Source organism: Piliocolobus tephrosceles, chromosome 15, assembly GCF_002776525.5.
Source record: "Piliocolobus tephrosceles isolate RC106 chromosome 15, ASM277652v3, whole genome shotgun sequence".
Taxonomy (NCBI): Eukaryota; Metazoa; Chordata; class Mammalia; order Primates; family Cercopithecidae; genus Piliocolobus; species Piliocolobus tephrosceles.
The window spans coordinates 76,252,918-76,317,180 of NC_045448.1; the positions used below are offsets into that span (position 1 = coordinate 76,252,918).

General features: G+C 39.9%; 1 protein-coding gene, 1 long non-coding RNA gene and 2 other non-coding genes across 4 annotated transcripts; 3 read left to right on the forward strand and 1 right to left on the reverse strand.

Annotated features, from left to right (window-relative positions):
* Positions 1–12,500: 12,500 nt before the first annotated feature.
* LOC111523460 lies at positions 12,501–12,716 on the forward strand. Its single transcript, XR_002725529.2, has one exon. It is a non-coding gene; the product is annotated as a small nucleolar RNA U3 (small nucleolar RNA).
* Positions 12,717–16,057: 3,341 nt separating this feature from the next.
* LOC111523399 lies at positions 16,058–50,017 on the reverse strand. Its single transcript, XR_002725514.2, has 3 exons — positions 49,912–50,017; positions 40,320–40,381; positions 16,058–16,165 (listed from the first exon to the last, which is right to left on the reverse strand). It is a non-coding gene; the product is annotated as an uncharacterized LOC111523399 (long non-coding RNA).
* Positions 19,739–19,844, forward strand: LOC111523458. Its single transcript, XR_002725527.1, has one exon. It is a non-coding gene; the product is annotated as a small nucleolar RNA U13 (small nucleolar RNA).
* Positions 49,605–57,692, forward strand: MRPL19 (mitochondrial ribosomal protein L19). The gene is made up of 6 exons (XM_023187964.3): positions 49,605–49,741; positions 49,933–50,050; positions 54,349–54,467; positions 54,742–54,876; positions 56,708–56,889; positions 57,025–57,692. Exons 1-6 carry the CDS (start codon positions 49,639–49,641, stop codon positions 57,244–57,246), a joined length of 879 nt encoding a protein of 292 aa, XP_023043732.2. The 5' UTR covers positions 49,605–49,638; the 3' UTR covers positions 57,247–57,692.
* The last annotated feature ends 6,571 nt before the right edge of the window (positions 57,693–64,263 follow it).

The window sequence follows — 64,263 nt, forward strand, 5'->3', positions numbered from 1 at the left end:
AACCAGAAAGATGGGGAAAAAGCAGGGCAGAAAAGCTGGAAATTCAAAAAATCAGAGAGCATCTCCCCCTCCAAAAGAACGTTGCTCATTGCCAGCAATGGATCAAAGCTGGACGGAGAATGACTTTGACAAGTTGAGAGGTGAAGGCTTCAGTCGATCAAACTTCTCAGAGCTAAAGGAGGAACTATGTACCCAGCGCAAAGAAACTAAAAATCTTGAAAAATGAATGGAAGAATGGACAACTAGAATAATCAATGCAGAGAAGGCCATAAACAAACTGACACAGATAAAAACCATGATGTGAGAAATATGTGACAAATGCACAAGCTTCAGTAACTGACTCGATCAACTGGAAGAAAGAGTATCAATGACTGAAGATCAAATGAATGAAATGAAGTGATAAGAGAAGTTTAGAGAAAAAAGGAAAAAAAAAATGAACAAAGCCTCGAAGAAATATGAGATTATGTGAAAAGACCAAATCTACGTCTGATTGGTATGCCTGAAAGTGAGGGGAAGAATGGAACCAAGTTGGAAAACACTCTTCAGGATATCATCCAGGAGAACTTCCCCAACCTAGTAAGGCAGGCCAACATTCAAATTCAGGAAATACAAAGAACGCCACAAAGATACTCCTCGAGAGGAGCAACTCCAAGACACATAATTGTCAGATTCTCCAAAGTTGAAATGAAGGAAAAAATGTTAAGGGCAGCCAGAGAGAAAGGTCAGGTTACCCACAAAGGGAAGCCCATCAGAATAACAGCAGATCTCTTGGCAGAAACTCTACAAGCCAGAAGAGAGTGGGGGCCAATATTCAACATTCTTAAAGAAAAGAATTTTTAACCCAGAATTTCATATCCAGTGAAACTAAGTTTCATCAGTGCAGGAGAAAAAAAATCCTTTACAGACAAGCAAATGCTGAGAGATTTTGTCACCACCAGGCCTGCCCTACAAGAGATCATGAAGGAAGCACTGAACATGGAAAGGAACAACCGGTACCAGCCATTGCAAAAACATGCCAAAATGTAAAGACCATCGATGCTAGGAAGACACTGCATCAACTAACGAGCAAAATAACCAGCTAATATCACAATGACAGGATCAAGTTCACACATAATAATATTAACCTTAAATGTAAATGGACTAAATGGTCCAATTAAAAGACACAGACTGGCAAATTGGATAAAGAGTCATGACCCATCAGTTTGCTGTATTCAGGAGACCCATCTCACATGCAGAGACACACATAGGCTCAAAATAAAGGAATGGAGGAAGATCTACCAAGCAAATGGAGAACAAAAAAAAGCAGGGGTTGCAATCCTAGTCTCTGATAAAACAGACTTTAAACCATCAAAGATCAAAAGAGACAAAGAAGGCCATTACATAATGGTAAAGGGATCAATTCAACAGGAAGAGCTAACTATCCTAAATATATATGTGCCCAATACAGGAGCACCTAGATTCATAAAGCAAGTCCTTAGAGACTTACAAAGAGACTTAGACTCCCATACAATAATAATGGGAGACTTCAACACCCCACTGTCAACATTAGACAGATCAACAAGACAGAAAGTTAGCAAGCATATCCAGGAATTGAACTCAACTCTGCACCAAGGGGACCTAACAGACATCTACAGAACTCTCCACCCAAAATCAACAGAATATACATTCTTCTCAGCACCACATCGCACTTATTCCACAATGAATGACATAGTTGGAAGTAAAGCACTCCTTAGCAAATGTAAAAGAACAGAAATTATCACAAACTGTCTCTCAGACCACAGTGCAATCAAACTAGAACTCAAGACTAAGAAACTCAATCAAAACCACTCAACTACATGGAAACTGAACAACCTGCTCCTGAATGACTACTGGGTACATAATGAAATGAAGGCAGAAATAAAGGTGTTCTTTGAAACCAATGAGAACAAAGATACAACATACCAGAATCTCTGGGACACATTTAAAGCAGTGTGTAGAGGGAAATTTATAGCACCAAATGCCCATAAGAGAAAGCAGGAAAGATCTAAAATTGACACTCTAACATCACAATTAAAAGAACTAGAGAAGCAAGAGCAAACACATTCAAAAACTAGCAGAAGGCAAGAAGTAACTAAGATCAGAGTCGAACTGAAGGAGATAGAGACACAAAAAACCCTCCAAAAAATCAGTGAATACAAGAATGGGTTTTTTGAAAAGATTAACAAAATTGATAGACTGCTAGCAACACTAATAAAGAAAAAAAGAGCAAGGAATCAAATAGACACAATAAAAAATGATAAAGGGGATATCACCACCGACCCCACAGAAATACAAACTACCATCAGAGAATACTATAAACACCTCTATGCAAATAAACTAGAAAACCTAGAAGAAATTGATAATTTCCTGGACACTTACACTCTCCCAAGACTAAACCAGGAAGAAGTTGAATCCCTGAATAGACCAATAGCAGCCTCTGAAATTGAGGCAATAATTAATAGCCTACCAACCAAAAAAAGTCCAGGACCAGACGGATTCACAGGCAAATTCTACCAGAGGTACAAGGAGGAGCTGGTACCATTCCTTCTGAAACTATTCCAATCAATAGAAAAAGAGGGAATCCTCCCTAACTCATTTTATGAGGCCAACATCATCCTGATACCAAAGCCTGGCAGAGACACAACAAAAAAAAGAGAATTTTAGACCAATATCCTTGATGAACATCAATGCAAAAATCCTCAATAAAATACTGGTAAACCGAATCCGGTAGCACAACAAAAAGCTTATCCACCATGATCAAGTGGGCTTCATCCCTGGGATGCAAGGCTGGTTCAACATACACAAATTAATAAATGTAATCCATCATGCAAACAGAACCAAAGACAAAAACCACATCATTATCTAAATAGATGCAGAAAAGCCCTTCAACAGAACTCAAAAGCCCTTCATGCTAAAAACTCTCAATAAATTCGGTATTGATGTGATGTATCTCAAAATAATAAGAGCTATTTATGACAAACCCACAGTCAATATCATACTGAATGGGCAAAAACTGGAAGCATTCCCTTTGAAAACTGGCACAAGACAGGAATGCCCTCTCTCACCACTCCTATTCAACATAGTATTGGAAGTTCCAGCTAGGGCAACCAGGCAAGAGAAAGAAATAAAGGGTAATCAGTTAGGAAAAGAAGAAGTCAAATTGTCCCTGTTTGCAGATGACATGATTGTATATTTAGAAAACACCATCGTCTCAGCCCAAAATCTCCTTAAGCTGATAAGCAACTTCAGCAAAGTCTCAGGACACAAAATTAATGTGCAAAAATCACAAGCATTCTTATACACCAGTAACAGACAAAGAGAGAGCCAAATCATGAATGAACTTCCATTCACAATTGCTTCAAAGAGAATAAAATATCTAGGAATCCAACTTACAAGGGATATAAAGGACCTCTTCAAGGAGAACTACAAACCACTGCTCAGTGAGGAGAACACAAACAAAAAAGAGAACACAAACAAATGGAAGAACATATCATGCTCATGGATAGGAAGAATCAATATCGTGAAAATGGCCATACTGCCCAAGGTAATTTATAGATTCAATGCCATTCCCATCAAGCTACCAATGACTTTCTTCACAGAATTGGAAAAAAACACTTTAAAGTTCATATGGAACAAAAAAAGACCCCACATTGCCAAAACAATCCTAAGTCAAAAGAACAAAGCTGGAGGCATCACGCTACCTGTCTTCAAACAATACTACAAGGCTACAGTAACCAAAACAGCACGGTACTGGTACCAAAACAGAGATATAGATCAATGGAACAGAACAGAGCTCTCAGAAATAATACCACACATCTACAGCCATCTGATCTTTGACAAACCTGAGAAAACAAGAAATGGGTAAAGGATTCCCTATTTAATAAACGGTGCTGGGAAAATTGGCTAGCCATAAGTAGAAAGCTGAAACTGGATCCTTTCCTTACTCCTTATGCGAAAATTAATTGACGATGGATTAGAGACTTCAATGTTAGACCTAAAACCATAAAAATTCTAGAAGAAAACCTAGGTAACACCATTCAGGACATAGGCATGGGCAAGGATTTCATGTCTAAAACACCAAAAGCAATGGCAACAAAAGCCAAAATTGACAAATGGGATCTAATTAAACTAAAGAGCTTCTGTACAGCAAAAGAAAATACCGTCAGAGTGAACAGGCAACCTATAGAATGGGAGAAAATTTTTGCAATCTACTCATCTGACAAAGGGCTAATATCCAGAACCTACAAAAAACTCAAACAAATTTACGAGAAAAAAGCAAACAACCCCATCAAAAAGTGGGCAAAGGATATGAACAGACATTTCTCAAAAGAAGACATGCATACAGCCAACAGACACATGAAAAAATGCTCATCATCACTGGCCATCAGAGAAATGCAAATCAAAACCACAATGAGATACCATCGCACACCAGTTGGAATGGCAATCATTAAAAAGTCAGGAAACAACAGGTGCTGGAGAGGATGTGGAGAAATAGGAACACTTTTACACTGTTGGTGGGATTGTAAACTGGTTCAACCATTCTGGAAAACAGTATGGCGATTCCTCAAGGACCTAGAACTAGAAATACCATATGACCCAACCATCCCATTACTGGGTATATACCCAAAGGATTATAAATCATGCTGCTATAAAGACACATGCACACGTATGTTCATTGTGGCACTATTCACAATAGCAAAGGCTTGGAATCAACCCAAATGTCCATCAGTGACAGACTGGATTAAGAAAATGTGGCACATATACACCATGGAATACTACGCAGCCATAAAAAAGGATGAGTTTGTGTCCTTTGTAGGGACATGGATGCAGCTGGAAACCATCATTCTCAGCAAACGATCGCAAGAACAGAAAACCAAACACCGCATGTTCTCACTCATAGGTGGGAACTGATCAATTAGATCACTTGGACTCGGGAAGGGGAACATCACACACCGGGGCCTATTATGGGGTGGGGGGGAGGATGGCATTGGGAGTTATACCTGATGTACATGACGAGTTGATGGGTCCTGACGAGTTGTTGGGTGCAGCACAGCAACATGGCACAAGTATACAAATGTAACAAACCTGCATGTTGTGCACATGTACCCTAGAACTTAAAGTATAATAAAAAAAATAAATAAGTAAACATCATGAAATCTAACAGATGCAAATCTAAACAACACAAAATGTTTCTCTTCTACACTGTCTGCCAAAGAAGACAAGTATAGAAACAGCAATAAAGTTTAAATGATATGAGTTTAAAAGAAGTCTTTAGAAGCAAAGAGGGAAATAGTTAATTTTTTTGTTGTTGGCATTGTTGGGTAGTTTCATCAAGAAAGTGAGATTTGAAATGAATCTTGAAAGATGGTCAGGAAATCTTGGTAGAGAAGAAAAACTGAGGGGAGGGCACAACTCACCCATGTGAGAATGACATGCTCTGTAACAGAAACTCCACAGGTTAACGACAAGGTCTTAAGAAATTTTTTATTTCTAGTCCCTAGTGTAAAGTTTTACACAAAGTAGTTGCTCGGTAATTGTTTGTTATGCATCCATTGAGTCATTGCTCCTAGGACCTATTTGAGCTCAACTCTACCCACCTCTAAATATGTAAATCTGAGTACTTATATCCTACTTTTTCCCACCACTTTTCACTCCTATTGGGTCATTTTAATTAATGCAACTGACTTTTGTTGAAGGCATACTATGGTTAATGTTTGAAACCAAGATCCCAAATTTGTTTCTACTGCTCTGTCTGCCACGTTTGTTTCTTAAGAAATTCATCAGAAGGGACCCACCATGCTAACCCACACTGCATTGCTGGTAGGCTTCCACTGCGAATCTCTTTGATTGGTCTGTCAGCATCACAGATCTTCTGTACCTGAGCTTAAGATCTCGAGAGGCCAGGCTAGGGCTGCCTGCTCTACACTTCATTTCTCTGAGTGCACCTGGGCCCACTCACCTGTCCCTCTTACTACAGAGAAGCCATGAAGAAGCAAATGGATTTCTGCCTCTTTATACTCACATGCCAAAGGTTCTGCTCCTACATGATGCCATGTGAAGTCCAGTGCCCCTCCAAGACTCCCGAGGTTCTTCATGGTCTCTTTGGCTCTCAGTCTTAGCTTTTCATGAACTCATGATTTCACTTGTGTTTGTTTCCTGTGATGAGTTGTCTCTTTTCTTCACCCCATTTCCAGGATTCGTCATTCACCCCAACCCAAGCCAATCCACAAGGTTTTTCCCCAGAATTTGGGATAATGGAGAAGATATATGTCACCATAAGTCTAGCTATTCTCTTCCTCCTAAATATTCTCTGTTTCTCTGTTTTCTGGGTCAGGCGTGCCTCTCTTCTCTGGTATGCCTTAAAAATCAATAGCTTGCTTTATTAAGCAGAAAATAGAGTTCACCTTCCTTGTAGTTCTGGGCCTCTGCTTGTCCCAGACTCATCCATTCTGGACAAAATAAATTTCAGCAGTGTACTAAGGGGGTGATAGAGGATGGGAGTGGTCTGCCCTGAGTGCAATAAGGGAGTGCCTGTGTGTAAATAATGTAAAAACAATAATAAACTCAACTGAATATTCATCTGCTTTCTATTATCACCATGTACCAGCAATTCTAAACAGTCTCAGCAATAAAATACTCCTCCCCACTGGAACCACTCCCACTGTTACCCTTGCCCAGTAGGACCCACTCCCACTGGTACCCTTGCCCACCCTGCTCCACCTTGGTAGGCACTGCTCCAGTTAGGAACACAAAACATGCAGGCAGGCACCTTGAAATGTCCATTGTACTCATCCTCTCCACCAGGGAGATTTCGTTTTCCAAAGATAGAAAACTTCTTCCTTCCTGAAATTCTTTTTTCCATTGGCTTCTATGCCACTACTCTCTCCTGGTTTTTCGCCACTGCTTCTACCTGTATTTCCTTAGTTTCCTTCCAAAGTTCCCCCTTCCGTGTGATAGACTTCTTCCCTGAACTATTCAGGAAGTAGGCATGGTTAGTTGATTCTAAGCAGGTACTTACATGAGCAACCTTTGCCCAAACTTTGCCATGCAAATGGAGCTGAAGGAAAAATAGAAAAGCATCATGTTCTGGAGAGGGTTCCAAGGCATAGCAAGAGAAGTGTTTCCAAAGTGGGGACTTGAATTGAGCAAGAGGAGACAGAGTAAGGGAGGCAAGGCTAGTCATCTGCTATGTGATGAAGGCAGCTCTCCTGAGGTCTGCTGCAGAAACATTCTGTGCTAGATTCATGTGTAGGATTTCAGGAATGAGACAAAGGATAGAGCCAAACATTCTTTGGCAGAATTACATTACTCCACAGCTCAGCAGAAGGTTTGAATCTAGATAACTGAGGTGATGGTGGGAGTTTCTAGGTTGGAAAGGCAAAGATCTAGGAAAAATACCGGGAGTAGGTGACCAACCACAGCAGCCTGTGTGTTCCTCCCCTCGTGCATCCCCCAAATGAGAGCTGCTTGTCAATAGTGCTCTATCTCACACATGGCCAGCTAGGGTGAAGCGAAAAGCAGTCCACAAGCTGCCTAATGGCCCAATATGTATCAAGGTCTTTATCTAGACATAAGTGTCTAAAGAGTATCTCAGCACTGTGGACACAGCCAGAGGGCAGGGTGCAACTCCAACACCCTGGAGAGTGGCCAGAGGTGTTGCTGATATCTGGGAGGGACGAGAAACAAGGAAATGCAACCTCTTCTATCACATGCCCTTGTAAGGCAGAAAAAGTCTAAACACCCACACTACACCCACACTATGGGCACTAGCAAAGAAAGGAGTCATTCTCTCAGATCTGGAGGAAGAACTCTCTGATCTTTCACTACCTTCCATGAGGTTTATCATTCGGAGACACAAAGCATCAGTCACTCTGACCCCACATGCAGCGGGTACCGGAGGCCTTCCCGAAGTAGGTCCTCAGCACCCACTTTATTCCACTTCACTTCCACTGTGGGAGGCTGAATTCCATGCAGTATCTAGCCACATCCACATATCCGTGCCCCCCTTCTCTGCTTTCCCATTCACATCTCCATTCACCAAAGGCTGGTTCTGCCTTGGCATCTGACATCACCACATGGACTGCTGTAATCAGATAGGAAGCTCTAGTCAACTGAAGCATCTCCAAGAATCCGAGGGGCTACCAGACTGCAGGAAGAAACCAACTCATCTCTTTGGGTGCCCTACCAAGACAAAGAAGAAGAACACTATAAAAAAAATGAAAATCATATATTATGAGGGTATTTTATTTACATATTGGAAGAATTGGTGTAAAATTTTGAGAATGAGGATTCCTTAAGAAGACATAAAATTCAGAAGTCATAAATGATTAGATTGGTATGTTAGACTAGTATTTTTTAATGTTTATGATAAAAGTTACCAGAAAGAAAACACAAATGATAGGGCAGACAAAATACTTTTAATACATGTGATACACAGGTTACTATACCTAATATACAAAGAATGCCTACAAATTTATTTTAAAACAGACTAATAGAAAAATGGGCAAAGGATTTGAACAGGTAATTGATAAAATGAATAAATGTATATAACTAACAAACCTACAACAGGAAATTCAATCTCACTACTAAGGAGATGTAAATTAATACAAAAATGAAATAGTTTTCACATCTAAGATTGGCAAATATTTAAATAATTTTAATAAAAAAGATTTCTATTTTTATTGATTTAAATTGAAACATGTTTTCAGGGTGCTTGTGATAATTTGATATGTTCATATAATCAGCAGGGTAACTGGGATATCTATCATCTTCAATGTTTATCTTTTTTTCATGCTAGGAACATTCAAATTGTTCTCTTTTAGCTATTTTGAAATGTATGATAGATTAATATTAACTATATATGTCTATATATTATATTATATGTATTATATTAATATTAACTATTTATATTAACTATTGCTCTATTGAACACTGGGTATTATTTCTTCTAGTTGCATATTTGTAACAAAAATTTAAAAGAGCTAACATGTGGAACTGACAAAGAGGAAGGAAATAAAAACGCCTACGTTTGTTGGTGGTGAGTGAATCTCTACACTTTTGAAAGATACTTGGACAATTTTTGTTGTTTGTTTGTTTGAGACGAAGTGTCACTCTGCTGCCCAGGCTGGAGTGCAGTGGTGTGATTTTGGCTACTGCAACCTCTGCCTCCCGGGTTTAAGTGATTCTCCTACCTCAGCCTCCTGAGTAGCTGGGATTACTGGTGCACGCCACTATGCTCAGCTAATTTTTTAATTATTATTTTTAGTAGAGACAGGGTTTCACCATGTTGGCAAGGCTGATCTCAAACTCCTGACCTCAGATGATCCACCTGCCTTGGCCTCCCAAAGTGCTGGGATTACAGGTGGGAGCCACCGCCCTCAGCTGTTATTTGGACAATTTCTAATGAAATCACAAATCCACATACCTATTGGACTAGAAATCTCATTTTGAGGATCTATTCTACAGATAGAAAAAAAGCAGTGTTTAGATGCAAAACAAACAATGACTTTAATGGCAAAAAGGAGGTAAAATTGTCAAAGGGAAATTTTCCACTTATACTTGCCCCAGGAGATGACAACATAAAATGAGGTATTTCATCCTAACTGATTGAGAAAGAACCATGAAATTGAGTGACCCTAAGAAGACAGACCTAACAGAACTACTGGAAGATCTTTGCTGACCAGTGAACAATGGGAAAGACACATGGACTCATTCAATCCTTAATTAGCATCCTAGCCTGAGCTCTCTCTTTCCTAGCACTCAAACCCTCCTAACTTTTCCCCTCTGCAAAGTTCTCAGTGGATGTATTCACTGACGTGTACTCCTTGCCAGGCACTTTAATAAATGTTTTATTTTTTTCCAATGCCTTTGTGGTTTTTGTCTTATTATTTGGCCAGAAAAATGAAACCAAATGAGTTATGATTTGGACATGCTAAATTTTATTGCCCAAAGGATGTGTCCTGGAATGAGGCCAGCAGGCAGTTTGAGGTCTGTACCCAAAGCTTAGTTTAGGTGTTTGGGAAGAAGTAGATCAAGAAGCCACCAAGAAGAGGTGTTAGTTGAAGCCAAAGATAGGAATACGATACCAGCTAAGCGAAATGTGTTGCTAAAAAGATAAGAAGGCTTGGGTGAAAGCACTGGAAGATTTCCTAAAAGATGCCAAAGCATAAAGGATGAGTGAATATATGATCATTTAACTGAAGTGTTCTATGTTTATTCTTTACTTGCAGCCAACCTCCAATGCCCAGTGCCTCCTGTTGCTTGTAGTTTTAGACTGTTTTGTCTCTTTCCACATCTGTAACTTTTTCCAGACTTCATTCAGGAAACCAGGGAGCCATCTGGCAACCTCATGATAGAAAAAGCATAAATGTTCTGGGAAGTTCCCTATAAATTATCATTATTGTGCAGCACTGATAAGGAAACAAGACCTGTCTCTGTTTTAAGGAGGACTCTCAGTCCTCAGATTTATGTAAAAGGAATATATCTTCATTTAGATTTATCTTAATTTCTATGTGGAGCCCCACCCTTGCCTCTTTTCCATGGGAAGAGTAGAAATTGAATCCCAATATCTTCAGGTTTACCCTGACCCCAGCCATACGGAGGCCACCTTAGTCCTTTCCAGTGAGGCAGCAGCTCTCTACTTCCTCTGTGCCTTTCTTGAGAATCAGCTTTATCTTGCTGGGCGGCACAGCTCATGCCTGCAATTCCAGCACTTTGGGAAGTGGAGGTGGGCTTTTCACTTCACCCCAGGAGCTCAAGACTGGCTTGGGTAACATGGTGAGACTCCCATCTCCACACAAAATTGAAACATTAGCCAGGTGTGGTGGCGTGCAACTGTAGTCCCAGCTAAGATTGTGCCACTGGGCAACTGAAAAAGACCCTATATCAAACAAAACAAAACAAAAAACATCTATTTCCCCTTGCTACCTGCTCACTGGCCTCAGGCCCCCTAAGACCCTCTGGAGTCCTATCATCCTTTGCTCTTCCCCACTCTCCTAAGAACTCTGCCCAGGTGGTACCATGCATGGCCTGTCTCCTCAGGACCTACCCACTGCTCTGTGCCTCTGGTGCTTGGAAATCACTAGAAGGCTAGGCCATTCCTTTCTGTGATCATCCTAACCTTTCAGACTCCAACACCAAACTTCCTCCCAGCCCCACACCACTGACGGGAACTCTGATTTTCGACTCAAAGGCATTCCCTCTGCTATGATGTTCAGCCTCAGAGGCATCTGAGTGTGGGCTTTAGCCAGAGGTCAGCAGATTGTCTTTTGCTGTTGTGCTCCTCCCCTAAGGCAATTGATTTAAACAGGTCCATCTTCTTGAATGGAGGTGGTAAGGGGGAAAGTTCAGAATTTTTTTAAATGAAATAAGCAAGGGAAGGAAACATCAATTAGTATCTCAAACTATTCTAATAGTTGTGTTTACTTGTATCTCCAGATCACTCTGTTGTACCCCAGACAGACTCTCATATCAACTGCCAACTCTCATCATGTACACTTGGATATCCAAGGGAACATGATAGGATGTAATATTTGCCATTTTGAGCATTAAAAATTTTCTGTGGCACTGAACTCCTGACACAAAGGAGAATTAGAAATAACCTCAAATCTACACTTGAGCAAGGCATACATGGTTTGTTTCTGAGGAGAAAACATCATCTTTCTAGTATCTCCTTACCACAGAGAAGAGCCCTACACCAACTGGGGACCAGGGTCCTGTGTGCTGAGAGCTACAGAGAAGGGAGTAATGTAAAAGCATTAGGGGAGTGCTGTCAGGTGGATAGTGATGGCTTCTGATTGTCAGTTGGAGGGTGCTATGCTAATTAGGAACTTTGTGACTTAAACTCAAAAAAAATTTTTTTTTAAATCAAAGAAACATTTGTAGAGGCAGGTTCTTGCTATGTTGCCCAGACTGGCCTCAAACACCTGGCCTCAAGCAATTCTCCCATCTCAGCCTCCCAAAGGGCTGGGATTGCAGGTGCAAGCCACCATGCCCAGCCAAGAAATAATACTTAAGAGCCCAAGGCATTTGTTAAATTTGTAGAATGGAATTATATATATATAAAATATATGTACATATAATTTGTATATAAAATATAAATTATATATACATATATAACATAATTACATGCATATATACACTTATAAAATATAATTAAATATATTACATATTATATATGCTAAATTTGTGGAATGTAATTATATATGCATATATACATGTATATAATATATGTATATAACATATATAACATAGATACGATATAATATATACATATACACATATGTGTATATATGTATATGTTTAGATGTATATATGTTATATAATTTATGTAATTATATATTATATATACATACTATATTTATTATGTATGTAATTATGCATTTTTAAAATATATATATTGGTTGTAGGGATGGAGGTGAGAGAAATCTCTCCATCAACAAAATAGGAATAAAATTCCTAGTGCCAAGTAAGGCAGAGGGCAGATCTTTATACTTTCGGGGATCAATTCTACAGTAGGTTACTAGAGAAATGTTTCTGAACAGAGAAGGGAGAAATCTCAATGAAAAGCTGCAGTAGCGCTCCTGAGCAAGAAGCTGGCAGGTAGGTGGTGCCACCTGGTGGTAGCCACTGCTTGCTGTCGATGACCGCTCTGCTCCTTGGGCAAGGATAAGAGAGAGAGAGAACACAAGCTGCAGGGTTCCTTTCTGATGTAATTGCTTGTATTTTGTTCTTCACTCTCAGGGATTGTTCCCTTCACTTTTCCATAAAGGAAAGGGGTAACATCTAGTATCTTCTTTATTTCAGTTTTCTTATGGCAATACTAAGGATGTATTTGGCAACAAAACTCTCAAAAAGATAAATTGAAGGTGTATCTCTTTCTTGGTTTGCTCACCCTTTACCAAAAACGTCCTTTGTCAGGTAAAGCAGTTAGTTCTTTGCTTATTTTTATATAACAATATATGATACCATTTTAATTTTAAACATGTCTTCTCACTAAACATCCACATCAGTACATATGTATCTAATTAGTTTTTATCTTCTATATAGTATCTTAAGATATGAATAAGTTATAGTATATTTATTTAGCCAGTGATGTGCCATACTATATTTAACCATTGGTTTTCTCTCAGTTCTTTCAATTCTTTGCTAGAACAAGCAGTGTTTGCAATGAACATCATTGTATGTTTTCTGCATATCCATGAGTTTTCCTTGAAAGTAAATAAGATGTGGAATTGCTGGGTCAAAGAGCATCTATATTTTAAATTCTAAGCTACTACCAAAATTTCTTTCAATTCACCATTGAGATTTTATACCCCCTGTCAACTGTGTGTGGAGTAAATATCTGGTCCCCACTTCTGTTCTTTCTCTCTGCCTCTTTCTCTCAGTCTCACTCTTTCTCTCTTTCAACCTGGACAGAAGAAATAATTTCTTATTACTGCTCTAATTTAATTTCCCTTATTACTAACTAGATTGAAATTATTATATTTCATGGTCATTCATATTATTTTCTTCTGCAAATATTAATATATGTATACAGTTCAATACTGAATTATACATGTTTTTCTTTTGTGCATACAGGTCTTTGTATATTCTGGATATTAATTCTTGGTTGGACCAGCCTAGTCTTTAATTTTGTTTATGATGTGATATTCAGAAGTTATCAATATTGATATAACGAGGTTTATCAATCTCTTCTTTCATGTTTCTTTAAATTTATGTTTTAGGAAGACTTTACATACCTTTTATTTTTTTCTATGACTTTACGCTTATATTTATTCAACAATCAAGTATGTGTTTCTATAAATGGTCCAAGGATCTACCTTAACCTTTTCCTGAGTGTATAAACACTATTTGTTGAATAGTTTACCTTTCTGAACTGATTTGAATAGGCACTTTTTTCACAGACTAAATTTTTAATATATTCAAAGGTCTTGAGCTGAGAAGAAATATCTAATTTTTTACTTTTTAAATCTTTATTTTTATTTAAAAAAAAATTTCGAGACAGAGTCTCGCTCTATCACCAAGGCTGGGGTGCGGGTAGTGTGATCTTGGCTCACTGCAACCTCCACTTCCCAGGTTCAAATGATTCTCATGTCTCAGCCTCCCGAGTAGCTGGGATTACAGGCATGTGCCACCATACCTGGCTAATTTTTTGTATTTTTAGTAGAAATGGGGTTTCACCATGTTGGCCAGGCTGGTCTTGAACTCCTGACCTCAAGTGATCCACCCGCCTCAGCCTCCCAAAGTGCTGGGATTACAGGTGTGAGCCACCATGCCCAGCTTAAATTTTTATTTTTTTAGAAACGTGTTCTCACTCCATTACCCAGGCTGGAGTGCAGTGGCACGATCATAGCTCACTGCAGCCTCAAACTCTTGGGCTCAAGTGATTCTCCCACATCAGGCTCCTGATAAGCAAGGACTAAAGGCATGCACCACTACAACTGGCTATTTTTTTTTTCTTTTATTTTTGTAGAGGCAGGGTCTCGCTATATTTCCCAGGCTGGTCTCAAACTCCTGGCCTCAAACGATCCTCCTGCCTTGGTCTCCCAAAGTGCTAGAATTACAGGCATGAGCCACTGTGCCTAGCCCTGAGAAGAGATACCTTGAAGTACATATGCAAGTTTGGGAGAAATTGGCATTTACATGATATTTGGAGGATGTAAAAAGTGAAATCAGTCTCCTAGAGGTACGGTGTAGAATGAGTAGAAAATAAAGTGATAGAAGACACAATTGAAGGAGGACATGGCATGGGGTAAAGATACAATGTGTGCTGCATCAAAGCTCCCTGGGGGAGCTGCATTCCTACCCTAGGAGGGTATAGAAGCCCCACCCAAAGCACAGGCTCCTGCCTTCAGATTTTGCTCAGATCACCCCAATGGCTCCTGTGGCTCTAATTTGTCCTTTCACATCCCTGAGTCCCTGACCAGAGCTTCACTCCTTTCTAGCACCACTTGCGGAAGGAGAGGTTGGTTCTTACAATTAAAAGGTACTATCAATATTTCCAGCATTCAGGCTACAGATGCAAAAAAATCATATGGGGGCGGGACACAGTGGCTCATGCCTCTAACCCCAGCACTTTCGGAGGCCGTGGTGGGTGGATTGCTTGAGGTCAGGAGTTCAAAACCAGCCTGACCAACATGGTGAAACCCCATCACTACTAAAAATACAAAAATCAGCTGGGCGTGATGGCACACGCCTGTAGTCCCAGCTACTTGGGAGGCTAGGGCACAAGAATTGCTTGAACCCGGTGGGCAGAGGTTGTAGTGAGCTGAGATGGTGCCACTGCACTCCAGGCTGGGTGACAGATTGCGCTATTGCACACTGCACTCCAGCCTCCACAGAGGGAGGCTGTCCGAAAAAAAAATATATATATGTATATAGATAGATAGATAGATATGTATATATAATGTCAGAAACGTTTTGCACAAATGTACAATTGTCCTTCTGAAAATGCCAATAACACATTATTTGAGAAACCCCAGAAGAGAGATTGGTAAGGAAGCATTTGCAAATCTACTGGGAAAATGAAGACTGAACCAGAGCAGTGGCAAAGGCTCCAGGGGAGAGAATGGGTTGAAGAATTATTTATGGGGTAGTCTCCACAGGACTTGGTCTCAGTCGGATGATGAGGGTAAGCAAGAGGGAGGAGTCAATGAAGATTCCCGAGGATATGATATGCGCAGCTGGGTGGCTGTTTCATCCAAGATAGAAATACAGAGCAGCAGGTCTGCTTAGGTAGGAAATGTTAATTTAGTTTAGAACACTGTGAATTTGAGGTCACTGTGGGGAGATTGTATGGGGATGCCCAGCAAACCAAGAGTCTCTGCACATGTAAGAAACAGGTATGGAAAAAATTCACACACGAGACAGGGAACAGGCAGGCTTAGAAACCACTCATGGACTACACATTCACATGGATTAGTAGCATCTGAGGGAAATGCTCCAGCAACATACACAGACCCCTGGTTCCTAAGCCAGCCATGGTACCCCAGGGCAGCTTACCTGGGACCTTGAGAATCCAGCATGCGGAGAGTCCAGGCTGATCTTGAGTCTCCACGTGGGCCCTCCCTGATGTGGAGCTGAACCAAACCTCGGCAAGCCGAGTACAAATTCAGTAACGCTGGAGCCTTCATAACCCATGTCTCTCCTGGGGAAAATAGCAGGGAGTAGGAAAGACAGTGAAACCAACTTATTATCAAGTTCTATCACCTGTGCATGGGTGGCCACAACTATGGGATCTCACTTAATGTCATCAAGGACATGAACTTGATATGGATTATGATATTTTCAGTGTTATATGAAATCCTCAGCAAATTCAACTTCACCCTCTCCCTACCTACAGACTACTGCATCTAGCTCCTCCTGCAACAAAAATCTGGGCTGCCACCAACCCCATCACTGATGCTTCCTGGAGCTCATATTCTTGTCCTGAAGCCTTGCCAGGGATGTGATGTTGAGTCCAAGTGGGAAGGGTTCTCAGAACATTGCTCTCGGCTGAAAGGGACTGGCCTGTGACTGGCTGTCAGGCCATAATTTAATGGGTAGCAGTGTGGTCCCTGCCTCTGCCTTCCTAAGAAATTCTACTCAATATCATTCAGGAGGAAAATTGCTTTGTTCATTTCTTTTGTTTCTGCTCACATATTCTTCTGTTGGCTTTGGAGCACTCCTGAGCTTTTCCTTCTTTTTCCCTGTTTGGTAGTCTCCCTTACAGGCTAAAGACTGAGTCCTAAGACTCACTTTCTCCTTTCCATGATAGTAACTACTCTCTCTCCAATGTCAAACCAGGCAACAGATTCACGATTTAAGATAGGCCTTACTGAGTCATTCACAGAGGGCTTTCCAAAGGGAGTAGCACTTATGCCAAATGGGTGAGATCAAACCACTTCTGGCACTCTCTGCCTACAATTTTCTTTTTATTTTCAAAATATCTTTGTTCAGTTTTTCAAAATGCAGTTCTGTAACCACCTGCATCCAATGCTCCTGGGACACCTGTGAAAATTGCAAATTCCTGTGCTTTACCCCAAACCAGACCTATTCAATCCAGTCTCTGAGGGTGGAGCTTAAGACTCTCCACGTTAAACAAGCACTCAAGCAGATTCTTAAGTACACAAGATTTGAGAACTACTGTTGTAGGCTGAGAATTTTGATAATAAATTAACATCTGGTTTTATTTAATTCAGCCTCAAAATATCTCAGACTAGTGCAAGGCTGGAATTTTTCTTTCCTTTCCTTTCCTTTTTTTTTTTTTTTTTTTTTTCCCTTATTTTCTTCTTAACAGCAAAAGGATTTCTTCAAATGTGATCTCAGCCAGAGCTGCTCTGGCTGGGGAGGAAAGAGGTAAGGATTGTTGTTCCACCCTCTGATTTCTGCCTTAGCAAACTTTTCCTCTGCCTGGCCCTGAAAAGCACAGATTTAGGGATTTGATAGGCCTGGTTTGAATCAAACACTCATCACTCATTTAGCTGAGCAAAGTGACCTCGGACAAGTTATTAAACTAATGTTCTTCCTATAAATTGGGAACCATTAATAATAGCTAACACAGAGAGTTCTCTGGAGCATGCCCTTGATCTGAATGCACTCCCTTGGTTGGCTGGGTACAAAGACCCATCAGACTGGCGCCCTCAGCTTTTGTCTCGTCAGTAGAGGCAAGGGTAGGGCGTAGCCTCAATCGAATATTGTTTAGATTTCTGCCACATCAAAGGCTTATTCACTACAAAATTTTGTTCCTACAATCACCAGCATTTCATATCTTTTCTGATAAGCTGGCCTAAGGAATGTTAGTGCTATTGGCTAAAACCTAGTGGCTAGTAATCGGCTATTTTTGTTTGTTTGTTTTGAGACAGGTCTCTCTGTCACCCAGGCTTGAGTGCAGTGGCACAATCATGGCTCACTGCAGCCTCAAACTCCCAGCCTCAGGCAATGCTCCTGCCTCAGCCTCCTGAGTAGTTGGGATCACAGGCACACGCCACCACACACAGCTAATTTTTTAAAAATGATTTGTAGAGATGGAAGTCTTTCTATGTTGCCCAGGCTGGTCTCCAACTCCTGGGTTCAAGCAATCCTCTTGCCTGGACCTCCCAAAGTGCTGGCATTACAGGCATGAGCCACCATGCCCATAAAACTTTCTTAAATAAATACTAATCAATAGTGTTCAAAACACTCTTCTCTAAAAATAAAAACAACTTGTTGTTTCAAAGCATTTGCTAAGACAGTATGTCGCTGCAGTTTTCCAAAACGTCAATGAAGTAATCACTTTATCACCAGCAAAAAGTGAGTGGCGTGTTTTACAACTAATATAAGTGACATGGCTACCCTGTGAGGGATTATTTCCAAAGTGTGTTACTGGAGAGGTATTTCTGGACCTGCAGCTCACTCGTACCAACAGCGTTAATACTCATACCTCAGCGCTAATGCTGAGAGCACGCACATGGCTAGCCTGGGCTGTCACCTAAGTACTGTTCTCTTTTTCCTGTGGGCAAGTGAAAGGAAGAGAATACAACCTAAGTCATTAACTTCTAAGATCTAAGTTTTAGTTAGTTGTTCAATCTGGACCTTTTCATCCTTTTTAAAAAGACTATCAAGAGATCTGTTGATGTTTTCTTGTATAATTTAATTCATGTTTTGTTACATTTTTAAAATCACGAGTGCATCTTTGCTAATAATTTCAAGGGATATAAGCATGTTCAAGCATTCTACACAGATCAAGCAATTATTTTTCCTGCAAATTTAATTTTGAATGGTAATATAGGGTTTTGTTTGGCTATTTTTTTAAAACACACACACACACAAATTACATATTTTAGTCGACTAACAGCATAGCAAACACTTGGTTTGTTTCCATACAACATTCCAGAGTTCATCCAAAAAAATGCTTGCATGAGATTTCCCTGGCTTTGGTGTCCCGAGGGCAGGAAGAATGTGCCCTCATTGCTTCACGGAGCTCCCAGTCTAGTAGTAACTCAATATATATTTACTAAACAGGATGAAGGAAGGGTTAATAATGAATACATGATGAAGCAAAGTAAATAGGCCTCAAAGCTTGAGGAACAGGGAGTTTTCTGAGCTCAGAATTGAAGGTAGAGGCCAGGCGCAGTGGCTCACACCTGTAATCTCAGCACTTTGGGAGGCCGAGGCAGGTGGATCATTTGAGGGCAGGAGTTTGAGACCAGCCTTTCCAACATGGCAAAATCCTATCTCTATCAAAATACAAAAATTAGTCGGGCATGGTGGCAGGTGCCTATAGTCCCAGCTACTCAGCAGGCTGAGATGGCAGAATCCCTTGAGCCTGGGAGGCAGAGGTTGTAGTGAGTTGTGATTATTCCACTGCACTCCAGCCTGGGGGACACAAAAAGACTCCGTCAAAAAAAAAAAGAAGAAGAAGAAGAAGAAGGTGGATAGCCTGCCTGCTGTGGTGATCAAGCCTTATTCTAACCCGTTTTGTTGTGACTGGCTCAGATTTCACTACATGCTTGGGAAGAGGCAAGAGCTTAGAAGCAGACAATCTTAGACTGCCTATGCAAGGAAGCCCTCACCGTATTCACAGACAGTGCTATCTCTGAGACATCAGGACAGTCCTTGAAATTTAAGGAAATGGACCATGGGTTCCTTAGTGACTTCAACCTGAAAGACTAATCCCAACCCCAAGTAGTGAGCTCAAAGGTATTTGATGAACTTCAGCTGTCCTAACAGGAATATTTGCTTCATAAATATTATCACCTAGATCCTTTTATGATCATAAGCATGATGATGACTGGGTTTTCCCACTCCTGTGTGAGATATGTCTCCCTCTTACCTTATTACAACATTGACACCTTACTCATTTGACATGAAAAAAATAATATTATCACCTGAACTTCAAGTGTAACTCCAGCAGCTGCCCATAAGCTTCTCTCAACTCTGGAACTAGTTTGTAGGACTAAATTAACCATTTGTAGTTTCTGGATAATATAAGTAGTAAGTGGGTTTTGTTATTGTTATTATAATGCACATTTCCTATAGTAAATATTATTTGTTTGTTTTTTGAGCTCCCACACGTATTGCTGGGTATACCAAGAATGCAAGGTCCTCCGCCCTCTTTACTCAGGACATTTCTCAGGTGTGGCTTTGCTGTGGCCAACCATGAAGGATGAGGTTGTGTCACTTGAAACAAAGAACAGGTGTATTTATTGCTTCCTATAAAAGCAGCGTATTCCTTAAGCTCAGTGCTCCTTTTCTGTGAAGTAAACCTACTATGTGTGCACCATTCATCTGGGCCTGTGGTGTCACCCATCTGGGACTTGGGGACAAGGGGAACCTTTGCAAACATGCTGATGCTCATGTTATGTCATGAATAATAAAGTGATTGTCTCCGACCCAAGAGTCTATGTCTTCTACCAATGTTCATGAAACAAGATGCTAACTTATTTACTTTTAAGTAGGGTAAAATCAAATCCCAGCTCCTTCAATTATGTGTTACTTTTATAATAGCAAATCAGTCTCTATGATTACAAAATTAGAAAATATTCTTTTCTAACAAATTGTTATTTCCTTCCAAGATTCTCTTGGTAGCCCTGATTAAAAACCACTGATATGTTTCTCTAAACAAAGACAAAAAATGGGATTCTAAGTCATTATATTTAATAGTTCATTTCAGATTTTAAAAATACTCTATTTCTCAAGCTTGTATTCCTTGGCTCTCAGCAAATTCAATTTTCTAGTAAAAATAATTCTCCTGCTTAGATTGAGGGTGGGCCCTGCAGCCATCTCTTTCCATAGTTGGCATCTGCAGTGAGCTCCCCATGTAGCCTCACATATGCCTGGTAGTGGGCACAGGTCTCTGTCCACACACTGTGCATTCCTCATCCCCCATCCTTCATTCTTCAGTGGCAGCTAAAGCTGCTAATTTTCCTAGGTCCAGGGGCTTCAACCTTGCCTTCTCTAAACATTGACCTCTATCTTTTCTTCTTAGGGAGAAGCATTATCTTCTCAGGGTCCTAAAATTCATAAGCTCTGGACTTGGGTTAGAGGGTGGGTAGGAAGGAGGAACCCACCAACTCACATTTTTAGAAACTCGAAGGAGACCTGCCTAGGGGTCAGCTTGGAGAATGCTAAAACCAATGAACTTCTATCTCAGCAAGTTACTCTGTAACATCTGTAGTCAATGTTTTATTCCTCAACTCCTGTGCCCCCCTAAAAAGTAAAGGTTGTAAATAAATACATAAAAACTGGCAATAAATAGAAACCAAACAGTTCCAACACTAAAAACTAAACAGTTCTCACAATAATGATATCATTCAAGTCTCTGGCACTACAGTTGACCTTGAACAATATGGGGGTTGGGACACCGACCCCCTCCCACACAGTTGAAAGCTCGCTGCCTTCCTGATTCCCTTTGACTCCCTTTCAGATGGCTCCTTCTCTGCATCCCTGCTGCTCCTTTCAACCACATATCCCTTAGCAGTTGCTGTTCTCCAGGGTTCTGTCCTGACCCTTTCCTGTCTCACACGTAGCCCTTCCTGGGTGGCCTCATCCAGATGGCTCCACTTGTTGCCCCCTCTTGCCCAGGTCTGTCTCCTCCACTTCAGGTTCACTTCCAGCCCTTTAGTGGACTTCTTTCCTTGCGTGTGACAGACATGCACCCTAAGCTCAATGTTTCTAGGACACACGCAGTCTGTTCCCACAAATCTGCTCCTTCTGCCATCCCCTATCTCAGCAGAAATACCACCATCCCCCAAATTCCGAGGAAGGAGTCCAGGGGCTTCCCCCATAACCTGTCAATCACCAGAGCTTGTTAATTCCTTGTCCTCAATGCCTACTTGTACTATCACTTCTCATTCAGCCCGAGGCACATGAATCCAGGGCACTGTCACATCTTGCAGGGATCACTGCCTCTACCTCTTAAATCAGCTCCCTAAGCTGCAGCTCCAGCCCATTCTCCATTCTGCAGTGACAGGAAACTTTCTGAGATGGAAGCCTGGCCTTGTCATTTTTTAAAAAATTATCTGAACACTCCTCAGTGCTCTCCTGAAGAAGCTTACACTCATTATTACGACTTCCAAATTCCCTCATTCCCTAAACCCAGTCCACCTCCCACCCTCATTTTCTGCTCAGGTAAAATGCAAACAAATAAACCAAGCTGGATTCCTGATTTTAAGACTTACAGTTGAGTAGGGGAGGAAAATGAAAAAGCGCAAACAAACCACTGAAAATATATCATATGCTCTAAATACTGTGAAAATAGAAAACAGGAATAACGGGGGACTCCATTTGGGAGGGTGGTCAGGGAGTCTGATTTGCTATTTCATGAAACTGAGAACCAGGAGGAGGAACAATCTAGGGAAAATTATAAGGATCTGTTTTGGTAATAAGGATATCTGTAATGCATTTTTAAGTATTTGCTGCTGGTTTAAAAATATATGTATATTGTTCAAAGCAGTAACCTTCAGCTTTCTACAAAACTTGTTGTCCAACATAATGAAGACTCCAGGATAACACAATATTCTACATCTGCCTTCTAACCAGAGTCTCATGCATGGGGCGAGAGGGGAGGATACCATTCTCTAATTTCTTCTGATTAATCTCAACCTTTTCTTGCTTCCTTGATTATATGTATGCAGTATTATATCCTCAAGACTCAGTTCAAATCTCCTTTCTTCTGAGAAACTTTCCCAACTGACCTCGCCTGGGCAAAATGCATTCCCACGTGCTATGGCAGCCCACAGAACACACATCCTCCTAGCAATTATCATTTTGTATTATAATGTTGTCTTCAGAGAAAATTATTTCTCTTTGTCCACCTCCGTGACTAGCTTATAGTAGGTGCATGTTATTTATCTGCTGACTATATGGAACACCCAACACATGTACTGTATGAGCTTTGCCAAGTCATTGCCCTTCTGTAATCCTCAGTTTTCTTGTCATTCCAGAATAACACAGCCTACAACGTGGTGGTAAGGCTTAACTGAGTAGTGATGTAGTCTTAATAAAATTGGGTTACTAAGCAAAATATGGTGGCATATCAAAACTTTCTATTTATGCTCCAATGTTTCTTCTCCAGCTTATCATCTTGGGTGGGTGGTGCCAGGCATTCAATTGTAGAAAGAAACACTCTAAAGGGACCCTGTAGAAAAGCTACAGTGGGTCCCCATCTTTTACCATGTACAAAAATCAACTCAAAATGGATTGACAACTTATATGTAAGATCTGAAACTATGAAACTACTAGAAGTAAACATTGGGGAAACACTATAGGACATTGGTCTGGGAAAAGATTTTTTGGTTAAGACCTCAAAAGCAAGGCAATAAAAACAAATATAGGCAAATGGGATTACATCAAACTAAAACACTTCTGCATAGCAAAGGATACAATTAACAAAGTGAAGAGACAACCTATAGAATTAGAGAAAACAGGAACACAAATCAATAGCAAAAAAACCCACAAATAATCCAAATTTAAAATGGGCAAAAGATGTGCATAGACATTCCTCAAATAATATATACAAATGGCCAAAAAATACATGAAAAAATGCTGAACAACACTATTCATCAGAAAAATGTAAATCAAAACCACAATGAGATATCATCTCACCTCAGTTAGAATGTTTATTATCAAAAAGCCCAAAAATAATGAATGCTGGTGAAGATGCAGAGAAAAAGGGAATACTAGTGCTGTTGGTTGGTAGTACAGCACTGTGGAGAACAGTATGCAGGTTCCTCAACAAACTAAAAACAGAACTATCATAAAATCCCACAATCCTTCAGCTGGGTGTATAACAAAAAGAAAAATGATCAGTATATTGAGAGGGTTCCAAGATGGCCGAATAGGAACAGCTACAGTCTACAGCTCCTAGCATGAGTGATGCAGAAGACAGGTGATTTCTGCATTTCCAAATGAGGTACTGGGTTCATCTCACTGGGGCTTGCTGGACAGTGGGTGCAGCCCACAGAGTGTGAACCGAAGCAGGCCAGGGCATCGCCTCACCTGGGAAGCGCAAGGGGTTGGGGAATTCCCTTTCCTAGCCAAGGGAAGCCATGACAGATGGTACCTGGAAAATCGGGGCTCTCCCACCGTAATACTGTGCTTTTCCAATGGTCTTAGCAAACGGCACACCAAGACAGTATATCCTGCAGCTGGCTCGGAGGGTCCTACACCCATGGAGCCTGGCTCACTGCTAGCATGGCAGTCCGAGATCAAACTGGAAGGCGGCAGTGAGGCTGGTGGAGGGGCATCTGCCATTGCTGAGACTTGAGTAGGTAAATAAAGCGTCCAGTAAGCTCAAACTGGGTGGAGCCCACCGCAGCTCAAGGAGGCCTGCCTGCCTCTGTAGATACCACCTCTGGGGGCAGGGCATAGCTGAACAAAAGACAGCAGAAACTTCTGCAGACTTAAACGTCCCTGTCTAACAGCTTTGAAGAGAGTAGTGGTTCTCCCAGCATGGAGTCTGAGATCTGAGAACGGACAGACTGCCTCCTCAAGTGGACTTTGACCCCCAAGTAGCCTAACTGGGAGACACCTCCCAGTAGGGGCTGACTGACACCTCATACAGCTGGGTTACCCTCTGAGACGAAGTTTCCAGAGAAAGGATCAGGCAGCAACATTTGCTGTCCTGCAATATTTGCTGTTCTGCAGCCTACACTGGTGATACCCAGGCAAACAGGGTGTGGAGTGGACCTCCAGCAAACTCCAACAAACCTGCAGCTGAGGGTCCTGACTGTTAGAAGGAAAACTAACAAACATAAAGGACATCCATACCAAAACCCCATCTCTGGGTCACCATCATCAAAGACCAAAGGTAGATCAAACCACAAAGATGGGGAGAAAACAAAGCAGAAAAGCTGAAAATTCCAAAGATCAGAGCATCTCTTCTCCTCCAAAGGAATGCAATTCCTCGCCAGCAATGGAATAAAGCTGGATGGAGAATGACTTTGATGAGTTGACAGAAGTAAGCCTCAGAAGATCAGTAATAACAAACTTCTCTGAGTTAAAGGAGGATGTTTGAATCCATCACAAAGAATCTAAAAACCTTGAAAAAAGATTAGACAAATGGATAACTAGAATAAACAGCATAGAGAACACCTTAAAAGACCTGAGGGAGCTGAAAACCATGGCATGAGAACTACGTGATGCATGCGCAAGCTTCAGTAGCCGATTCGATCAAGTGGAAGAAAGGGTATCAGTGATTGAAGATCAAATGAATGAAATGAAGTGAGAAGAGAAGTTTAGAGAAAAAAATAGTAAAAGGAAATGAACAAAGCCTCCAAGAAATATGGGACTATGTGAAGAGACCAAATCTATGTCTGACTGGTGTACCTGAGAGTGATGGTGAAAATGGAACCAAGTTGGAAAACACTCTTCAGGGTATTATCCAGGAGAACTTCCCTAACCGAGCAAGGCAGGCCAACATTCAAATTCAGGAAATACAGAGAATGCCACAAAGATACTCCTCAAGAAGAGCAACTCCAAGACACATAATTGTCAGATTCTCCATAGTTGAAATGAAAGAAAAAATGTTAAGGGCAGCCAGAGAGAAAGGTTGGGTTACCCACAAAGGGAAGCCCATCAGACTAACAGCAGATCTCTTGGCAGAAACTCTACAAGCCAGAAGAGAGTGGGGGCCAATATTCAAAATTCTTAAAGAAAAGAATTTTTAACCCAGAATTTCATATCCAGCCAAACTAAACTTCATAAGTGAAGGAGAAATAAAATCCTTTACAGACAAGCAAATGCTGAGAGATTTTGTCACCACCAGGCCTGCCTTACAAGAGCTCCTGAAGGAAGCACTAAACATGGAAAGGAACAAACGGTACCAGCCACTGCAAAAAGATGTCAAGTCGTAAAGACTATCGATGCTAGGAAGAAATGGCACCAACTAATGAGCAAAATAACCAGCTAACATCATAATGACAGGATCAAATTCAAAAAATAACAATATTAACCTTAAATGTAAATGGGCTAAATGTCCCAATCAAAAGACACAGACTGGCAAATTGGATAAAGAGTCAAGATCCATCAGTGTGCTGTATTCAGCAGACCCATATCACATGCAGAGACACACATAGGCTCAAAATAAAGGGATGGAGGAAGATCTATGAAGCAAAGGGAAAACAAAAAGAAAAAGCAGGCATTGCAATCCTAGTCTCTGATAAAACAGACTTGAAACCAACAAAGATCAAAAGAGACAAAGAAGGCCATTACATAAAGGCAAGGGGATCAATTCAACAAGAAGAGCTAACTATCCTAAATGTATATGCACCCAATACAGGAGCACCCAGATTCATAAAGCAAGTTCTTAGAGACCTACAAAGAGACCTAGACTCCCACATAATAATAATGGGACTTCAACATGGCGCTGTCAACAGTAGATCAACGAGACGGAAAGTTAACAAGGATATCCAGGACTTGAACTCAGCTCTGCACCAAGCAGACCTAACAGATATCTACAGAACTCTCCATCCCAAATCAACAGAATATACATTCTTCTCAGCACCACATCGCACTTATTCCAAAATGAATGACATAGTTGGAAGTAAAGCACTCCTCAGCAAATGTAAAAGAAAGGAAATTATTACAAACTGTCTCTCAGACCACAGTGCAATCAAATTAGAATTAAGGATTAAGAAACTCACTCAAAACCACACAACTACATAGAAACTGAACAACCTGCTCCTGAAGGACTACTGGGTACATAATAAAATGAAGGCAGAAATAAAGATGTTCTTTGAAACCAATGAGAATAAAGACACAACACACCAGAATCTCTGGGACACATTTAAAGCAGTGTGTAGAGGGAAAGTTATAGCACTAGATACCCACAAGAGAAAGCAGGAAAGACCTAAAATTGACACCCTAACATTACACCTAAAAGAACTAGAGAAGCAAGAGCAAACACGTTCAAAAGCTAGCAGAAGGTAAGAAATAACTAAGATCAGAGTGGAACTGAAGGAGACAGAGATGCAAAAACCCTTCAAAAAATCAATGAATCCAGGAGCTGTTTTTTTTTTTTAAAAGATCAACAAAATTGATAGACCGCTAGCAAGACTAACAAAGAAAAAAAGAGCAAGGAATCAAATAGACGCAACAAAAAATGATAAAGGGGATATCACCACCGATCCCACAGAAATACAAACTACCATCAGAGAATACTGTAAACATCTCTATGCAAATAAAGTAGAAAATCTAGAAGAAATGGACAAATTCCTATACACATACACCCTCCCAAAACTAAACCAGGAAGAAGTTGAATCCCTGAATAGATCAATAAAAGGCTCTGAAATTGAGGCAATAATTAATAGTCTACCAACCAATAAAAAGTCCAGAACCAGACGGATTCACAACTGAACTCTATCAGAGGTACAAAGAGGAGCTGGTACCATTCCTTCTGAAACTATTCCAATCAATAGAAAAAGAGGGAACTATCCCTAACTCATTTTACGATGCCAGCATCATCCTGATACCAAAGCGTGACAGAGACATAACAAAAAAAGAGCATTTTAGACCAATATCCCTGATGAACATCGATGCAAAAATCCTCAGTAAAATACTGCCAAACTGAATCCAGCAGTACATCAAAAAGCTTATCCACCACGATCAAGTTGGCTTCATGCCTGGGATGCAAGGCTGGTTCAACATATGCAAATCAATAAACGTAATCCATCATACAAACAGAACCAAAGACAAAAACCACATCATTATCTAAATAGATGCAGAAAAGCCCTTCAACAGAACTCAACAGCCCTTCATGCTAAAAACTCTCAATAAACTAGGTATTGATGGGACGTATCTCAAAATAATGAGAGCTATTTAAGACAAACCCACAGCCAATATCATACTGAATGGGCAAAAACTGGAAGCATTCCCTTTGAAAAGTGGCACAAGACATGGATACCCTCTCTCACCACTCCTATTCAACATAGTGTTGGAAGTTCTAGCCAGGGCAATCAGGCAGGAGAAAGAAATAAAAGGTATTCAATCAGGAAAAGAGGAAGTCAAATTGTCCCTGTTTGAAGATGACATGATTGTATATTTAGAAAACCCCATCATCTCAGCCCAAAATCTCCTTAGGCTGATAAGCAACTTCAGCAAAGTCTCAGGACACAAAATCAATGTGCAAAAATCACAAGCATTCTTGTACACCAATAACAGACAAACAGAGAGCCAAATTATGAGTGAACCCCCATTCACAACTGCTTCAAAGAGAGTAAAATACCTAGGAATACAACTTACAAGGGCTGTGAAGGACCTCTTCAAGTAGAACTACAAACCACTGCTCAACGAAATAAAAGAGGACACAAACAAATGGAAGAACATCCCATCCTCGTGGGTAGGAAGAATCAATATTGTGAAAATGGCCATACTGCCCAAGGTAATTTATAGATTCAATGCCATTCTCATCAAGCTACCAATGACTTTCTTCATAGAATTGGAAAAAAACACTTTAAAGTTCATATGGAACCAAAAAAGAACTCACATTGCCAAGACAATCCTAAGCAAAAAGAACAAAGCTGGAGGCATCATGCTACCTGACTTCAAACTATACTACAATGCTACAGTAACCAAAACAGCATGGTACTGGTACCAAAACAGAGATATAGACCGACGGAACAGTACAGAGTCCTCAGAATTAATACCACACATCTACAACCATCTGATCTTTGACAAACCTGATGAAAACAAGAAATGCAGAAAGGATTCCCTATTTAATAAATGGTGCTGGGAAAACTGGCTAGCCATAAGTAGAAAGCTGAAACTGGATCCCTTCCTTACACCTTATAGAAAAATTAATTCAAGATGGATTAAAGACTTAAATGTTAGACCTAAAACCATAAAAACCCTGGAAGAAAACCTAGGCAATTCCATTCAGGACATAGGCATGGGCAAGGACTTCATGACTAAAACACCAAAAGTGATGGCAACAGAAGCCAAAATTGACAAATGGGATCTAATTAAACTAAAGAGCTTCTGCACAGCAAAATAAACTACCGTTACAGTGAACAGGCAACCTACAGAATGGGAGAGAATTTTTACAATCTACCCATCTGACAAAGGGCTAATATCCAGAATCTACAAAGAACTTAAACAAATTTACAAGAAAAATGAAGGAACCCCATCAAAAAGTGGGCAAAGGATATGAACAGCCACTTCTCAAAATAAGACATTTATGCAGCCAACAGACACATGAAAAAATGCTCATCATCACTGGCCATCAGAGAAATGCAAATCAAAACCACAATGAGATACCATCTCACACCAGTTAGAATGGCAATCACTAAAAAGTCAGGAAACAGGTGCTGGAGAGGATGTGGAGAAATATCCTACACTGTTGGTGGGACTGTAAACTAGTTCAACCATTGTGGAAGACAGTGTGGCAATTCCTCAAGGATCTAGAACTAGAAATACCATTTGACCCAGCCATTCCATTACTGGGGATATACCCAAAGGATTATAAATCATGCTGCTATAAAGACACATGCACATGTACGTTTATTACGGCACTATTCACAATAGCAAAGACTTGGAACCAACCCAAATGTCTGTTAATGATAGACTGGATTAAGAAAATGTGGCACATATACACTATGGAATACTAAGCAGCCATAAAAAAGGATGAGTTTGTGTCCTTTGTAGGGACATAGATGAAGCTGGAAACCATCATTCTGAGCAAACTATTGCAAGGACAGAACCAAACACCGCATGTTCTCACTCATAGATGGGAATTAAATAATGAGAACACTTGGACACAGGGTGGGGAATATCACACACTGGGACCTGTCATGGGGTGGCAGGAGGTGGGAGGGATAACATTAGGAGAAATACCTAATGTAAATGATGAGTTAATGGGTGCAGCACACCAACATGGCACATGTATACATATGTAAGAAACATGCACGTTGTGCACATGTACCCTAGAACTTAAAGTATAATAAAAAAGATCAATACATCAAAGAGATATCTGCACTCCCATGTTTATTGCACCACTGTTCACAATAATCAAGATATAGAATAAGCTTAAGTGGCCATCAATGGATGAATGGTTAAAGGAAATGTGATATACATACACAAAGGAACTCTATTCAGTAATGAAAAAGAATAAAATTCTCTCATTTGCAGAAACATGACTAGAGCTGGAGGTTAATTAAGTAAAATAATCCAGGCAGAGAAACACAAATATCGCATGTTATCATTCATATGTGGGAGCTAAAAAGGTGGGTCTCATCGAGGTAGTACATAGACTGGTGGTTACCAGAGGCTGGGCGGGGGGGTATGTGTGTTGAGGGAGGGGGGAGACATAGATAAGGGAGTTGAGGTGTATAAAAATACAGTTATATAGAAGTGATAAGTTATAGTATTCAATAGTACAGTAGAGAAACTACAGTTAACAATAGTTTATTATATATTTCAGTCTAGCTAGAAGAGAATTGTAATGTTCCCAACGTAAAGATAAATATTTGAGGTGACAGATATCCCAACTACCCTGATCTGATCATTACACATTGTATAAATGTATCAAAATATCACAAGTATACCCAAATATATACTATGATGTCCTAATTTTTAAAAGAAAGGAAACAGAGAGACTTTTCAAAAAGGGAAGAAAGAGAAAAGCTAGAGGGGACCTAGACTGTCCAGCATTGCTGTGTGGTGCTGTGGCCACCAGAGGACAGCGTAACCACATATGCTGTGGAACTCTGCCTTCCAGAGCCCTAAGGGTGCAATGTTTTCCACGCAACTGAGAAACAATTTTTTTTTCTTCCAGCCTCGTGGAGGAAAATCATTGTCAAATATATTACATTATCTCCTACCCATTATAAGTTGATTGCTGTAACTGTTTCCTGTGAGTCTCGCCATTTCTGTCATTGTAGGTAACTGCTTAATATGAGATCAATGCATCTTTTTAGTCATTTTGCAAAGGAACTAAGAACTCTCATAGTCAGTGCATTTGTGTTTTTATTTTATTTTTTAAAATTTATTTTATTCATTTATTTTTTTGAGATGCAGTCTCACTCTGTCGCCCAGACTAGCATGCAGTGGCGCAATCTCGGCTCACCGCCACCTCCGCCTCCTAGGTTCAAGCGATTCTCCTGCCTCAGCCTCCTAAGTAGCTGGGATTACAGGCATGCCACTATGCCCGGCTAATTTTTGTATTTTTAGTAGAGACGGGGTTTCACCATGTTGGTCAGGCTGGTCTCAAACTCCTGACCTTGTGATCTGCCTGCCTCAGCCTCCCAAAGTGCTGGGATTACAGGTGTGAGCCACCGCACTCAGCTGTGTTTTTTAAATAGTATATTGCTTTTCACTGTAAAACCAAAACGTACTTATTACAGAAAATGTAGACAGAAAAATTGAAAAAGCAGGAAACACGCTTAGTCTCACCACCCCGTCTATGCTTTGTTACTCATGATAGTTGATTTGGAGACATCACCGGTAACTATCAATATTGGCAAAATCAACAGCTGATATTTAGGCAGTATGTGTAAGACCTCTCTGGTGAGGCACTGGAAGCTCCTCTTGCATGCTGGGCCCCGTTGCCTGATTTGGGATTGTGGTGCTCACTGCAGGCTCTTGTTCCAGCTTCCTCCCCATACACATGCCCAGAGCTCTCATTGAAGGGTCATCCAGTCTCTCTGAACCCAGTGAGAATTGCCCGAGAGCAAGCAACGACTTTCCTGTTTTCTCCCATCAAGCTTCCAATCGGAATGGATTTGCTGTTATTTCAGGGGCCCTGTTGTTATATATGGGCCCTGAGGTCCTACGGGTCATATGGGCAGAGACCACAACTCATCCCACCTGGAGGCTGCTTAGGGGCTGAAAGTCTTCTTCATTCAATTCCTTCAGCCTACAGGAGTTTCCTGAGACACTTTTTTGTGCTGGGAGCCGGACATAGTAGCAACTGAAAAAATGTCAATTTCTGCACTCCACAAACTTACAACCTCTTGGTAGAAAGATAATTATAAAATTATCACCACATTGTGACAAAGAATAGAAAGAAAAAGCCCAGGATGCCATGAGAAAGTAGAAGGAGGTTGACTCTAATTCAGGGTGCCACAGAAGGCTGTTGTAGAAGGTGACTTTATGCTGAGACCCAGAAGGCAGCATAGAGGAAAAGGAGAGCGATCCAGGCAGAAGAAACTCTGCACCACAACACCACTGCAAGCCGGGGTAGTCGGAGTGTGGTAAGCAGGTTAAGAAGGCAGAGATGAGCTATGGAGGTGGAGAGAGCGCTGGCCATGGAGAGCCATTGCTGATGTGTGATTTTCTCTAGGTGCAGAGGGATGCCAGCAGAGTGGTGGAGGAGAAGCCCAAAATGACTTTACTGGAAAACCCACTAATGAAATAAGAAAAGAAAGAAACTCAACAGTTTCTCTGTATATGACCATTATAGGTGGTAACTGGTCAGCTCACATTCTTTCCCTCTCTAAAAGTGTAGGCATAATTGATATGAATCCTCCTAGGTTGGCACTTTTTTAGATACACATTTCACTAAGGGTTAGCTTGTTGCAATCTCAGTATTTTGGAAAAAAATATTGTCATAGACCCTTCTAGAAAACTCCTTGAGCAATGGAAAGTAGAAAGAACTATAGACTTTGGTGCATGCCTGTAGTCCCAGCTACTTGGGAGGCTGAGGCAGGAGAATCGTTTGAACCTGGCAGGTGGAAGTTGCAGTGAGCTGAGATCGCCCCACTGCACTCCAGCCTGGCGTCAGTGAGACTGCATTTCAAGAAAAGAAAGGAAGGAAGGAAGGAAGGAAGGAAGGAAGGAAGGAAGGAAGGAAGGAGGGAGGGAGGGAGGGAGGGAGGGAGGGAGGGAGGAAGGGAAAGAAAGAAAGAATTGTGGAATAGGAACAGCTCCAGTCTCCAGCTCCCAGCGCGGGCGACACAGAAGACAGGTGATTTCTGCATTTTCAACTGAGGTACTGGGTTCATCTCACTACGGAGTGCAGGACAATCGGTGCTGGTCAGCTGCTGCAGCCCGACCAGCAAGCGCTGAAGCAGGGCAAGGCATCGCCTCACCTGGGAAGCGCAAGGGGGAAGGGAATCCCTTTTCCTAGCCAGGGGAACTGAGACACACAACACCTGGAAAATCAGGTAACACCCACCCCAATACTGCGCTTTACCAAGGGTCTTAGCAAACGCCACACCAGGAGATTATATCCCACACATGGCTGGGAGGGTCCCACGCCCCCGGAGCCTCCCTCATTGCTAGCACAGCAGTCTGAGATCTAACTGCAAGGAAGCAGCGAGGCTGGGGGAGGGGCGCCTGCCATTGCTGAGGCTTAAGTAGGTAAACAAAGCCGCTGGGAAGCTCAAACTGGGTGGAGCCCACCGCAGCTCAAGGAGGCCTGCCTGTCTCTGTAGACTTCAGCTCTGGGGACAGGGCACAGCTAAAGAAAAAAAAAGCAGCCAAAACCTCTGCAGATGCAAACGACCCTGTGTGACAGCTTTGAAGAGAGCAGTGGATCTCCCAACACGGAGGTTGAGATCTGAGAACGGACAGACTGCTTGCTCAAGTGGGTCCCTGACCCCTGAGTAGCCTAACTGGGAGACATCCCCCACTAGGCGCAGACCAACACCCCACACCTCACACGGCAGGGCACACCCCTGAGATGAAGCTTCCAAAACAAGAATCAGAGAGGTACACTGGCTGTTCAGCAATATTCTATCTTCTGCAGCCTCTGCTGCTGATACCCAGGCAAACAGGGTCTGGAGTGGACCTCAAGCCATCTCCAACAGACCTACAGCTGAGGGTCCTGACTGTTAGAAGGAAAACTAACAAACAGGAAGGATACCCACACCAAAACCCCATCAGTACGTCACCATCATCAAAGACCAAAGGCAGATAAAACCACAAAGATGGGGAAAAAGCAGGGCAGAAAAGCTGGAATATCAAAAAATCAGAGCGCATCTCCCCCTCCAAAGGAACGCAGCTCATCGCCAGCAACGGATCAAAGCTAGGCAGAGAATGACTTTGATGAGTTGAGAGAAGAAGGCTTCAGTCCATCAAACTTCTCAGAGCTAAAGGAGGAATTACGTACCCAGTGCAAAGAAACTAAAAATCTGGAAAAAAGAATGGAAGAATGGACAACTAGAATAATCAATGCAGAGAAGGCCATAAACAAACTGACACAGATAAAAAACATGACGTGAAAAATATGTGACAAATGCACAAGCTTCAGTAACTGACTCGATCAACTGGAAGAAAGAGGATCAGCGATTGAGGATCAAATGAATGAAATGAAGTGAGAAGAGAAGTCTAAAGAAAAAAGAGGAAAAAGAAATGAACAAAACCTTCAAGAAGTATGGGATTATGTGAAAAGACCAAATCTACGTCTGATTGGGGTGCCTGAAAGTGAGGGGGAAAATGGAACCAAGTTGGAAAACACTCTGCAGGATATCATCCAGGAGAACTTCCCCAACCTAGTAAGGCAGGCCAACATTCAAATTCAAGAAATACAGAGAACACCACAAAGACACTCCTCGAGAAGAGCAATTCCAAGATACATAATTGTTAGATTCACCAAAGTTGAAACGAAGGAAAAAAAGTTAAGGGCAGCTAGGGAGAAAGATCGTGTTACCCACAAAGGGAAGCCCATCAGAATAACAGCAGATCTCTTGGCAGAAACTCTACAAGCCAGAAGAGAGTGGGGGCCAATATTCAAAATTCTTAAAGAAAAGAATTTCCACCCCAGAATTTCATATCCAGCCAAACTAAGTTTCATAAGTGAAAGAGAAATAAAATCCTTTACAGAAAAGCGAATGCTGAGAGATTTTGTCACCACCAGGCCTGCCTTACAAGAGCTCCTGAAGGAAGCACTAAACATGGAAAGGAACAATCGGTACCAGCCATTGCAAAAAGATGTCAAGTTGTAAAGACCATCGATGCTAGGAAGAAATGGCACCAACTAATGAGCAAAATAACCCGTTAATATCATAATGACAGAATCAAGTTCACACATAACAATATTAACCTTAAATGTAAATGGACTAAATGGTCCAATTAAAAGACACAGACTGACAAATGGATAAAGAGTCAAGACCCATCAGTTTGCTGTATTCAGGGGACCCATCTCACATGCAGAGACACACATAGGCTCAAAATAAAGGGATGGAGGAAGATCTACCAAGCAAATGGAAAACAAAACAAAAAAAAAAAACACAGGGGTTGCAATCCTAGTCTCTGATAAAACAGACTTTAAACCAAGATCAAAAGAGACAAAGAAAGCCATTACATAATGGTAAAGGGATCAATTCAACAGGAAGAGCTAACTATCCTAAATATATATGCACCCAATACAGGAGCACCCAGATTCATAAAGCAAGTCCTTGGAGACTTACAAAGAGACTTAGACTCCCATACAATAATAATGGGAGACTTCAACACTCCACTGTCAACATTAGACAGATCAACGAGACAGAAAGTTAACAAAGGTATCCAGGAATTGAACTCATCTCTGCACCAAGCGGACCTAATAGACATCTACAGAACTCTCCACACCAAATCAAGAGAATATACATTCTTCTCAGCACCACATCACACATACTGCAAAATTGACCACATAATTGGAAGTAAAGCACTCCTCAGCAAATGTACAAGAACAGAAATTATAACAAACTGTCTTTCAGACCACAGTGCAATCAAACTAGAACTCAGGACTAAGAAACTCAATCAAAACCGCTCAACTACATGGAAACTGAACAACCTGCTCCTGAATGACTACTGGGTACATAACGAAATGAAGGAAGAAATAAAGATGTTCTTTGAAACCAATGAGAACAAAGATACAACATACCAGAATCTCTGGGACACATTTAAAGCAGTGTGTAGAGGGAAATTTATAGCACTAAATGCCCACAAGAGAAAGCTGGAAAGATCTAAAATTGACACTCTAACATCACAATGAAAAGAACGAGAGAAGCAAGAGCAAACACATTCAAAAGTTAGCAGAAGGCAAGAAATAACTAAGATCAGAGCAGAACTGAAGGAGATAGAGACACAAAAAACCCTCCAAAAAATCAATGAAACCAGGAGTTGGTTTTTTGAAAAGATCAACAAAATTGATAGACTGCTAGCAAGACTTTACAAAGAAGAAAAGAGAGAAGAATCAAATAGACGCAATAAAAAATGATACAGGGGATATCACCACCGATCCCACAGAAATACAAACTACCATCAGAGAACACTATAAACACCTCTACTCAAATAAACTAGAAAATCTAGAAGAAATGGATAATTTCCTGGACACTTACACTCTCCCAAGACTAAACCAGGAAGAATTTGAATCCCTGAATAAACCAACAGCAGCCTCTGAAATTGAGGCATAATTAATAGTCTACCAACCAAAAGAAGTCAAGGACCAGATGGATTCACAGCGAACTCTACCAGAGGTACAAGGAGGAGCTGGTACCATTCCTTCTGAAACTACTCCAATCAATAGAAAAAGAGGGAATCCTCCCTAACTCATTTTAGGAGGCCAACATCATCCTGATACCAAAGCGTGGCAGAGACACAATAAAAAAAGAGAATTTTAGACCAATATCCCTGATGAACATCGATCCTCAATAAAATACTCAATAAAATACTGGCAAACCAAATCCAGCAGCACATCAAAAAGCTTATCCACCATATCAAGTGGGCTTCATCCCTGGGATGCAAGGCTGGTTCAACATATGCAAATCAATAAACGTAATCCAGCATATAAACAGAACCAAAGACAAAAACCACATGATTATCTCAATAGATGCAGAAAAGGCCTTTGACAAAATTCAACAGGCCTTCATGCTAAAAACTCTCAATAAATTCGGTATTGATGGAACATATCTCATAATAATAAGAGCTATTTAAGACAAACCCATAGCCAATATCATACTGAATGGGCAAAAACTGGAAGCATTCCCTTTGAAAACTGGCACAAGACACGGATGCCCTCTCTCACCACTCCTATTCAACATAGTGTTGGAAGTTCTGGCTAGGGTGATCAGGCAAGAGAAAGAAATAAAGGGTATTCAGTTAGGAAAAGAAGTCAAATTGTCCCTGTTTGCAGATGATATGATTGTATATTTAGAAAACCCCATCATCTCAGCCCAAAATCTCCTTAAGCTGATAAGCAACTTCAGCAAAGTCTCAGGATACAAAATTAATGTGCAAAAATCACAAGCATTCTTATACACCAGTAACAGACAAACAGAGAGCCAAATCATGAATGAACTTCCATTCACAATTGCTTCAAAGAGAATAAAATACCTAGGAATCCAACTTACAAGGGATGTAAAGGACCTCTTCAAGGAGAACTACAAACCACTGCTCAGTGAAATAAAAGAGGACACAAACAAATGGAAGAACATACCATACTCATGGATAAGAAGAATCAATATTGTGAAAATGGCCATACTGCCCAAGGTAATTTATAGATTCAATGCCATCCCCATCAAGCTACCAATGACTTTCTTCACAGAATTGGAAAAAAACTGCTTTAAAGCTCATATGGAACCAAAAAAGACCCTGCATTGCCAAGACAATCCTAAGTCAAAAGAACAAAGCTGGAGGCATCACACTACCTGACTACAAACTATACTACAAGGCTACAGTAACCAAAACAGCATGGTACTGGTACTAAAACAGAGATATAGACCAATGGAACAGAACAGAGCCCTCAGAAATAATACCACACATCTACAGCCATCTGATCTTTGACAAACCTGAGAAAAACAAGAAATGGGGAAAGGATTCCCTATTTAATAAATGGTGCTGGGAAAATTGGCTAGCCGTAAGTAGAAAGCTGAAACTGGATCCTTTCCTTACTCCTTATATGAAAATTAATTCAAGATGGATTAGAGACTTAAATGTTAGACTTAAAACCATAAAAACCCTAGAAGAAAACCTAGATAATATCATTCAAGACATAGGCATGGGCAAGGACTTCACGTCTAAAACACCAAAAGCAACGGCAACAAAAGCCAAAATTGACAAATGGGATCTAATTAAACTAAAGAGCTTCTGCACAGCAAAAGAAACTACCGTCAGAGTGAACAAGCAACCTACAGAATGGGAGAAAATTTTTGCAATCTACTCATCTGACAAAGGGCTAATATCCAGAACCTACAAGGAACTCTAACAAATTTACAAGAAAAAAAACAAAGAACCCCATCAAAAAGTGGGCAAGGGATATGAACAGACATTTCTCAAAAGAAGACATTTATGCAGCCAACAGGCACATGAAAAAATGCTCGTCATCCCTGGCCATCAGAGAAATGCAAATCAAAACCACAATGAGATACCATCTCACACCAATTAGAATGGCAATCACTAAAAAGTCAGGAAACAACAGGTGCTGGAGAGGATGTGCAGAAATAGGAAAACTTCTACACTGTTGGTGGGACTGTAAACTAGTTCAACCATTATCGAAACCAGTATGCCGATTCCTCAAGGATCTACAACTAGAAGTACCACATGACCCAGCCATCCCATTACTGGGTATATACCCAAAGGTTTATAAATCATGCTGCTATAAAGACACATGCACACGTATGTTCACTGCAGCACTATTCACAATAGCAAAGACTTGGAATCAACCCAAATGTCCATCAGTGACAGACTGGATTAAGAAAATGTGGCACATTTACACCATGGAATACTATGCAGCCATAAAAAAGGATGAGTTTGTGTCCTTTGTAGGGACATGGATGCAGCTGGAAACCATCATTCTCAGCAAACTATCGCAAGAACAGAAAACCAAACACCGCATGTTCTCACTCATAGGTGGGAACTGAACAATGAGGTCACTTGGACTTGGGAAGGGGAACATCACACACACTGGGGCCTATTATGGGGAAGGTGGTGGGGGGAGGGATTGCATTGGGAGTTATACCTGATGTAAATGATGAGTTGATGGGTGCAGCACACCAACATGGCACAAGTATACATATGTAACAAACCTGCACGTTATGCACATGTACCCTAGAACTTAAAGTATAATCATAAAAAAAAAGAAAATGAAAAAAAAAGAAAGAAAGAATTGTAGACTTTATTAAGTAAAATTTTATGAAGTTTACCCCAAGAGCCAATTGCAAGTGATTATCAAGAGCCATAATTGATATTTCCCCGGATAAGTTCATAGGAGAGGATGTACAAATAAATGTGACATTGGGAATAGAACTTTGTGATTAATAAATATTTGAAGTCTAAAAACTCCATCTAAACAACAATGATTGATAACTATTACTCAGCCCTCTCCTCTATACAGATAGAAGCTGCAGGACTCTGTGGGGTGGGCCTTGGCCGCACCTCTAAAGGGAATGCCTTTCTACTGTGAAATAACATTCTAAATGCATTTTAATACCAAGATTTGTAGGTTAAGCCCTAGTGCATGTCTTGACTAGGGGTTTAATCATTCCCAGAAATGGGTGATTTTGCCCTTGGTTGCTTATATTTATAGGTGTAATTGAGAATATATGTTATTTATGATTTTATCATAATTTATATCACCATAACTATCATAAAAATGATATATAGATCCAGTTAATTATTAATTCTGTCATAATTTTTTGTATTATTGAATTGCTACATTTGGGTTAGTCATTCCCATTATAATGAACACTGGTTTTTTTTTCCCCAAGATTTTGTTCAACAATTGAATGAACACTTCTGGCATGACTGTCATCCACTAGAACATTTCAGAGCTTGCAGTGAGTTTATATCTACTATGAATAAGATGTAGAGCAGCTGGGTTAAAATGTTATAATTTATGTTTCCTCCACTTGACATCGTCAACCTTTCAATATTTTTTCCAGTCAATGGTGTAATTTCTGAATATTAATCGTTTATCTCTTCTACAATTTGAAAGAAATGTTTCCAAGTTGATCACTGGTGTTTTACGTATTTATTTAATTTATTTTTTGAGACAGGGTCTTGCTTTGTTATCCAGGCTGGAGTGCAGTGGTGCGATCTTGGCTCACTGAAACCTCCGCCTCCCAGATTCAAGTGATTCTCCTGCTTCACTCAGCCTCGTGAGTAGCTGGGACTACAGGCATGTGCCACCGTGCCCGGCTAATCTTTGTATTTTTCATAGAAACGAGGTTTTGCCATGTTGGTCAGGCTGGTCTCAAACTCCTGATCTCATATGATCCACCCACCTTGGCCTCCCAAAGTGCTGGGATTTACAGGCATGAGCCACTGCACTCAGCAATCACTAGTGTTTTAAATTTGTTTATGATATCTGTTTTTCATCTAGAAGATTTCAGTGGTAATGGGGTCAAACTTACCAATCTCTCTCTTCATGGCTTTGGGGTTTTTTCATTCTATTTAAGAAGGCATTACAATTTATTTTTACTTACAATGTCTTGCATAGTTATTTCTTCATTCCATCCATAAGTTTTCATTTTTCGAAATTGAATTTCTAGAATAGATAATTATAAGGTTCATAGTCAAACAATACAAAAATGCATACAGTGAAAGTGCTAGCTCCAATCTTGTTTCTTCTTCTTCTAAGCCTTTTACTATCCTAGGGAAGGTAAGTTCTTTCATTTGTGGGATATATATATAAATCTTATATATATAAGATATTATTCTTACATATATGATATTCTTCCAGAAGTTCTTTATGCATATCAAGTAAATAGAAATATAAGATACTGATTCTCCAAAATTGTGAAGTATGGATCAATTCATATTTCTTTTTTCCACCAGATATCTAATTGTCTGAACATCGTTTTTCCATCCTTTCCACATTTATTTTAATTTATTTATTGTTATTATTATTTGAGACAGAGTCTCGCTCTGTCACCCAGGGTAGAGTGCAGTGGCATGGTCTCAGCTCACTGCAACCTCTACCTCCCCAATTCAAGCGATTCTGTGCCTCAGCCTCCCAAAGTTCTGGGATTACAGGTGTGTGCCACCACACCCAGCCAATTTTTGTATTTTTAGTGGAGATGAATTTTCACCATGTTGACCAGACTGATCTTAAACTCCTGGCCTCAAGTGACCCAACGGCCTCAGCCTCCCAAAGTTCTAGGATTACAAGCGTGGGCCACCGCACCTGGCCTCCACATTGATTTCAAGTGCCAGTTTACTCACATCATAAATTCTCATACACATGTGTAACTGTTTTAAATTGGTTTTTTAAAATTTTTATTCCTACTTTGTCCTTCCGGTGTCAGTAACATTTTTTCTTGTTCCTTTTTTCCAGGTTTGCTCCTCTGTGAAGCAATGGAACAGACTGTGTTTCCAGGCTAGATATTTACTTAGTTACAACCCTGCAGAACTCAGTCCCATTCAATACTTTTAAACTCAGATCAGATCATCAGATTACATCACCAGCTCCCACTCCCCTGACCCCCATAGTCCCACTGTGCTCTATGCCTCTCTCTCCCTATTTAGCAGGTAACGTTGTCATTGTTTGACAGTCTTTCCTTTACACTATGGCACCCTATTATGAAGACACTAGGATTATCAACTTTGTATCTCCAGGATCTAGCCCAGTGCCTGGCACATGGTAGGTGAACAATAAAAACTTGTTAAATAAGAATAGAAGGCTGACTGACCAAATGAATAAATGAATAAATGAAAAAGTGCTTGAGAAAGATCTGCTCTACCTTCCCTTGCCATCCTAGATTGTCTCTTCTCACATTTTACTTCCATCACCATCATGGTCTTCCCCACCGTCCCTCTCTCCTATACTTGCCATCAGTGTGTGATGAATTATCCACAAGAATGGGCTGTATTTCAAACAAGGCCTACATCCATTTCTGACTAGGGCTTAAAGTCCAAATCTGTGTAAAAATCCTAGTCAGCTCAAGATATTCACCAAGCAAAAAAGGAAATAAATATTTCTTACTAAGTTGAGGATGGCTGGAGAGAATTAGCTCACAAATACTAAGAATATTTTAGTATTACATATGTAATTTAAAAATATGAAGTGTTATGGATTATTGTTTAATAGTCATTGCAATGAAACATTGGCTAGCTTGTAGAAAAAATATTATACTTTCATACATTTGAATATGAAAATGATTTTGTGGCAGGCAGCTTGTAAGATGGCCTCCAATAATCCCCACCTCCTCGTATTTCTGGCTTTGGGGTCCATTTCACTTGAGTGTGAGCCGGACCTACTGACTTGTTTCTAATGAACAAAATCACGGTAACAGTGATGGCATGTTGCTTCTGAGATTAGGTAACAAAAAGACTGTGACTTCTGTCTTGTTCACCTTCTTGTTCCATTGCTGGCTCACTCTGAGGGAAGCCAGGTACCTGTTACGAGCTGCCCTATGGAAAGGTTCATACAGCAAGGAACCAATGTCCCCAGCCAACAGCCAGCAAGGCTGCTTCTAGTCACAGAACGAGCTGGCAAGCAGATCTTCCCTTAGTTGAGCCTTGAGTTGACTATAGCCCCAAGCAGATCTTCCCTTAGTTGAGCCTTGAGTTGACTATAACCTCTTGATTGCAGCATTGTGAAAGACCTGGTGTCAAAATCTCTCAACTAAGCCACTTCTGGGTTTCTGACCGACAGAACCATACAACAATAAACGTTTGTTGTTTAAGCTGCTAAATTTAGAAGCAATTTATTAAATAGTTATAGATAGTGAATAAAGGAGTGTATGTGTAGTGGGGGTGAGCTTATGAGGCAATATGAAGTTCCTTCATTCAGGCAAAATATATACTTCGAGGCTTCACAGATAATATTGACTTTGGAGAATCTGTCATGGCCCTGGGTCTGACTTTTGATTTTGAAAGACCAGAACCTGATTTTCAGCACAGCATGAAATAGATACATCACTTAGGGCAGACTTACATGAGCCAAATTTATGAAATTGATATGATAAAACTAAATGCTAGTTTATTAACTTATAAGTGAACAAAAAATAATATGCTGACCAGAATACCAGAACATTTATGTCTTTGTGACCACCACTTTCTCTCCTTGAAGGCAAAATTTAATGTCAAACATGGAAGGGGTTGCTTGATGAACACAGAACAAAGGGAGTTTAATACAGGTTTCAAGTGTTTATTGGCAACAAGCTAAGTCTCCTATTAGGGATTATTTCATCTATGGAATCAGACAACTTGACAACTGTTGTCTACAACTTCCTTCATTTATGTCTGCCCCAGGATGGACTCATCCGTGGGCCTGGAAATTTCCCAAATTACTTGTCTAAGGCTCTTTCCTTTTCTGGCTGGGCACTGGCTAACTTTTCATGTTGTAACTGGTTTTCCAGACTACCATTTTGACTAACCCCTCTTTGGAATGAGAGATTTCTTCTTCTTCCATCTTCTTTTTCTACTTTTTCTTTCCTCCTCCTCCTCCTTCTCCTCTTCCTCCTTCTTCCTTTCCTCACTCCCTCCCTCCCTTCTTTGGAATGAGAGATTTCTTTCTTTTTTTCCTCCCCCACCCCTCCTCCTCCCCCTCCCCCTTATTTGGAATGAGAGATTTCTTCTTCTTCCTTCTTTTTTCTTCTTTCCTCTTTCTTTCCTCCTCCTCCTCCTCCTCCTCCTCCTCCTCCTCCTCCTCCATTCAGCAGCTAGCAAGGCACAGTGGCTCACAAGTGTAATCCCAACACTTTGGGAGGCCTGCACAGGTGAATCACTTGAACCTAGAAGTTTAAGACTAGCCTGGGGAACAAGATGAAACTTTGCCTCTACTAAAAATGAAAGAATTAGCCAGGTGTAGTGGTGTGCATCTGTAATCCCAGCTACTTGGGAGGCTGAGGTACAAGAATCATTTGAACCCAGGAGGTGGAGACTGCAGTGAGCCGAGATCGTGCCACTGCACTCCAACCTGGGCAACAGAGCAATACTCTGTCTCCCCACACAAAAATAAAATAACATAAAAAATAAAAATTTAAAAAAATCAGTGGCTAGATGTGTGGGTTTGTTACATGGATATATTGGGTGACGCTGAGGTTTGGGCTTCTATTAATCCCATCACCCAAATAGTGAACATAGTACCCAATAGACACTTTTTCAGCCCTTATCCCCCTCACACCCTCCCCACTCTTGGAATACTCAGTGTCTATTGTTCCCATCTTTATGTCCCTGAGTACCCATTTAGCTCCCTCTTAGAAGTGATAACATTCAGTATTTGGTTTTCTGTTTCAGTGTTAATTCGAGAATAATGGCCCCTGGTTGCATCTATGTACCTGAAAAGGACATGATTTCATTCTTTTTATGGCTATGTAGTATTCCATGGCATATATGTACATTTCTTTATCCGATCCACCATTGGTGGGCACCTGGTTTGATTCCATGTCTTTGCTATTGTGAAGAATGCTGCAATGAACATATAAGTGCATATGGCTTTTTGGTAGAATGATTTTTATTTTTTTATGTATGTATGTATGTATGCATTTAGAGATAGAGTCTCACTTTGTCATCCAGGCTGGAGTGCAGTGGTGCAATCTTGGCTCACTGCAAGCTCTGCCTCCCAGGTTCACGCCATTCTCCTGCCTTAGCCTCCCAAGTAGCTGGGACTACAGGTGCCTGCCACCACGCCCGGTTAATTTTTTGTATTTTTAGTAGAGACGGGGTTTCACCGTGTTAGCCAGGATGGTCTCGATCTCCTGACCTCGTGATCCACCTGCCTCGACCTCCCAAAGTGCTGGGATTACAGGCATGAGCCGCTGCGCCCTGACGGTAGAATGATTTATTTTCCTTAGGGTATATACCCAGTAATGGAATTCCTGGGTCAAATGGTAATTCCATTTTTAGTTATTTTAAATCTCCAGACTACTTTCCACAGGGGCTTAACTAATTTATTAACCAACACTGTGTAAATGTTTCCTTTTCTTCACAGTCTTGTCAACATCTGTTATTTTTTACATTTTAATAATGGACATTCTGACTGGTGCAAAAATGGTTTCTCATTTGGCTTTGATTTGTCTGATGGTTAGTAATGTTGAGCTTTTTTTTTTATATGTTTGTTGGCTGCTTATAGGTCTTCTTTTGAGACGTGTCTGTTCATGTCCTTTCCCCACTTTTTAAGGTTTTTTTTTTCTTGTTCAATTATGTAAATTTCTTATGGATTCTGAATATGAATTAAATATTTTTCAGATGCATAGTTTACAAATATTTTCTCCCATTCTGTAAGATGTCTGTTTACTCTGTTGACAGTTTATTCTGCTATGCAGAAGCTCTTTATTTAGATCTCAATTGTCAATTTTTTTTTTGATGCATTTGCTTTTTAGACTTAATCATAAATTCTATGTCTAGGCGAATGTCCAGAAGAGTACACCCTAGGCTTTATTCTAGGATTTTTGTAGTTTGAGGTCATACATGTAAGTTTTTAACCCATTTGGAGTTAATTTTTTTATGTGGTGAGAGGTAGCAGTCTAGTTTCATTCTTCAGCATATAGTCAGCCAGTTTTCCCAGCACAATTTATTGAATAGGATGTCATCTCCCCACTGCTAATTTTTGTAGACTCTGTTGAAGATTAGTTGGTTGTAGGTATGTGGCTTTATTTGTTGATTCTCTATTGTGTTCCATTGGTCTATTTGTTGCTTTTTGTAACAGTACCATACTGTTTTGAAGACTGTAGCCTTGTAGTACAATGTAAAGTCAGATCATGTCATTCCTCCTGCTTTACTCTTTTTGCTCAGGATTGCTTTGGCTATTTGGACTCTTTCTTGTTTCCATATGAATTTTAGAATTGTTTTTTTCTCCTGACAGTAATTTAATAGTAATGTCACTGAATATGTAAATTACTTTGGGCAGTACGGACATTTTAGTGACATTGATTCTTCCAATCCATGAGCATGGAATGTTTTTCCATTTGTTTGTGTTATCTATAATTTATTTCAGCAGTGTTTTGTAGTTCTTGTTGTAGAGATTTCATCTCCTTGGTTAGATGTATTCCCAGGTATTTTATGTTTTTGGTGGCTATTGCAAATGGGACTGCATTCTTGATTTGGTTCTCAGCTTGAATATTGTTGGTGTATAGACATACTACAGATTTTTGCATATTAATTTTGGATCCTGAAACTTTATTGAAGTTATTTATCAGGTCTTTTGGTAGCATCTTTAGGGTTTTCTAGGTATAGGAGATTCTTTTTTTGGAAGTGCTAATACATGAATCAGATTATAGTTTTCTCTTGCTGGCATCTTTAAAGTAAGTTTTACAAAAAGCTTTTTTTTTTTTTTTCCAATTAGGTGAAGGATATGTTAATTAGCTCAACTGTGGTAATCATTTCACATTGCATACATATATCAAATCACGATGTACACCTTAAATATATACAAATTTTATCTTCAATCATGTCTCAATGAAGTTGGAAAAAAAGAACTTATTATGATCTATACATGTATCCCCAAACTTTATGCATTATCTCAATTTAATCCTTATACCAACCCAATGAGGTAGGTATACCTCTATCCTATTACCCATGAAGAAGCAAAGGCAGAGATGGGAACCTCTCTCAAAGACTCACGGCTAGCACATTACAGAAAATTTTTTTTACTGACTCTACCTCACAAATAGATGGAGATATAGAAAAACAAATAACACTTTCTATTTCTATTGCCTCTACCTCAATTGTTCCCAAATTGGAATAACTATCAGAATCACCTGGAGGATCTGTTAAAGCACACATCACTGGATTCTGTGGCCAAAGTTTTAAATTCAGTAAGTCTGGGGGTAGGGCCTGAGAATTTGTATTTTTAACATGTTCCCTGGTTGTGCTGATGTTGCTAGTCAAGGCTCTTATTAGGGATGATTTTAAGATGACTTTAAGAACCGTTTTTTTTCCTTCTGTTCCAGGTTAGCACCATCTCTCTTTTGGAATATTCCAATAATTTCCTGCTTCTCACCCGTTTTCTAAAGTACAATCAGAGTGATCTACCTAATTTTACTTAGAAATATTCATTGGGTGCCAGATATTCTACTAGAGGATGTAATAATGAGCAAAACAGACAAGGATCCTGATGTCACAATAACCTGAAGCAGCCAGTTTGCCTGGAATACTTTCTTCCCTTGGCTGAACATTATATAATGATGTGCATGATCTCCTTTCCATGGGTGTAAAACACAGAAGTAAATAATTAACTATTCCTGTAATCAGCTCACAAAATGGTTGAGCCAGCTCTGTGCTCTTTGATTTTGCTCTATGAAGTTGTTTGGTGGAATAATTTAAACTCCAGCTTGTTCTCCACATTAAGATAAGGTCAAAATGGCCTGATGGATGTTGGGTGAGCAAGAATATAGGAGAAAATTAAATAAGATTCTTTAGGCTAATTCTTCCAGTTTTGTAAAACTCTACACAACTATTCCTTCAACTGTAGAAGCGGGGAGGGCAGCAGGCATGGCTTGGCAATGTCTAGTAAATTCTGCCATCCTCCTGTGAAGGTCTGTCTTTTATTTTTCTGCCCCTGCCCATAGCACCAATCCTAGCAAGAGTGAAGGCCAAGTGTTCTGGGCATGGTTAATACAGAAAAATCTTCACCACTGCCAGTCATGATTATCTTTGCCTCTCCTCCCTTTTACTCTTAACAGCTTGAAGTCTACTTTTTTGGGTAGGTAGAAGAGCCAAAATATTGCTCATCTGAAATTTTGGTTGTGTGATTCCTTGTCATTTATAGAATAAATTCTTGTTCTAATAAAAAAAGCTAGAGTTAAAATACAAGGCCCTGTCTTTCTTCACAGCACCTTGAGTTCTGTGCTCAAAACATGGCCCTGTTCCTCAGGCTGGTGTAACAGCTCTTGTTTCTCATGATGCCAAGTTGGAGTATGGAGGCCAAACTGCAGAGGTTGGTTGCTTTTTTGAGCATTTGATATCTGTCAAAAGTAAACAGTAAGGCTTTAAACTGGGGAAACCCAAGAACAGGGTATGCATTTCTGTGCCATCTTTTTTGGTTGCTGTGTCAAGGACTGGAGGTAACTACAGGAAGGAAGACTAATGAGAAGGCTGTTGCAGGGATCTCCAGGGATCCTGAGGGGAAAAAATGGTGACCTAGATTGGTAACAGGGATGGAAGGATGAGAAGGTACATGGATTCCTGAAATATTTGATGGTGCCAGGCATACTTTTTGGAACTTCATCCAGGGGGAGATAGGGAAGAATCAAGGATGGCACTGAGATTTTTGGCTTAGGCAAGAGAGTGGATGCTGAAGTCATTCCCTGAGATAGCCAGTACTGGGAAGGAAGTCTGGAGGTGAACAAGATGAACTCAGTATGGATATGCTGAATTTGAGGTAGCTTTGGGACATTAATACAACTGGAATGACTAATATGTAGTTAAATAATCACATTACTCTAAGTGTTCAATCCTTATACTGTGCCACCATTGCTGAGATAACAAATTCCAAATTTCTTTTTTTGTGCTTGTTTCTCTTTCTTTTCTTTCCTTTTTTTTTTTTTTCTCTTTTTCTTTTTTTTTTTTTGAGACAGAGTTTTGCTCTTGTTGCCCAGGCTGGAGTACAATGGCACAATCTCAGCTCACTGCAACCTCTGCCTCCTGGGTTCAAGAGATTCTCCTGCCTTAGTCTCCCAAGTAGCTGGGATTACAGGAGCCTGACACCAAACTAGGATACATTTTTTTTTATTTTTAGTAGAAACGGTGTTTCACCATGTTGGCCAGGCTAGTCTCAAACTCCTGACCTCAGGCGATCTGCCCACCTTGGCCTCCCAAAATGCTGGGGTTAAAGGCGTGAACGACCGTGCCTGTAACGTTTGTTTACAGGACCGTGCCTTGACGTTTGTTTCTTAGAGATAAGTTCTCACTATGTTGCCCAGGCTGGTTTCCAACTCATGGACTCAAGGGATCCTCCTGCCTCGTTTTCCCAAAGTGCTGGGGTTACAGGCATACCTGGCCATGCCCAGTCATTTTCCAAATTTCTTAACAAGACTTTTCAGCTTTACTTCTCCCACCTATCCATACCCACTGTTGCCCAGCCCAAATTCATTTGGGTTCCTCAAAGGGTTTAGGCTTTCTGTAGTCTCAAGGACTACGGGCCAGCAGTTCTGTCAGGAACTGCTCTATTCTCCTTTCTGTGCATTCAACAAAGAATTCGTAAAATCAGCTGGGCGTGATGGTGCAAGACTGTAGTCTCGGCTACTCTGGAGGCTAAGGTGAGAGGACCGCCTGAGCTCAGGAGTTGCAGGCTGCAGAGCCATAATCGCGCCACTGCACTCCAGCCTGGGCAAAAGAAGAAGACCTTGTCTCAGAAAAACAAAACAAAACAAAACAAAACAAAAAGAGTTAGTGAGGGCCCAGGTAGGTTCTAGGTGCTGGGATAAAACAGTGAGAAAAAAGAAGACTTTCTCCCTTCCCTTGCCTCATTAGTATAATAGCAGATTTAAATACTAATCTAATAATTACGCAAGAAAGAAAGAATTGCAAATAAGATCAGAGCTGCCAATCGAAGGCACCTAGTGGGAATGAAGGCCTACAACGGGATTTTCACATAGCGAGAGCTTGCCTGAGAAGATACAGTTGATTCAGAGAGGTAGGAAAGAGCTTTCTAGGCCGGGAGAACACCCCTGTGGAGGGGTGTAACTTGGCTCATTATGGGGAACTAGAGAAATTTGCTCTTTTCCTAAGACATCAGGAAAGGAGCAGGAGGAGAGACTTATCTATTTTGTCCCATAGCAGCCGCCATCTAGTGGCAGGCAGCTACTATCTCGTCGCGCTGATTACTGGGAGTTGTAGTCTTGACGTAAGCTAGCTGGCATGGCGTCCTGCATTGCAGCGGGGCACGGGGCTGCAATGGGCCTAGGTCGGAGTTTCCAAGCCGCCAGGACTCTGTTCCCCGCGCCGGCCTCTTTCGCCTGCAGTAAGAGGAGCTGGGCTTGCGAGCTGGGGCGCATTAGGGGCCCAGGGTCAGGATGGGGGAGGCAACCCTGGAGATGAGAGGCAACCCCAGAGTTGGTCCTCCGTGGGACACCGGGTTGGGGGAGATTGCGGGGCTCTGCGGGATCTCAGGGGTGGCACTAGAGTCCTGACCTTCGTCGTCCGCTCCCGCAGGGGTCCACGCGGGGCCTGTCCGGCAGCACAGCACTGGGCCTTCTGAGCCCGGAGCGTTCCAGCCGCCGCCGAAGCCGGTCATCACGGACAAGCGCCTCCCAGCGGAACAGGAACGCAGGTGAGGCACTACCCTGGCGCCAGGCCGGCAACTGGGGTCGGTGAGCTCGTGAGCGCGTTCGCGTCCGAGGTACCGGCTCTAAGATGGGGGCTGCACCTTCCCCTGCACGAGCTGGTGTGTAGGATTCATGAGCCCGTGCACCACAGTGTTCTGTCTTCCTCGCTTCTCCCCAAGCCAGCATTCAACTTCTTTGCATTTTTATTGAGTCAGAACTTCAAGTAAGGATTCCCCATATTTTAAGCTCTTTCTTCTGTGGTATATGTCCTATACCAGAGTTTTTCTCTGAGGTACATCCTGTTTATACCTGTTTAAGTCCAAGAGCCGTTCTTTTCTCCCAAAAGACCCCAACCCTGGATAGGAATAGATTGGCCAACTTAAAAAATTTGCTGTGGGTTAGGTTGGAAGTTTTGGCAGACAAGGCACAGTAAAAATTGCCGCTAAAGTGTGTCTGAAACTTACTTATCAAAACAGTGTGAATAAAAACTAAAATGAATGATGGTCATCTTGGAGGTACATGTAAATTTAAAGGACTTAAGATCTGAAAAGAGAGCTGTGTAACAACCTTTTTAAAAAAACAATTTTCAGAGGAAAAACCTGCTATGATTATAGGCTTCTTGAAAGGACTGTAGATTGTTGATTGGATTACCTCTGGGATTTTTTTGTTTGTTTGTTTCCTAAATTTTTGAGATAGAGTCTGGTTCAGTCACCCAGCCTGGAGTGCAGTGGTGATCTTAGCTCACTGCAGCCTCAAAACTCCTGGACTCAAGTGATCCTCCCGCCTCAGCCTCCTGAGTAGCTGGAACTACAGGCACCACGCCTGGCCTTTTATTTTTTATTTTTTTAAACATTTAAAATATTCCACTGATTTAAATAGAAGTAAACTTGGAGTTAGAGAACCTAGAGATTCAGAAAATATTTCCTTATAAAACTTTTTTTTTTGAAGGTATTAATGGAATATCTCTTAAAGAGTGGCATTTAATAGAATTCACTTAAACAGGAATGTAAATGATATGTTCTGGAGAACAATTTGACAGAATTTAGTAAGTTTAAGTTGTGTATACCTTCTCACTCAGAAAGCACACAACCTAAACTCTTACATGTATGTACAAGGAGACAAGTACAAGAATGAATGTAAGTATTTTTTGTAACAAAAATTTAGAGGCAGAATAGATAACCAACAGTAGGTGAATAGGCAAATGCATTCATATGACAGAATATTGTACAGCAGTGAAAAGTGAATGAACTAGAACTGACTTTTAAACATGGATGATTTTCACAAATATGTGTGGGAAAAAACCTTTAGAATCATTAATGTAGTAGGATGCTATCTTTATGAAGTTTAAAACTATAGGCCAGGCGCAGTGGCTCACACCTGTAATCCCAGCACTTTGGGAGGTCGAGGAGGGTGGATCACGAAGTCAGGTGTTCGAGACCAGCCTGGCCCACACGGTGAAACCCCCGTCTCTACTAAAAATACAAAAAAAAAAAAAAAGCCAGACGTGGTGGCATGCGCCTATAATCCCAGCTACTCAGGAGGCTGAGGCAGGAGAACTGCTTTAACCCAGGATGCGGAGGTTGCAGTGAGCTGAGATGGTGCCACTGCACTCCAGCCTGGTTGACAGAGCAAGACTCCGTCTCAGAAAAAACAAAAACAAAACTATACTAAACAATAGTATATGTTGCCCAGACATATACTGCATATGTAAAGTAAAAAGAAATTTAAGGGGGACCTTCTGAAACTTCGCCAGTCAAACATGACTTTACCAGTAGTGGTACCAGCTGATATTATGTGTCTCCTGATGTGACAGAATAAGTTATTCACAGCATCATCTCTGTGATATTCTTACTAAAATTATTTAACCTTAGTCTAGGTATGTGGAAACAATCCAGAATCCAGGGATAAGATAGTAGGCCTTGACTGTTCAAAAAAGTTAATGTTATAAAACTACAAAGATGGGGAAAAGTCTTAGTTTGAGAGACTAATGACCAAATATGATGTGTGAAGCTTGATTGTATTTTGAATTGGGCAACAAATAGATGTAAAATACCTTCCCAGGATATTGACATACATTTGAGTATGAACCCTATATTAGACCACGCATGTCCAACCCGCAGCCCAGGACAGCTTTAAATGTGGCCCAACACAAATTTATAAACTTTCTTAAAACATTATGAGATTTTTTTGACTTTTTTTTTTTTTGAGCTTACCAGCTGTTGTTAGTGTCTTTTATGTGTGGCTCAAGATAATTCTTCCGGTGTGTCCCAGGGAAGCCAGAAGATTGGATACCTCTGTATTAGATTATGTTATCAAATTAATGCTAACTTTTATAGGTGTCATAAGGGTATCATGATAATATAGGAGCAAGTCCTTATTCTTAGCATAAGCCTTCTAAATTATTGAGGAATGAAATGCCTTGCTCTTCCAGTTTTTTGAGACAGAGCCTTGCTTTTGTCACCCAGGCTGGAGTGCAGTGGCATGATCTTGGCTCTGCAGCCTCCCACTCCTAGGCCCCTCCCTACTCATTCCCCCAAGTGGCTGGGACTACAGGTGCCTGCCACCACGCCTGGCTATTTTTAACATTTTTTTGTTGGAGAATGAGGTCTCACTATGTTGCCTAGCCTGGTCTGGAACTCCTGGGCTCAAATGATCTACCCTTCTCGGCCTCTCAAGTGTTGGGATAACAGATGTAAACCACCACACCTGGCTGACATTTTCAAATGGTTCAGAAAAAAATGATATGTATATGTAAAGCAAATACAGCAGAATTTTAGCAGTTAGTAAAAGTAGATGAAAGATCTACAGTTGTTCATTGTATTATTAATTTTTTGGTAGGCTTTAAAATTTTCAAAGTAGGAAATTGAGGAAGAGGAAGAAATTCACGGGAATAATCACCAAATTTAGGATAGTAATGAACTCTACAGAGTAGGAAGGGATACGCTGGGGCTTCCACAATATTGATAATTTATTTCTTGAGGTGGTTGGTAGAGACATGAATATTCATTGTACTGTCATTTATACTTTTTATGTAGATTAAATATTTCATAATGAGCTTAAAATCAGTTAAAGAAGAAAAAAAGGAAGATTATTATTTTTTAAGCGAAAGGATTTCACCTTTATAAAATTTACACAATTTTCACATAACTTCATTTCTACAATCACAACAGTCCTGAGGTAAACAGGCAGGGTCTAATCATTCTCTTTTTACAGAGGGAGAACCAGCAACTTAGGGAAATCAAAATGGGGACACTAACAGGATTTCTGTGGAAATTTAAGTAAATGAGAATTTATAGTGAATTTTTCATTCTAAAACAAATACCTCACCTTGGCCAAAAATGGGACATTACCCAAAGTCCCCTACTAGGCCAGAGGAGAAAAGCAAGGACTTACCTCCTACAGAGGCACAAACAAGGCAGACTAGGACCCAGCAGTCACCTAAGGCCCAAGGATCTCCAATTAGGAGAACGTGAAATGCAAGGATGCGAGACTGGCCTAAGGTACAGGAAGAGCAGTAAACAGCAGAAAACAGATGAGGAGGGGGAAAAGCAAGAATTATTAAACATGGTCAGGGAGCGAAGAGCACTACAAAGCCTCAGGATTTCTTCAAGGGATACTGCTGTGCCAGGAGGGCAGAAAGATAACCACGAGACACCAGGACTACCAAGAGGCGTCACAGTCGTCACAATCATCATACTCAAACTGGTCTGTAGTCTTGGCCAGCAGACACAGCAAACAAGCCTGCAGATGCCGCAGGCCCTTCAGCACCATCTCCAGGGCCAAATGATCTTCAGGAAGATCATTTTAAAAGTCAGTTTATAATTAGTAATTTATATGTTGATGTCTTTTCTGACATAATCTATTATAGCATGTATAGCTCAGTGTGAGACCTGTAGTAATGGTCATAGGCTTTGGAGACTGACAAACATACCTACATTTAAATCTTGACTTGACAGATTTATAGCTAATGTAGCAATGGGTTAGTTATTTACTTTTTTCAAGCTTCAGTTTCTTGCTCTGTAAAAAGGAGATGACACCAAACCCACATGGTTGCTAGAAGGATTAATTTATGCAATAGATGTTTCACAAAGCTTTTAACAAAATACCAGGTGAGTACTCAGGAATTGTTAGCTATTTTCATGAGCATTAACAATTTTAGAAATAAGATTGACTTTTATTTAGACAATGAACAATAAAACAGGTCAATATCGTATTTTTTAATTTCTTTGAAAAGCAACAATTTTTCTTTTAGCAGCCTTTTAAGTTTACTTTTAATTAATTAATTTATTTGTATTTTTCACAGGTTCTTGAGTCCTGAATTCATTCCTCGAAGGGGAAGAACAGATCCTCTGAAATTTCAAATAGAAAGAAAAGATATGTTAGAAAGGAGAAAAGTACTCCACATCCCGGTGTTCTACGTTGGTCAGTAAGAGCTGTGTGCTTTTATTATCAGTGATTGAGTGGTTAGTTTCTTAGTGATTGGATGGTTAGTTTTCTTAAAAAAACAAAAGAAGATTTTTTTTTTTACATATCTGGGTTATGCTCATATGAAGTATTTCTTCCTAAATTAAAAGATTTAGGAAGTTAAGAAGAAGTTATCTAGAAATGCTATTTGTTTATTTCTGCATCTTATATAAAGTTTACTTTTCAGCTGGATGTGCTGGAAAAAAAGTTCACTTCTCTTTTGAATTTGTAGGAAGTATTCTTCGTGTTACTACAGCTGACCCATATGCCAGTGGAAAAATCAGCCAGTTTCTGGGGATTTGCATCCAGAGATCAGGAAAAGGCCTTGGAGCTACTTTTATCCTTAGGAATGTTATCGAAGGACAAGGTAAGTTTTATTTCATCATTTTCATTGTCTAGAAAATGTTATCTCAGGATTCCTTTTTGTTTCTGCATCCTGGGATAAGAAATCTGAAATTTGAAAGTAAAAGGGGACTCTGAGGGAAGATGTGGAGCCTGTGGCTTTAGAATGGATTGAGATTTGATGTTAATGATTAAATGTGGTTGATGGACATCTTTCTCTTGAAGGCTTCTTATATTATTGGAGCAACAGTCATTAGAAGTAGACTTTGCAAACCATGGCAACATCAAAGGGGGGAATAAATCACTATAAAGCAGTATGGGGATATTCATTTTAGGAGCAAATAACCCATGAGTAAAACTTTAAGACAAACATATAATGTCTTCATGAATTACTTGCTCCTAAAATGAATATCACTGTCTTATATGACTTGGGAGGAATTTTAAAAAGGCAAAATTGTGTTTGTATACTATGCCTTATAGGCAGAGGAACAAGTAGTAAAACTCTAGCAAGATTATTAATTAAAATGGCAGGAACAGTTAAGTTTATCAAGTTGAATGCTTCATGAAGTTCCAACAACAAAGTATTCTTATTTTCAAAGAAATTGAAAATGTGAAAGCAGTTGCTGTCTGTAATGACCTAGTGGGCTGTGCGTGTAGGAATTCAGCAGGACATAATTGATTTGTGCCTTAAATCAAGTCAAATACTTGGAGAGGCCTTGTAATAGAAGTAAATGAGCATAGGAGTGAGTCATTTGATTTTCTTTAAGCGTTAAGATAGTAATAGTTTCTACTCTACATGGTTCTAGCCAATCCACTGTGAGATACTGAATTAGAAGTACTGGATACAGAATACTCAAAAAGGATTAGCTCCCTCTTGCCATTCTCTATAGTATGTCTGACTGTTGTAACCTGCCTCAACCTTCCCCATCACTACTTCCTGCATTAATGTTTCCTTCTTGTCCAATGGCTTTGTATACCATCTTTATAATGATAACTTCCAAATTTATAACTCCAGGACTGACCCTTTTTAAGTTCCAGATTTGCATTTGCAACTCTCTGATCAACACTCTATTTGGATGTCTTACCAGCATAAGTTTAAAGCAGAACCCTTTATTTCCCCTTGCGGGGTGTTCCATTCACAGTCTTTTCTATTTCCATAAATGGTACCACTGCCTACCCACTTACTTTCACACATGCAGTCAATCAAGTTTTCTTGGCACAATCTCCAAAAAATATATCACGGTTTTGTCTGTTCTTCCCTCTACATTGCTGTCACCCTCATCCATGTCACCATTATCTGCTTGCATTTGTGCAGTCTCTGGTTTACATTTCTGGTGTCTTATTCTGTTTGTGCTGTTATAACAAAATGCTACAGGCTGGGTAATTTAGAAAGAACAAATTTATTTCTCACAGTTCGGGAGGCTGGGAAATCTAAGTTCAAGGTGCTGGCAGGTTTGGTATTTGGTGAGGCCTCCTTCCCTGCATTCAAGATGGTGCCTTGTTGCTGTGTGCTCTGGAAGGGCCAAGCACTGTGCCCTCACATGGTGAAAGGTGAAAGGGCAAAAGCAAAACTAGTTCTCTCCAGCCCTTTAATTCTACTATGAGAATTAAGAGATATGTGACTCAACATATTTCTAGAAGCCATTTTTTCTTTTTTAGACTATCATTCCAATTCAGACTTTCTCACTTTATATTTAAATGGATTTTAGCTTTATCTTAAACATTTCAAATTCACGGCACATTTTCTACATGCAAAACTTTGTGCTAATTCCTTTATGAAATGCTTTTACTGTAGTATGAAACATGTATAGGAATGTGGACTTAGATTGTAAGAATATATTTTATTTTCTATTTAGGTGTTGAGATTTGCTTTGAACTTTATAATCCTCGGGTCCAGGAGATTCAAGTGGTCAAATTAGAGAAACGGCTGGATGATAGCTTGCTGTACTTACGAGATGCCCTTCCTGAATATAGCACTTTTGATGTGAATATGAAGCCAGTAGCACAAGAGCCTACCCAGGAAGTTCCTATTAATGAGGTATGGGTTATACATTCGAAACCAGAAGTTCAAGTAGAAAATAAGAAAGAATCATCTTAATGAAAACTTCAGAAGAATTTTTGCTTATGCCTATCAGCCTGATTATTCCTTTTTTTTTTTTTTAATCTTCCTTAGCTGAAAGTGAAAATGAAGCCTAAGCCCTGGTCTAAACGCTGGGAACGTCCAAATTTTAATATTAAAGGAATCAGATTTGATCTTTGTTTAACTGAAGAGCAAATGAAAGAAGCTCAGAAGTGGAGTCAGCCGTGGCTTGAATTTGATATGATGAGGGAATATGATACTTCAAAAATTGAAGCTGCAATATGGAAGGAAATTGAAGCGTCAAAAAGGTCTTGATTCTGGAATGAATTTGGTTAGTTGCAGAAGATTATTGGCTCTAAGAGGATATATTTTGAGACCAATTTAATTTCATTTATAAGGACATAGTAATTAAGTGAACTAAACATTCATTGTTTTAATACTTTTTTCTAAAATAAAACTTGTACACCAGTTTATTACTCTAAAAAGAGAATTACACATGCCAAATGGTCTGATGTCCATTTGCTTATTGGAGGTAAAGCTACAATAGAAGTCAGAGCATCACCAGAATGTTCTTTAATGAGCATGGAACCTGAGCAAGGGGAATAGATGGGGTGATTTTTTGTAAATTGTGAAACAATTCATAAGCACAATAATGTATGATTTACAGAATAATAAACATTCATGTACCCACTATCAGGTTAAGAAATCGAATATTTAGTAATATCTAAGAATGTTAAGAAATAAAACATTTAATAAGATCTCAGAAGACTCTGGTATATCTGCAATTGTATCTCTCTCCTTTTTACATGTAAATATCATCTTGACTTCTTAATCATTTCTTTGCATTTCTTTTAGTTTACTGCCAACATATATTCTTCAACAATATATTTAATTTTGAAAAACCTGTTAGCAAGTATAAAGGGGCAGTATTACTATTATTGCATGAAGGCTTCAAGGGAAACGTTCAGTCTTTGGGTCACAGTCTGGCTTCAGCTCCCCCTGAGGGTTTACAAAGGCCAATTTTGCAAGTTCATGGCTAAGGTTATGAGTGAGTTCTGCTAAACAGAAGGCTCACTACAGGGTATCTGGCAGGATTATACTGGGTAACTGGATGTCGTGGAAATGTGGTTGGAAGAAGTAAACTGTTTTTTGATGCTCACTGCATGATGAATCAAAGTCTATATCTTAGGATTAGGTCAAAACAATACCTTTGGTATATGATATGAGTGTTGTTGCTGATCCATGCAGCATGGATTGGAAAGCTGGGGTATAATCACACATGCTTAAGAAAAGCATGTAATTTGGTCCATACTCACCTGGGTAAACTTGCTCAGGTTAAAAAGTACAGTACTATCCTAATTCTTGAAGGCAACTCTCAACCTGTCCATTACCTTCATTCCATCATTACCTTCAGATCTGCCCTCTAGTTCCTAGCTATCTTGGGACTAACTTCTTTCCTGTGCTCAGCTGTTTTCTGGATTCCATATTTTCCATTTTATTGAGTACTAATTTGTTTTACTAGAGCACATCCTTTGGTAGCTTCTAGAGGAAGTTTAAGTGGAAGTAAAATTTTTGAGACCTTGCATGTCTCATGTTTGATTGATACTTTATACGTTTAGGTAGGAGGTAATTTTCCTTCAGAACTTTAAAAATATTGTTGCTCCATTTTCTTTGTTTCCATCATTGTATTGAGAAATCCAATGCCATTTTGATTTCTGTTTCTCATAAATTTCATGATGATGTGCCTTGGTGTGGGTCTATATTTATCCATTGTATTGGGTTTTGGGTGAACCCTTCCAAGGTAGTAACTCACTTCTGTCAGTTCTGGGAAACACTTAGCATTGGTTGATGATTTATTCTCTGCGGCTTTGTTCTCCAAACTATTTTTTGGATGTTGGATATCCAGCACTGGGTATCTGTTTCCTTACCTCCCTCCCTTGACCCCAATCTCTTTGTTTTTTAGCTCTTTTAGCACAATCTTCCAACTCCTTGCTATTGTATTTTAAAATCTTAAAGACCCCTTCTTGATTTGTAAAAGTTCCTTTTCTTATAACCAAAAAGCCTTTATCTGTGGATTTGCTCATAGATAAGGGGTATTCAATATAGTGTTTGTATTTTTTTTTCATTTAAAATTGTTTGCACGTCTATTTCCTCCAAATTTCTTTCTATATTTATTTATTTATTTTTTGTCTGTATTTCAGGCTTTTCCAGGATATTTGGTAATCTTTGGCTGTCTTCTTATGGTTGAATGAGGGACTAAAAAGCTTCAAAGCCTTGGGATTGTGGGAAGGGGTTGTCTTCAGGGTTATCTGAATGGGCTTTTTTGGGAGTCCCCTACTCCACATGAATATTTTTGTTTTGTCAGATTTCCTAGAATAGAAAATATTCTATTTTAGAAATAGAGGCTTCCAATCTCCTTCCTGGAGGGGTCTGTCCAGGAAGGAGATTGTCTAGGGGTCTGTTTGTCATACAGCAGCTTTCAGCTACTTCCTTGATCTTTTTCACTTATGATTATATAGTCATCTAACTACTGTCAACAGGTAATAGATATCCTATCCTTTACTTGTTTAGATTATTTGCTGAGATAACCTCTCAAAAGAACCTCTCCAAATAAAAGGTTAACAAGAGCCTATATCTTATATTTTTCTTCTTTTTATCTTGTTAGAAGATAGCTATTGAAACCTGTTCTTTTTCTGTCTTGATAAACACACTTGAATATTGGTAGAATGGTAGATGGGTGTATTTTAGGATCTAAAGCTCTGCAAATGTATGATCAGCTTGTAAGTACAGTGTATGATCAGCTTGTAAATACAGGTGCTCAAAAACATGTAAACAATCATGCTTTTTACTCTGTAGGAATATCTTTAAAATTCTTCTGAATTTTCCCCCAGAAGTAAAGCAAATCTTCCCCCAGAAATAAAATTAAACATGCATAATCTAAAGCTTTTTTTATTGTGGTAAGATATACATAACATAATTTGCCATTGTAAACATTTTAAATTTGCAAGTCAGTGGCATTAATTACATTCACAATGTTGTGAAATTATTACTACTATTTCCAAAATTTTCTCATCACCCCAAACTGAAACTCTGTAACTGTTAAGCAATAACCTCATTCCTGTATCTCTCCCAGCCCCAGGTAACCTCACCTGCTTCTTTTTATCTTTGAGACAAGGTCTCATTCAGTCACTCAGGTACGAGTGCAGTGGTGTGATCATAGCTCATTGCAGCCTCAAAATCCTGGGCTCAAGCAGTTCTCCCACCTCAGCCTCCTTGAGTAGCTAGGATTACAGGCACATGTTCACTGCACCTGTCTGATTTCGTTTTTTGCAGACGTGGTGTTGCTATGTTTCCCATGCTGGTCTTGAGCTCCTGACCTCAAGCAGTCCTTAAGATTCATCCATGTTGTGGCATGTATCAGAATTTCTTTTGTTTTTATGACTAATATTCCATTGTATGTATACACATTTTGTTTATCTTCTGATGAACACTGGGATATTTCTACCTTTTGGCTATTGTGAGTAATGCTGCAATAAACATTTACATAAGTATATATTTGATTGCCTGTTTCTAAGTTCTCTTGGATATATATCTTGAGTGGAATTGCTAGATAATGTCATGTTTTATTTCTCTTGTGATTTCTTCTTTGATCCACTGGTTGAGTGTGTTAATTTCTACATGTTTATGAATTTCCCACTATTTTTTGTTATTGATTTCCAAGTTCATTCCATTGTGATTAGAGAAGATACTTAGTACGATTTTAATGTTTTTAAGTTTGAGAATTGGTGTGTGGCCTAATAGATGGTCTGTCCTGGAGAACGTTCCTCGTACACTTGAGCAAAATGTGTATCATGCTATTGTTGACTGTAGTGTTCTATATGTTTCTTAGGTCAAGGTTGTTTATAATGTGTTAAAGTTCTTTTTTCTAAAAAAAATGTTTGCACAGACTATTTTTTTTTTTTTTTTTTTGAGGTGGAGTCTCACTCTGTCACCCAGGCTGGAGTACAGTGGCACAATCTTTGCTTACTGCAAGCTCCAACTCCCAGGTTCACACCATTCTCCTGCCTCAGCCTCCTGAGTAGCTGGGACTACAGGTACCTGCCACCATACCTGGCTAAATTTGTTTTTATATTTTTTTAGTAGAGATGGGGTTTCACTGTGTTAGCCAGGATGGTCTCAATCTCCTGACCTCATGATCCACCCGCCTCGGCCTCCTAAAGTGCTGGGATTATAGGCGTGAGCCACCTAGCCTGGCCCAGAGTATCTTTATCTATGTGTTCCATGTATTTGTGTCTTTGGATCTATAGTATTCTCTTGTAGACAGCATATCGCTATCTTTTGTTTTTTTGTCCATTCTGCCAATTTCTGCCTTTTGATTGGAAAATTTAATCCATTTACATTTGAAGTAATTAAGGAAGGACTTTCTTCTACCAGTTAACACTTTTTCTATATGTCATATACTTTTTTGGCCCCTCATTTCCTCTTTATGGCCTTCTTTTCTGTTTTTTTGTAGTGAACTAATCTGATTCTCTTCTCCACTTTGTGTATATTTGTTAGATATTTTATTTGTGGTTGCTATGGGGATTATAGTTAACATCCTACACTTACAACAATCTAATTTGAACTGATACCAATTTACCTTCAATAGCATACAAAATCTCTACTCCTGTAAAGCTCTGACCCTGCTGCCCTTATGTTATTGATGGCACAAATTATATGTTTATGTATCTGATGCCTAATAAATATAGTTATTTGTATGAGTTTGTCTTTTAAATCATTTAGGAAATCAAAAGTGGAGTTAGAAAACAGTATAACAGTAATACTGACTTTTATATTTGTCAATATATCTTATTTTGGATCTTTATTTCAATATACAGATTTGAGTTACTGTCTAGTGCCCTTTCATTTCAGCCCAAAGGATTCCCTTATGCATTTCTTACAGAGCAAGTCTAATTGTAATAAAATCCCTCAGCTTTTGTTTTATCTGAGAATGTCTTGATTTCTCCCTTATGTTTGCCAGATACACAAATTTTTGGTAACAGTATTTTTCTTTCAGCACTTTAAATATGTCATCTCACTACCTTCTGACTTCATGGTTTCTCATGAGATATTAGATGTTATAAAATTTGAGGATTCTTCATTCTTGATGAGTCAGTTCTGTCTTAATAGCTTTTCAGATTTGCTCAGCTTTTGTCTTTTGACAGTTTGATTATAATGTGGCTCAGTGTGGGTCTCTGAGTTTGTCCCACTTGGAGTTTGTTGAGTTTCTTGGAGTCATAGATTTATGTCTTTTATCAAATTTTGGACATCTTTGGCTATTATTTCTTCAATTTTTTTCACTGCTTTCTTTTCCTTCTGAAATATTCTTAATGTATATGTTGGTCTGTTTGATGCTCTCTCACCAGTTTCTTAGGCTGTGTTATCTTTTCTTCCTCAGACTTGATTATTGCAGTTGCCCTTCTTTTTTTCAAGTTTGTTGATTCTTCTCCCTGTTCAGATCAACTGTTGAACTCCTCTGGTGAATTTATTTCAGTTACTGTACTTTTCAGCTCCAAAATTTATCTTTGGTTTCTTTTTATAACTTCTATGTCTTTACTGATATTCTCATTTTGTTAATATGTCTATTTCTACCTTTAGTTCTTTGTCCATGTTTTCCTTTAGCTCTTTGGGCTTATGTAAGACAATTGTTTAAAGTCTTTGCATAGTAAGTCCAGTGTCTGTGCTTCTTCAGGGATGGATTTCATTATTTTGTTTTCAATGAGCCATACTTTCCTGTGTCTTTGTATGCTGTCTTTTTGTTGTTGAAAACTGTATGTTTGAACATTATAATGTGGTGGCCCTGAAAATCAGATACTCCCCCCTTCCTGAGAGTTAATTTTTATTTATCTTATTATTGAAGATTATAACAGTCTATTGTTTAGTGACATTTCCAAACTATTTTTGCAAAGACTATTCCTTCTGTGTGTCATCACTGAAGTCTGTGTTCCTTAGCTTGTGTTTAATAGTTTGACATAGATTTCTTTGAAAGGAGTTAAAATTAGCAGACAAACATCCCTCCCAGTCTTTGCAGATTGGCTCTGTGCTGGGCTTTTCCCTTAATACTTAGCCAGGCTTGTAATGAGCCTAGAATCAGGCCCAAAAGCATAGTGTCTTTGCAGGTCTTGTCTGAGCAAACTTTTTGCTGTGTATGCATGTAGTTTCCTAAATCTCCCTGTATGTGCTGTTGAACATTCTAATTTCCCAAAGAAACTCCTTTGCAGCTTTTTCTCACAGAACATAGATGGTTTTTTTGATATCTTGACCACAGTCTTTAGACCCAGGTGTTTGCAGGTTGTTAGTTCACCTAACACTTTTTTCTTTTTTTTGTTATACTTTAAGTTATAGGGTACATGTGCACAATGTGCAGGTTTGTTACATATGTATACTTGTGCCATGTTGGTGTGCTGCACCCATCAACTCATCAGCACCGATCAACTCATCATTTACATCAGGTATAACTCCCAATGCCATCCCTCCCCCCTCCCCACTCCCCATAATAGGCCCCGGTGTGTGAGGTTCCCCTTCCAGAGTCCAAGTGATCTCATTGTTCAATTTCCACCTATGAGTGAGAACATGTGGTATTTGGTTTTCTGTTCTTGGAATAGTTTACTGAGAATGATGGTTGACAGCTGCATCCATGTCCCTACAAAGGACACAGACTCATCCTTTTTTTACGGCTGCATAGTATTCCATGGTGTATATATGCCACATTTTCTTAATCCAGTCTGTCACTGATGGACATTTGGGTTGATTCCAAATCTTTGCTATTGTGAATAGTGCTGCAGTGAACATACGTGTGCATGTGTCTTTATAGCAGCATGACTTATAATCCTTTGGGTATACACCCAGTAATGGGATGGCTGGGTCATATGGTATTTCTAGTTCTAGATCCTTGAGGAATCACCATACTGTTTTCCACAATGGTTGAACCAGTTTACAATCCCACCAACAGTGTAAAAGTGTTCCTATTTCTCCACGTCCTCTCCAGCACCTGTTGTTTCCTGACTTTTGAATGATTGCCATTCTAACTGGTGTGAGATGGTATCTCATTGTGGTTTTGATTTGCATTTCTCTGATGGCCAGTGATGACGAGCATTTTTTCATGTGCCTGTTGGCCGTATGCATGTCTTCTTTTAAGAAATGTCTGTTCATATCCTTTGCTCACTTTTTGATGGGTTTTTTTTTCTTGTAAATTTGTTTGAGTTCTTTGTAGGTTCTGGATATTAGCCCTTTGTCAGATGAGTAGATTGCAAAAATTTTCTCCCATTCTGTAGGTTGCCTGTTCACTCTGAT

Excerpts from the sequence above, each read along its gene's own strand:
- MRPL19 (XM_023187964.3), top strand. The coding sequence starts at position 49,639 with ATGGCGTCCTGCATTGCAGCGGGGCACGGGGCTGCAATGGGCCTAGGT. Across the intron at positions 50,051-54,348 it reads CCAGCGGAACAGGAACGCAG|GTTCTTGAGTCCTGAATTCA; the intron begins GTGAGGCACTAC and ends TATTTTTCACAG. Across the intron at positions 56,890-57,024 it reads AGGAAGTTCCTATTAATGAG|CTGAAAGTGAAAATGAAGCC; the intron begins GTATGGGTTATA and ends AATCTTCCTTAG.